We start from the raw sequence: 72089 nt of genomic DNA, 5'->3' as shown, positions 1-72089 counted from the left end.
AGAAGAGAGGTTAACTACCTTGAAAATCATTAAGGAAGGTGAAGAGTTCTTAGACAGAGCAGAATTATCTCTTCATGATTCAGAAAGAGAAGAAATTCAAACTGCACCTGATGAAACAGAGGAATGGAAGCATGTGACCCACAGAAGCAGGAGGATCGAGAGGCAGTCAGCACCCATACTGCTCAGGAACCAGTACCAGGCTCTCACGCAGGAGAACCATGAAGAAATACAGCAAAATAAGACTTTGCCAGCAATGAATAACCTTGTAAGCCCTCAGAATCCTCCTGGATGGTGAAAGAAGAATGTTGTGAAGAAAAAACGGAGAGTGGTGGTCATGGGGGATTCCCTGTTAAGAGGAACAGAGGCCGCTATCTGCAGACCAGACATAACCTCAAGAGAAATGTGCTGTCTTCCAGGAGCAAAACTTAAAGATGTGTCTGACAGGATATCAAGACTCTTCAGACCTACAGATCACTACCCATTCCTGCTAATACATGTGGGGACAAATGACACCGCAAGAAAGAACCTGGAAACCATCTGCAGTGACTTTGAAGACTTAGGCAAGAAAGTGAAAGAATTGGGAGCGCAGGTGGTCTTCTCATTCATCCTCCCAGTGGATGGCCATGGAACAATGAGGTGGAATAAGATTCTACAGGTGAACAACTGGCTACGTCGATGGTGCCGTCAACAAGGATTTGGATTTCTGGATCACGGAATGAATTACCTATACGATGGACTACTTGCTAGAGATGGGGTGCACCTTACAAAGACTGGAAAACATGTATTTGGAAGTCGCCTTGCTACACTCATCAGGAGAGCTTTAAACTAGAACAATGTGGGAAGGGAAGCAAAAGGCCAGAAAAAGCCATACAGCTGACAAATACTATTGAGATCTCTGCTACTGGAAGTGGAAAGGAAGAACAAAGACAAAACAATTTAAATAATAAAAATATGGGAGGAAGAGAAACCAATCACAAACTACAATGTTTTTATACAAATGCACAAAGCATGGGGAACAAACAAGGAGAATTGGAACTACTAATGCAGGAAAAGGAATATGATGTCATTGGAATCACTGAAACTTGGTGGGACGATACACGATTGGAATAAAAGGCTAAAAGGATACAACTTATTTGCAAGAAACAGACTTGATAAACGAGGAGGAGGTATCGCATTGTATGTTAGAAAAGCGTATATCTGCACAGAGATTGAAGTCATTATCGGTCTTTACTCCTCTTTGGTCAGACCTCATCTGGAATACTGTGTACAGTTTTGGGCACCACATTTTAAAAAAGACATAGACAAACTGGAGCAAGTTCAGAGAAGAGCGACCAGAATGGTGACTGGTCTGCAAACCATGTCCTATGAGGAACGGTTACAGGATTTGGGAATGTTTAGCTTGCAAAAAAGAAGACTGAGAGAAGACTTAATAGCTGTCTACAAATATGTCAAGGGCTGTCACATTGTAGAAGGATCATCTTTATTCTCATTTGCACAAGGAAAGACTAGAAGCAATGGGATGAAACTAAATGGGAGGAGACACAGATTAGATATTAGAAAAAACTTTTTGACAGTTAGGGTGATTAATGAGTGGAACAGGCTGCCACGAGAGGTGGTGAGTTCCCCTTCAATGGACGTCTTCAAACAGAGGCTGGACAGACATCTGTCTGAGATGATTTAGTGAATCCTGCTTTGAGCAGGGGGTTGGACCAGATGACCCAGGAGGTCCCTTCCAACTCTACCATTCTATGATTCTATGATTCTATGATATTAGCAGAGCACGCTGAAGATACTCGGATAACACCTGAGCATGCTGGGATAACACCTTATCCGACCACGTTCACTCAGTACTACTGGCAACCCATCAGCAACCTGCAACTGCGTCACAGGGGGCTGAAGGGAGCAGATGAGTGCATGCACCAGCCTTCGTGCTATCTAAATGCCGCTGTCAGTGATTGACAAAGGCACTGAAAACAGCAGTAATGAAGGCGATCTCTGATCACTGCTGTTACAGGCAGACGCCGGCTATGTAACACAGCCGACATCTGCCCGGTATGGAGCAGGCTCAGCTCCTGAACCAGCTCCATACAAGCACATCCCTATGGTGACAGTTATGACAAGGTAAGCAAATTTCACTTGTCTGTTCCTAAATGTGGAAAGACAAATGGAATTCCCTAACAGATGTGAAAGAGTCCTAATAGATTTAGTAAATGTGCCCCAAGCATATGAATGTTATTACACACCACAATGCACCATTACATACACGCATCTTACAAAAATACATATTAATCCAGATACACAGACTCGCACAAGCACAGACATGCACAAACACATCAGTACATGAATACATCATCTAAACCACCATCAATTGTAATGTCAGGTCAGCCCCATATATCTTTGTATCGCATGAACCTACAACTCCCAGTATGTAATTAACAATAGAGATACTGGAAGTTCTTGTTACTAGTCATCATCAGACTGTGGACCATACAGGAACCACAGTACTGATGAGACACAGGCAGGATCACAAATGAACATTTACATCCAGGTATCTTACCTGAGATGTCTTCTCTGATTAGAGTCGTTTTCTCTCTTTTCGTCTCCATCTTGTCCAGACCCTTTGAGGACTTTTCTCACACATAACTCGTCTCTGCAGACTTCCATCTTGTCCTGTCTTCTGCAGTACATCCCCACACGATGCCCTTAAAGATAGCAGTGTCATTATAATGCTCCTGTATAAAAATGTCTGCCCTACACTAAGCCCTTGAATAAACGTAACTATTTACAATGCTCCGTGCACAAAATATGACATACACTCTACCCCTCTTATGATACATGCTCTGCACACTGTCCTCTCCTTACCATACTGGGTCTCCTCTTCAGACTGTCATCTCACACGGTGTTCCCGCTATACTGCCCAGTCTCTATACTGTGCCCCTTCATCACACTCCCCCTTCTCAGCATACTGTTCCCTCCATCTGTGCCTTCACACCATTCCCCCCATACTGCCGCATCTCTCTACCTTCCCCCACACTACCTAGACTCTGTTCTGTGTCACCTCACACTTTTCTCCCTCCATACTGTCTCCTCACACTATTCCCCCACTCTTCATACTGTCTCCTCATACATCCCCCTTTCTCATTCTGTTCCCGCACCCATTCCCACCCCTCCCCTAGTTCACCATACTGTGTCTTCACACATCTCCCCATCCTGTCTCCTAAAATTTCTCCCCAAATATAATAAATCTTCGGAAGAGCACACAGACATGCAGAAGCGCGTTTACACACACGTAAACACGCGCGCACACACAGACCCACACTAAGGCCTCTTTCACACGTCAGTGTTTCCGGTACATGTGGTGATAGTTTCCACATGTACCAGAGACACTAATACACGTAGACCCATTCAAACAATTGGTCTGCACATGTCAGTGTGTTTTCACTTTCCACAGACCATGTGTCCGTGGGCAAAACATGCTGACATGTCCGTTTTTTACCTGCTGCACAGGCCGCAAAATGTCCCACTCTGATGACACACGGATGACAGTTAGCGCTGTTCCCAAGCGCTGGGTGCTGAACGCTGAGATGCGATCAGCACCAGCAGGGTCAATGATGAGAGTAGTAGTCTTCTCCCGCAGTGTCCAACTGTAAAAATAAGAATAAAATTAAAAAATCCTTATGCTCACCTGTCCTAAGTGTCCCCCGCTGTAATCCATGTGACCTCTCACGCCAAGAATGATGCGCTGCAGCGAGCGGGCCTCGGTGCTGCACTCAGTGAATGACAGGACACCGCTTGTTGAGCGCAGCTCCAGGGCCCGCTCGCTGCAGCGCATCATTCTCCTCGGCGTGAGCAGTCGCATGTATTACAACGGGAGACACTTAGGACAGGTGAGTATAAGGATTTTTTTCATTTTATTCTTATTTTTACAGTTGGAGACAGCGGGAGCAGACACTACTACTCTCATCATTGACCCTGCTGGTGCTGATCACAGCGCCGGCAGCAAGGCTATGGATTCGGAGTCGTTGTCCATTTTGGTGGAGTCGGTATAAAATGGACTGACTCCAACTCCTAAAATATATAACAGTAGTTCAATGCAGTTTGTGGGGAATATTTTTTTCATAAGAATTTGGGAAAGTTATGAAATGTCCTATAAATGTCTGTCCTATTCCTGATCTAAGGGTCTATACTTTTAGCTGAGATGAATCTGTGCTACAGTAAATTTATCACTTAAACATGAGCCATGTATGAGGGGGTCGTGGAGTCGGTGTCATGGAAATTGAGGAGTCGGAGGTTTGGCTTATCGACTCCACAGCCCTTCCCGGCAGGGAACCATGATGAGGGCAGCGTTCAGCACCCGGCGCTTGGGAACAGCGCTAACTGTACACTGATTCCCAGGCGCCTGTATGTGTGCTCCTGGTGTGGCACACGTGTGCCACTCAGGTGGACACGGATATCTCTGGTACTGGTTTCTCCAGTCCTGTAAATATCAGGACATGTTAAAGAGCCCTAATATACACACGCAGATACACATACTCACAGAAATGGGGACACGTACACACGCAGGCAAGCACACACAGAAATGCACATGCAGTCATGCACAGACACTGAGAAAATCACACAAAAATGCAGACACATGTGTGAAGACACATATACACACGTAGACACGCACACACACAGACATGCAGGCACTCAAATACATACACAGAAATGCACACGTAAACACAGACATGTGCATGCAGACACACACACGCAGGCATATACACACATGCAGGCATATACACAAGCACACAGGCATATACACACATGCAGGCATATACACACACACACATGCAGGCATATATACACACACAGGCATAAACACACACACAGGCATAAACACACACAGGCATATACACACACACAGGCATATACAGTACAGACCAAAAGTTTGGACACATCTCATTTAAAGATTTTTCTGTATTTTCATGACTTTGAAAATTGTACATTCACACTGAAGGCATCAAAACTATGAATTAACACATGTGGAATTATATACTTAACAAAAAAGTGTGAAACAACTGAAAATACACTGTGTTCCAAATTATTAGGCAAATAACATTTTCTCAGATTTTCCAAAATTACCTATATGAATTGCAGTCATTGTAATTTTCTAGTCAAATAACTATTAGAGTACAATTGAAAGGTTTTTGTACAAACTGCCTATGATAACAGTATATTTTTTTAAAAATAAAAAACTCAAACTGCACTCAAAATGCATGTTCCAAATTATTATGCACAGCAGAGTTTTCAACCTTTTCATTTTAATAAAGAACAAAAAAATGGTCATTTTTGAAATTATAAGCATTAGCAGGTTATTACAAACTGAAATCAAACAGTTTTCAACTCAAAACTTTATTCTAGGTGATGTTACATTTGCACATAGGACCGCTTGTTCGAAAGGAGCTTCTGAACTCTCTCGTCCATTGAATTTGTCAGGTTTTGGATGGTTTCTGCTTTAATTGTTTTGCATGAGGACAGAATACCCTCCCAGAGCTGTTGCTTAGATGTGAACTGCCTCCCGCCATCATAGACACTCCTTTTGATGATGCTCCAGAGGTTCTCAATGGAGTTGAGGTCAGGGGAGCATGGGTGCCACACCATAAGTTTGTCCCCTTTTATGCCCATAGCAGCCCGAGATGCAGATGTGTCATGTGCAGCATGAGACGGGGCATTATCATGCATGAAATGATCTCGATGGTCCAGATGGATGGAGTGGAGGATGGCTGGTTGATGGACACCCCATGCAAACACGGCTACGGCGCTAACAAGGAGGAGGTGGAGTAATGTTTTGGGCTGGAATCATGGGGAGAGAGATTTTCTGCCCTTTTAGGATCCCTGAAGGGGTAAAGATGAACTCCATAATGTATGTTGAGTTTCTCAAACAGCACATCCTGCCATGGTTCAAGAAGAAGAACCGTGCATTCCGCAGCAAGATCATTTTCATGTATGATAATGCCCCGTCTCATGCTGCATATATAGCACATCTGCAACTCTGGCTACTATGGGCATAAAAAGGGGACAAACTTATGGTGTGACCCCCATGCTCCCCTGACCTCAACTCCATTGAGAACCTCTGGAGCATCATCAAAAGGAGTGTCTATGATGGCGGGAGGCAGTCCACATCTAAGCAACAGCTCTGGGAGGGTATTCTGTCCTCATGCAAAGCAATTGAAGCAGAAACCATCCAAAACCTGACAAATTCAATGGACGAGAGAGTTCAGAAGCTCCTTTGTGCAAATGTAACATCACCTAGAATAAAGTTTTGAGTTGAATTCTGTTTGATTTCAGCTTGTAATAACCTGCTAATGCTTATAATTTCAAAAATGACAATTTTTTTGTTCTTTATTAAAATGAAAAGGTTGAAAACTCTGCTGTGCATAATAATTTGGAACATGCATTTTGAGTGCAGTTTGAGTTTTTTATTTTTAAAAAAATATACTGTTATCATAGGCAGTTTGTACAAAAACCTTTCAATTGTAATCTAATAGTTATTTGACTGGAAAATTACAATGACTGCAATTCATATAGGTAATTTGGGAAAATCTGAGAAAATATTATTTGCATAATAATTTAGAACACAGTGTATGTCTTATATTCTAGGTTCTTCAAAGTAGCCACCTTTTGCTTTGATGACTGCTTTGCACACTCTTGGCATTCTCTTGATGAGCTTCAAGAGGTAGTCACCGGAAATGGTTTTCACTTCACAGGTGTGCCCTGTCAGGTTTAATAAGTGGGATTTCTTGCCTTTTAAATGGGGTTGGGACCATCAGTTGTGTTGTGCAGAAGTCTGGTGGATACACAGCTGATAGTCCTACTGAATAGACTGTTAGCTGCTTTTTTCTTGCCATAATACAAATTCTAAGTAAAGAAAAACTAGTGGCCATCGTTACTTTAAGAAATGCAGGCCAGTCAGTCCGAAAAATTGGGCTAACTTTGAAAGTGTCTCCAAGTGCAGTTGCAAAAACCATCAAGCGCTACAAAGGAACTGGCTCACATGAGGACCGCCCCAGGAAAGGAAGACCAAGAGTCACCTCTGCTTCTGAGGATAAGTTTATCCGAGTCACCAGCCTCAGAAATCGCAGGTTAACAGCAGCTCAGATTAGAGACCAGGTCAATGCCACACAGAGTTCTAGCAGCAGACACATCTCTTCAACAACTGTTAAGAGGAGACTTTGTGCAGCAGGCCTTCATGGTAAAATAGCTGCTAGGAAACCACTGCTAAGGACAGGCAACAAGCAGAAGAGACTTGTTTGGGCTAAAGAACACAAGGAATGGACATTAGACCAGTGGAAATCTGTGCTTTGGTCTGATGAGTCCAAATTTGAGATCTTTGGTTCCAACCACCGTGTCTTTGTGTTACGCAGAAAAGGTGAACGGATGGACTCTACATGCCTGGTTCCCACCGTGAAGCATGGAGGAGGAGGTGTGATGGTGTGGGGGTGCTTTGCTGGTGACACTGTTGGGGATTTATTCAAATTTGAAGGCATACTGAACCAGCATGGCTACCACAGCATCTTGCAGCGGCATGCTATTCCATCCGGTTTGCGTTTAGTTGGACCATCATTTATTTTTCAACAGACAATGACCCCAAACACACCTCCAGGCTGTGTAAGGGCTATTTGACCAAGAAGTAGAGTGATGGGGTGCTACGCCAGATGACCTGGCCTCCACAGTCACCAGACCTGAACCCAATCGAGATGGTTTGGGGTGAGCTGGACCGCAGAGTGAAGGCAAAAGGGCCAACAAGTGCTAACCATCTCTGGGAACTCCTTCAAGATTGTTGGAAGACCATTTCCGGTGACTACCTCTTGAAGCTCATCAAGAGAATGCCAAGAGTGTGCAAAGCAGTCATCAAAGCAAAAGGTGGCTACTTTGAAGAACCTAGAATATAAGACTTATTTTCAGTTGTTTCACACTTTTTTGTTAAGTATATAATTCCACATGTGTTAATTCATAGTTTTGATGCCTTCAGTGTGAATGTACAATTTTCATAGTCATGAAAGTACAGAAAAATCTTTAAATGAGAAGGTGTGTCCAAACTTTTGGTCTGTACTGTATACACACACAGGCATATACTCACACAGGCATACACACACATGCAGGCATATATACACACACACACACACACACATGCAGGCATATATACACACACACATGCAGGCATATATACACACACATGCAGGCGTACATACTGTGACAGTGTGACTGGTTTTATATGTGAGGGGAGGTATGTGTCACTCAAGATGCTCTCCTGTGTGAACTAAGACCTACTTTATTTCTGCCAGCATGTTATATGCTGGTGGGTTTACTCTGTTAAAGTCTGTGCGGTTTTATGGGAATGGCAAAGAGGGTGGAACGCCATTCCCCATATCTCCCCTCAGGGTGTGGCTGAGTAATGTATAAAAGCTCAGTCCCTTTTTTTTTCTCTGGAGTGTGGTCTGGAGAGTGAAGTCTCCAGACAGCGTTGTGGAAGCTGCAGAGCTTTTTACCAGGACTTTGCCTGTGCAGTTTTTGGTACCGAGAGCGGGCGGAACCCGCTCACCTATGGACTGAGCTATATTTTGTTTTGTTTTTCCGTTTAACCTAGGGGGGTCTTGTTTATTTTTCCTGTGGAACCCTGCATGAGTTTATGCCATATAATAAACCAGCAGGAAGGTAACCTGAGAATGTGTGTCCTGAGTCTGCCTCCGGGAGAGCCAAGCGAGTCGTCTTGCCACAATACACACACACACACCTGCAGGCATATACACACACACACACATGCAGGCATATACACACACACATGCAGGCATATACACACACACATGCAGACATATATACACACACATGCAGGCATATACACACACACACGCAGGCATATACACACACACGCAGGCATATACACACACATGCAGGCATATACACACAAACATGCAGGCATATACACACACACATGCAGGCATATACACACACATGCAGGCATATACACACACATGCAGGCATATACACACACATGCAGGCATATACACACACGCAGGCATATACACACACGCAGACATACACACATGCAGGCATATACACACACACATGCAGGCATATACACACACACACATGCAGACATATATACACACACATGCAGGCATATACACACACACACACGCAGGCATATACACACACACACACGCAGGCATATACACACACATGCAGGCATATACACACACACATTCAGGCATATACACACACACATGCAGGCATATACACACACATGCAGGCATATACACACACATGCAGGCATTTACACACACGCAGGCATATACACACACACGCAGGCATATACACACACGCAGACATACACACATGCAGGCATATACACACACACATGCAGGCATATACACACACGCAGACATATACACACACACAAACATGCAGGCATATACACACACACACATGCAGGCATATACACACACACACATGCAGGCATATACACACACACGCAGACATATACACACACACAAACATGCAGGCATATACACACACACAAACATGCAGGCATATACACACACACAAACATGCAGGCATATACACACGCAGACGTATACACACACATGCAGGCATATACACACATGCAGGCATATACACACACACAAACATGCAGGCATATACACACACACTTGCAAGCGTATACACACACACACACGCAGGCATATACACACACACACACGCAGGCATATACACACACACGCAGGCATATACACACACATGCAGGCATATACACACACACATTCAGGCATATACACACACACATTCAGGCATATACACACACACATGCAGGCATATACACACACATGCAGGCATTTACACACACGCAGGCATATACACACACACGCAGGCATATACACACACGCAGACATACACACATGCAGGCATATACACATGCAGGCATATACACACACACATGCAGGCATATACACACACGCAGACATATACACACACACAAACATGCAGGCATATACACACACACACATGCAGGCATATACACACACACACATGCAGGCATATACACACACACGCAGGCATATACACACACACAAACATGCAGGCATATACACACACACAAACATGCAGGCATATACACACGCAGACGTATACACACACATGCAGGCATATACACACATGCAGGCATATACACACACACAAACATGCAGGCATATACACACACACAAATGCAGGCATATACACACACGTACATGCAGGCATATACACACACACTTGCAAGCGTATACACACACACACAAACATTGCTGGCATATACCAGGGCTGTGGAGTCGGAGTTGGTGTCCATTTTGGTGGAGTCGGAGTTGGAGTTGGAGTCGGTATAAAATGGACCAACTCCTAAAATATATCATAAATTGGGTACAGTAGTTCAATGCAGTTTGTGGGGAATATTTTTTCATAAGAATTTGGGAGAGTTATGAAATGTCCTATAAATGTCTGTCCTATTCCTGATCTAAGGGTCAGGACTTTTAGCTGAGATGAATCTGTGCTACAGTAAATTTATCACTTAAACATGAGCCATGTATGAGGGAGTCGTGGAGTCGGAGTCGGTGTCATGGAAATTGAGGAGTCGGAGTTGGAGTCGGAGGTTTGGCTTACCAACTCCAGAGCACTGGCATATACACACATGCAGGCATATACACACACACAAACATGCAGACATATACACACACACAAACATGCAGGCATATACACACACACACATGCAGGCATATACACACACACGCAGACATATACACACACACAAATGTGGCACCCCAGGGGTCTGGTTTCCACAGTAACAGCAATGTTATGTCTGAGAGCAGGTGGGAGGTCTCTTGGTCAGGGATCCTATGCATGCCACACCTCCTGCCCAGTCCTGGGAGGGGAAGAACTTCCCCTATATAAACCTAGGGCTGAGGCAGGGTGAGTGAGTAGAGAAGAAGTAGAGAAGAGAAGCAGTATATGAAGAAACAACAGGAGCTCTGTGGGGACAGTGCTACAAGAAGTCAGGGGCTGGCAGCTGCAGAGCTCGCCCTGACTGAGAAGATATCACCGGACCCGGAGTCCGAGGCTGTGGGGACTAACTCCTATTCAGCAGCAGAAACCGACCGGCAGGGGATTGCAGGTCCTCTGGCCCAGAAACCCGAAGGCACGGTCACACGCGTGGGACCAGCACTGCCATCGTGGAGCGGAAGCTACTAGAAGACCCCGAGTCACCGGCCATACGGGTGAGCACTACACGGTACACTCAGGGACGTGGGCTACTTATACCCGCCTCTAGCAAGGTAGCCAGAAGAGTATCGTTAGTTTGGGAGGCCTACAACTCCGCCTGGCCAGGGGAGATCCCATCTGCTCAAGGACTGACCAGGCCCCAATCGCTAGCCAGTACTCCGGGAGGGTCTATCTTTGTCACCAGTAAAGACCCTGAACTACACCGTACCGTCTCCGAGTGGTTCCTGCTACCCCCATCATCCACGTCGGCTGCCCTGAGGCCATACCCCTCCCGTTGGGGGTTATACTATCACGCTGCACAATCCTACCACCGGCCTCAGCGGTCTGCCCTGCAGCAGCAGCTCCTTAGCTGTACTCAACGGGTGGCGTAGTCGTCCACATCTACCGCTAATACAGCGCCACTTAGTCTGACTCCCTGGGCACGGACCGGATCACCGCCACGAGACTACAACCCTGAACAGATCCGGCTCCGGGTAAGCTCCCGCGTGCGCAACGCTGCGCGACACAGGCCCAGGGGCGCGTCACAAACATGCAGGCATATACACACACACGCAGACATACAGTGGTGGCCAAAAGTATTGGCACCCCTGCAATTCTGTCAGATAGTACTCAGTTTCTTCCTGAAAATGATTGCAATCACAAATTCTTTGGTATTATTATCTTCATTTAATTTGTCTTCAATGAAAAAACACAAAAAGAATTGTCCTAAAGCCAAATTGGATATAATTCCACACCAAACCTAAAAAAGGGGGTGGACAAAAGTATTGGCACTGTTTGAAAAATCATGTGATGCTTCTCTAATTCATGTAATTAACAGCACCTGCAACTTACCTGTGGCACCTAACAGGTGTTGGCAATAACTAAATCACACTTGCAGCCAGTTAACATGGATTAAAGTTGACTCAACCTCTGTCCTGTGTCCTTGTGTGTACCACACTGAGCATGGAGAAAAGAAAGAAGACCAAAGAACTGTCTGAGGACTTGAGAAACCAAATTGTGAGGAAGCATGAGCAATCTCAAGGCTACAAGTCCATCTCAAAAGACCTGAATGTTCCTGTGTCTTCCGTACGTAGTGTCATCAAGACGTTTAGAGCCCATGGCACTGTGGCTAACCTCCCTAGATGTGGACGGAAAAGAAAAATTGATGAGAGATTTCAACGCAAGATTATGCGGATGGTGGATAAAGAACCTTGAGTAACATCCAAATAAGTTCAAGCTGCCCTGCAGTCCGAGGGTACAACAGTGTCAACCCGTACTATCCGTCGGCGTCTGAATGAAAAGGGACTGTATGGTAGGATACCCAGGAAGACCCCACTTCTTACCCCGAGACATAAAAAAGCCAGGCTGGAGTTTGCCAAAACTTACCTGAGAAAGCCTAAAACGTTTTGGAAGAATGTTCTCTGGTCAGATGAGACAAAAGTAGAGCTTTTTGGGAAAAAGCATCAACATAGAGTGTACAGGAAAAAAAAGAGGCATTTAAAGAAAAGAACACGGTCCCTACAGTCAAACATGGCGGAGGTTCCCTGATGTTTTGGGGTTGCTTTGCTGCCTCTGTCACTGGACTGCTTGACCGTGTGCATGGCATTATGAAGTCTGAAGACTACCAAAAAATTTTGCAGCATAATGTAGGGCCCAGTGTGAGAAAGCTGGGTCTCCCTCAGAGGTCATGGGTCTTCCAGCAGGACAATGACCCAAAACACACTTCCAAAAGCACTATAAAATGGTTTTAGAGAAAGCACTGGAGACTTCTAAGGTGGCCAGCAATGAGTCCAGACCTGAATCCCATAGAACACCTGTGGAGAGATCTCAAAATGGCAGTTTGGAGAAGGCACCCTTCAAATATCAGGGACCTGGAGCAGTTTGCCAAAGAACAATGGTCTAAAATTCCAGCAGAGCATTGTAAGAAACTCATTGATGGTTACCGGAAGCGGTTGTTCGCAGTTATTTTGGCTAAAGGTTGTGCAACCAAGTATTAGGCTGAGGGTGCCAATACTTTTGTCTGGCCCATTTTTGGAGTTTTGTGTGAAATGATCAATGATTTGATTTTTGCTTCATTCTCTTTTGTGTTTTTTCCTTGCAAGCAAATTAAATGAAGATAATAATAACAAAGAATTTGTGATTGCAATCATTTTCAGGAAGAAATTGATTATTATCTGTCAGAATTGCAGGGGTGCCAATACTTTTGGCCACCACTGTTTACACACACACACACACACAAACATGCAGGCATATACACACACACAAACATGCAGGCATATACACACACGTAGACATATACAGACACACAAACATGCAGGCATATACACACACAAACATGCAGGCATATACACACACACGCAGACATATACACACACACAAACATGCAGGCATATACACACACACAAACATGCAGGCATATACACACACATGCAGGCATATACACACGCACATGCAGGCATATACACACACGCAGACGTATACACACACACACACATGCAGGCATATACACACACACATGCAGGGATATACACACACACATGCAGGCATATACACACACACACACATGCAGGCATATACACACACACACACATGCAGGCATATACACACACATGCAGGCAAATACATAAAAATTCATACAAACACACACAAATATTACACTACCGTGGCTTGTCTCCAGTCCGGCCCATATAGTTTACTGAAGCGCTCCTACGGTGGAAGACTGCAGTTCTGGGCGCACTGTGACGTCACTTTTAGCAAACGTGCGGCCGTGTCTGCTAACTGTGACACTGCCGTGCAGCCCCTGCTCCCTCTCCATGGCCCCGCCCGCTACTGTCCTGGGCATCACAGCGGTGAAAGTGTGTGAGCGTGCCCTTAAAGGGCCCTCGACCACTTTTTTTTCCACTTCTTTTTTTTTTTTTTAATTCTCCGCTGAGTCTGACTCAGTTTTCTCTGCAGTGGCCCACCAGGGATTTCCTCGGCACCCAACCAGGCCAGTCCGAGCCTGGGTATGTGGACGAGAATTTGTCTGACTAATAATTTAGTATGTGAGTGATCAAGTCCTGAAATTGATTGTCAGATGACCTAACTTTTCAAGAACATTTGTGGGATCCACATTCTGGAGTATACAGACGTGGGTATGTGGATGAAAATTTGTCTGAATAGTAGTTTGGTATGTGATTGATCAAGTCCTGGAATTAATTATGAAATGGGGTAAAATGTGATTTACTGATAAAAATATTCTTTTTATTACTTGTCCATTAAAATTCCTCTCTACTGGGGTCACCCAAACAGAAAATATAAATTATTTAAAAAAACAAAAAAAAACGCTACCACACAATTTGGTCTTATTCATGCAAAATCCTACTAATATTATAAATGCGAAAGTTTGTGAGTATGTATGTTTGTTACTCTTTCACGAAAAAACTACTGGACGGATTTGCATGAAACTTTACAGTAATATAGATTATACATCGGAATAACATTTAGGCTACAATTTGTAATGATTTTATGTAATTTTGGTCGTAATATAACGATACATGTCAATTAAGTCGGAAAAAATCTGGCCTCTGAGAGCTATCTTGGCATACGCTGCCTAAACCGTTGGAGTTACACAAAGATGATGTACCGTAGAATTGTTTGTCTTGAATAGTTCTAAATAAAAGTCCGCGACAGCATATATCTACCTTTTATGTGGAAGCCACTATGACCAAAATTGTGAACCATAAATTTAATTAAATTAGATACTATTTTACAATGCACATTTTAGTATATTTATCAAACTTTTTAGTATATTTATCAAACTCTTATATACACACATACACAGGTGATATTTAAATGGCTGATTTACAGCAGTCAGAAGAGATTGATAATACAATAATTTGCCCATAGTGGATCATTGTATAGTGAGGTCACAGTTGCCGCCTGTCCACAGTCAGAATACAGGGGTGATCATATACCGTGGCCAGGTACAAGTGTGGCACAGGGGGTTCACACACGACCCCCAGGGACTGACATTTCCTAGAAACTTTGGCAGCTGTCAGTCATGAGCTCACCCTGATACATTACACTCTGGAAACAGCTGAAGGAAGAAGGATAATTTATGACATTTTCTCAGACTTAAAAAAAAAAAAAAAATAGCCCAGAAAACAGCCCATATGTCAGGAACAGGTTACTAGGGAACTACACGTCCCAGCACGGCCTGCCCGTGCCCACAGCCCGGGGGGAGTGTGAGGCTTTCTCCTGCAGGTTGCCCGGGGGCACCGGGCCGTCATTGTCCTCACACAGGGGGTCCCCGCCGCCATTGTCCCTCCACATAACACCGTATAATAAAACATGCGCTCACCTGCGCCAGCTGCTGCAGCCGGGAAAGTTCCGAGCGCCTCACCTGGGCGGAGGGGAAGTGACTCACACACGGGGAGGGGCAGTAACCTGAGCGCGGCTCCATGGAGGATGCACACACTGCAGCCTAAAAGCACCGGCAGCAGCGCTACACAAATGGCGTCCTCCCCTCCTGTGTGCAGCACAGCCCTGTGTGTGTGCAGCGCAGCATGTCACCCACAGCACCAGCAGGCTGCTCTCAGCTCCCACAGAGCACTGGGAATGGTTGCTATGGGTAACCGCGCCACAGCTGCTCCTCATAGACCAGTCATATACAACTGATATCGTCTGTACAGCGATCGTAATATAACTAATTCGATTGTTTTAGTATTTTGTTTGAACATTACTAAGTACCTATTTTGTAATTAGTACTTATAAAAATGCCGCAAAAGCGTAAGTCTAACATTTCGCAAAGCTCTAATAAAGCCCGAGCTATGAAAATAATTAGACGTGATGAGACGTCTTAACAAGCCGAGCAACGAAGGCTTGAGCAGGCGGTGCGTTGTGCGGCACATAGAGCTGCAGAGACTCCAGAACAATCCCAAGCCCGACGTGAACGGAATGCGGAGTTTTTGGCATCTCAACGGGCTGCTGAAACTCAAGAACAGTCCCAAGCCCGACGTGAACAGCATGCGGAGTATCTGGCGTCTCAACGGGCTGCTGAAACTCCAGAACAGTCCCAAGCTCGACGTCAGCAGCAAGCGACTTACATGACGTCCCAAAGAGCCACTGAAACTTATGAAATGGCCGAATCTCGCAGACGCACTGTTGCTGAAAGGGCAGCACAGCGACGTCAAACATTTACAAGAAATACATGGATATTGTTTAATAAAGCTGCATTTGAGTATGACGAGACTCTTGATTATGAAACTCACAAGCTTATAAAAATAGAAGCAATGACCATAGATTGCAAATATTGCGGAGCTCTTAAGTGGAAAGAGGAAGCAGCAAGTATGTGTTGTTTGGGCGGGAAAGTAGCTCTTCCTTATATAGACGAGCCAGTTCAACCTTTAAAAGAGCTTTTCTCTAATGAAACTGATGAATCTCGCCTTTTTCTAAATAATATAAGAAAATACAACATGTGCTTTCATATGACGTCTTTTGGCGCAGATCAAATTGTCTCAATGCCAGGGTTTTGCCCGACCTTTACAATACAAGGACAAGTATACCACCGTATCGGTTCTTTAATTCCTATGTCCATTTCGCAACCACAATTTTTACAAGTTTATTTCATAGGTGACGAAGAAGAACAAATCAACAGGCGTACTGAGTGCGTGCAAAGCGTAGATAGAAACATAGTTAAAAAATTACAACGAGTACTTCACTACCACAACATTTTGGTGCATGAATTTAAAACGGCTAGAGACAGAATGATCAATGACGATCATTTCAAAGTAGTGATTCACCCAGACCGTGTACCACGTGGTCAACATGAGAGACGATTCAATGCCCCTACTACAAGTGAAATAGCTGCTGTAATAGTTAGTAGCGAACAAACTATGTCTCGGGACATCGTTGTGCAGCCGCGCGATGGCATGCTCACTAGGATTCCCGATACACATAGATTCTATGACGCTCTCGAGTACCCAATAATTTTTTGGAAAGGACAAGAGGGGTACAGCATTGATATTCCTCAGATAAATCCAATTACCAAACAAGCAATGCTAAGCAAAAAGGTGTCCTGCAAAGATTTTTATGCCTTTCACTTGATGGTCCGTCGCAGCGATTTTAATTTGATGCTTAAGTGTAGGCTCCTACTTCATCAGTTTCTTGTCGACATGTATGTAAAGATGGAAAGTGAGCGCTTAAGGTTCATTTCTTTAAATCAAAAAAAACTGCGCGCAGAAAATTATATTCACTTGCAAGATGCAATAAGAAATGATGCGGATTTGGATCCAAATAACTTAGGTCAGATGGTGATTCTCCCGTCATCATTTGTAAATAGCCCGAGATACCTACACGAATACACACAAGATGCGTTCACATACGTACGTAATTATGGGAGGCCTGATTTATTTATTACAATGACTTGCAACCCCGCTTGGCCAGAAATCACCAAAGAGCTTATGGCTGGTTAAAATTCAACGGACAGACATGACTTAACAGCTCGAGTATTTAGAATAAAAGTACAGAAGTTGGTAGCTCTACTTACAAAAGGTAACATATTTGGTGATATGCAATGCTTCATGTACTCGATCGAGTGGCAAAAGCGAGGTTTGCCTCATGTGCACTTACTGCTGTGGTTAAAGGAAAAATTGCATCCGAACCAAATTGACGAAATCATATGTGCTGAGATACCAAACCCAGAAACCGATCAAAAGCTCTATGATACAGTGACAAAGAATATGATTCACGGGCCATGTGGTACATTCAATTCTTCATCGCCATGCATGAAGGAAGGAAAATGTACCAAAAAATATCCGAGGAAGCTTTTAAAAGATACTCAAACCAATGACAAAGGTTATCCTTTGTACAGGCGCAGAGCACCAGAGAATGGTGGACGCACGACGATTATAAAAACCCGTAGAGGAACACAGGAAATATTGGTGGACAATAGCTGGGTGGTCCCATATTCTCCACTCTTATCAAAAAATTTTAATTCTCATTTAAATGTAGAGTTCTGTAATACGGTACAGGCGATAAAATATATTTGTAAATATATTAATAAGGGTAGCGACCAGGCTATTTTTAACATCCACCAGCAAGGGAATGTTAACATTGACCCAAGAGATGAGGTGCAGACCTTTAGAACCGGCCGATATGTTAGTAGTAACGAAGCAGCGTGGCGGATCTTAGGTCTGCCTCTGCACGAGAGACACCCAACCGTCACTCATCTCACGATTCATTTACCCAATTGGGAGAGGGTTTACTTTACGGAAAATAATTTTAGAGAGAGATTAGATGCATCACCTAAAACTACACTAACTGCATTTTTCCTGTTGTGTCAAAATGATACGTTTGCAAAAACATTTCTTTACATTGACATGCCTCGCTACTATACTTGGAATGTGTCACGGAAGCAATGGAAACGTCGTTTACAAGGAACACCTGTCGATGGCTGGCCAGGTGTGAAGGCAGGAGACGCTCTAGGTCACATTTACACGGTGCACGTTAGCAATTTTGAATGTTATTGCTTGCGTATGCTGCTGAATGTAATAAGGGGTCCAACCAACTTCTCGGATTTAAAAACATTTGAAGGTCAAGAACTTGCAACTTTTCGGCAGGTGTGTGAGAAGATGGGGTTGTTGGAAGATGATAACCACTGGGATACCACCTTAGAAGAGGCCGTGCTATGTTGCTCCCCGGCGCAAATAAGAGAGCTGTTTGCCATATTGATATGCACTTGCGGTTTATCCAATCCTCTACAACTCTGGCACAAGTATAAAACTGCGTTATCAGAGGATATCATGCACAGATTTGAAAGAATGGATCACGTTAACGATGATCTCTGTTTCAATGAGGCGTTGGGGCTTATCGAGGACAAAATATTAATAATTTCTGGAAAGAAATTGTCCGATTTTGGTCTACCCTCACCGCGGCGTAGAGGAGAGCTGTCCAACGAGTTGATAAAAGAGCTAAGCTATGATACCAACCAGTTAGACGCTCACGTTTGCGAAACTGAGCCACATTTGCTACCTGATCAAAGAGAGATTTATCACAAAATAGTAGGACGAGTTGAGAATGGTGAAGGCGGACTTTTTTTCCTTGATGTCCCGGGTGGTACAGGAAAAACGTTCTTGCTTAATTTACTTTTAGCAAAAATTTGTAGCGGTCATAACGTTGCATTAGCTGTGGCTTCCTCTGGAATTGCTGCAACATTGCTAAGCGGTGGACGGACGGCACATTCAGTCTTTAAATTACCTCTTAATCTGGTGAACGAAGAAACCCCATCGTGTAATATCAGCAAGAGCAGCGCCCGTGGCCTCCTGTTTCAAAAGTGCAAACTAATCGTGTGGGACGAGTGCACAATGTCACACAAATGCGCCATCGAAGCTCTTGATCGTTGTCTACAAGACTTACACAGTAAACAAACAATAATGGGTGGTGTGGTTGTTTTATTGGCTGGGGACTTTAGGCAAACTTTGCCTGTCATCGAGCGAGGCGCTGCAGCAGACGAAATTAACGCATGTCTGAAATCCTCATATTTATGGACCAAAGTTGAAAAGCTGCACCTCACCACCAACATGCGTGTCCAGTTATTCAGTGATCTAGAGTCGGGCGCGTACGCTGAGAAACTGCTCGAGATCGGTGAAGGTCGAATCGAAACTGACGAAGAAGGTATGGTTCTATTCACTAACCAATTTTGTCATGTGGATTCGGAAGACGCACTTATTGCTCAAGTTTTTCCAAATTTGCAACAAAACATCCACGATGAAAATTGGCTATGTGAAAGAACTATACTAGCACCAAGAAATGAAACAGTTGCGAAAATCAATAAAATTATCTTGGACCAAGTAACCAGCGATGCAACAACCTACAACTCCATCGACACAGTCATGTCATCTGAAGACTGTACGCGCTACCCCGTGGAGTTTCTTAACTCTTTGGAGCTATCCAGGGTCCCATCTCATAAGCTCGAATTAAAGGTCGGCATACCCGTTTTGTTAATGCGCAACTTGGACGCCCCGAGATTATGTAATGGCACTAGATTGCGAGTCACTGAACTAGGCAGGCACATTGTAAAGGCCACAATTTTAACTGGAGAAGCTAAGGGTGAAAATATTCTTATACCACGCATCCCAATAATACCCAATAACTTACCCTTTAATTTCAAACGTTTGCAGTTCCCACTTAAAGTTGCATTTTCAATGACCATCAATAAATCGCAAGGGCAAACTTTGAAGGTTGCGGGGATACATTTAGGCACGCCCTGTTTTTCCCACGGTCAGCTATACGTAGCTTGCTCACGTGTTTCTAAATCGCAAAATCTACATATTTTCGCTGAACGAAAGAAATCAAATAACATAGTTTACAGGAGTATATTGCAGTAAAAACACATAGATAAATTACCTGCAGATGTCCATTATTTCAATTACATACTAATTCTTTACTAACACGAACAATATTAAACGCAAGTAACTTCAGTCCGTCCTGTTTATTAATCAGTGTTTAGTAATCCGTTTGTGATGAAATTTGATATGGATAATTTCAAGCCTGGGGAAGGACATAGGGCTACTTTTTATAAACACACCGTACAGGCGAAGATTACCGTATATAAAATTGTAAACCTGATTGACTGACACACCTAGCGGTCAACGCACAGCCGAAACCACTGAACTTAGCATCTTGAAATTTGCAGATAGGTTCTATTATAGCTTAAATGAGCACTAAGAAAGGAATTTTGATAATTCCACCCTCAAGAGTTTCCCTCTTCATATTATAGGGGTACAAAGATTGTATGGAATCCGTCAGTTTTGAAGTTAGACATCTGAAATTTTGGATGTACGAGTAACTAAATAAGATTATTTTTTTTTACTATTAAGATTATTTTTTTTTACTATTAAAATGATCTGTCACGAAACTTAATGTGGCAGACCAAATTCCACGCGAGCGAAGCCGCGGGTAAAAGCTAGTTAATAATAATGGGAAGTTGCGTGGTAGATTTCAAAATGTGGTGACCCAAAGGCCTGGTTTGGATGGGCACACGGGGCAATAATATTGGGAATCACTCCTTCTGCCATGCTTCCTACAAACCCGGGATCTTTTTTGAGGACGGTTCTGGATGGGAGTGGTAGGGACGGGGCACATAAAATGTTGGTCCAATAGTCTCCGGACATCCTCTGACTCGAAGACTGCCTCCTGTGCCTGCATTGAGTCAAATAGGAGACACTCAGCTATTTTCTCCTGGTACTGGAGAAGTGTCATTGCTCCTTGTGACCCTTTATAGAGGACCAAGGTATTGTAAGTAGCAATCTGGATGAGATAAATTGCTACCTTTTTGCATCAGGCCCTGGTCTTCCGCTTCTCCAGATACGGTTGAAGCACCTGGTACGACAAGTCAATGCCTCCCATGTATTGTAATCTGTGATGCAGACTGGTTTTTCCTTGTCCCTGGTAGCGCCCGTCTCTGACCGTCACACTGGTGTCCGTATGCAGCGTGGTCAGCATGCAGAAGTTCTTCTTGTTATTCCTTTTCACTGCAAGAACTTGGTCACTTGCAAGTGAGAATGACGCCTGACATCTGGACACCAACTGTGACGAAAACCCCACTCTGTTTTTCCTGACTGTCCCACAGGCCCCTGTATTTGCAGCGTGGAGGGATTAGTACAGGGGAATACTGGTATAATAATTGTCTGAATAAATGTGGTAACCTTGTTGGAAAAAGGGCGTCATTAGCTCCCAAACAATTTTACCAGGGATGCCAATTGTCTGGGGGCAGTTTGGGGGGCTAATTTGGCGGTCCCTACCTTCGTAAATTATAAAGGTGAATGTGTAGCCTATTGTCCTCTTGCACATTTTGTATAGCTTGACCGTATTTGCTCACTTGGAGGGGAGAAATTGGATTTTGTTGCCCACTAGAATCAGAGTATGTTTTTTTGTTTTTTTTTACTAATCCTATGTTCAGGGTAATGCCTAAATTTTTTTTTTATTTTGAAGACATTTGTGGGGATCCAGGAACAGAAATGAAAGGATGTGGGTTTTTAGGAAATATACTGTATGGCATATAAATTGGTTTCCACACAGAAAAACAATCCAACAGGAGAATGGAAAAAATCTTCAAGCACCACTGTGTGATATTTATATTATTGAACAACAGCAGTGGTAACGGACAATAATGGTGGTGCGAAGGCTAAAGTGTGGCATCTATGCAACAAGTAGAAAAAAACAGTGTTTTGGACCCATAGAAGCGTTTGTAAGACGCTAAACGGCCGTCGTCCTCTCGTCTCCCCGCGTGTCTCCCCTGCACCTCAGATAGACCGCTGCATCTGATTGTCCAGAACACTATGAAATTAAGAACTTTTTAGCCAAGGGACTTGGTGAGTGCTGCTATTCATTTTTCTACTTGTTGCATATAAATTGGTTTGGTGGGCAGTATTCTGTAGGACTTCAGGGGTAATGAAATTGTGGAAAAAATCAAAGGGGGTAAAATTGCCTACATTAACTTTTATTCCAGGGGCTGCTAAAAAGAAGTGTAATTTGCAGGGAAAAGGAACTGTTGTGATACCACACTGGTGGGGGGACTACGGTACTTGGTACTGCCTCTGAAGTTTCAGCAGTGAAGTCGGCCTCCGCTGTGGGATCCTGTGGAGGAAGAGTCGTTGTCCCTTGCTGAAAATTGCTCTGCTTCAGAGGCAGATTCTGTTGCGCTGCCGAAGCAAAGTAGGGTGTATGCCTGTTCCACAGTGAATGTTCTGCATGCCATTGCTTTACACCTGCCTAACGAAAAAACTAAATCTAATCTAACACTACTAGCTGTAAATTTAATCTAACACTACTAGCCCTAAATCTAATCTAACACTACTAGCCCTAAATCTAATCTAACACTACTAGCCCTAAATCTAATCTAACACTACTAGCCCTAAATCTAATCTAACACTACTAGACCTAAATCTAATCTAACACTACTAGCCCTAAATCTAATCTAACACTACTTGACCTAAATCTAATCTAACAGTACTAGCCCTAAATCTAATCTAACAGTACTAGCCCTAAATCTAATCTAACACTACTTGACCTAAATTTAATCTAACACTACTAGCCCTAAATCTAATCTAACAGTACTAGCCCTAAATCTAATCTAACACTACTTGACCTAAATCTAATCTAACACTACTAGCCCTAAATCTAATCTAACACTACTAGCCCTAAACCTAATCTAACACTACTAGCCCTAAATCTAATCTAACACTACTAGCCCTAAACCTAATCTAACACTACTAGCCCTAAATCCAATCTAACACTACTAGCCCTAAATCTAATCTACCACTACTAGCCCTAAACCTAATCTAACACTAGTATCTTTTCTCTACTTTTGAAAAAAGTGTATATATATATATATATATATATGTATACAGTACAGACCAAAAGTTTGGACACACCTTCTCATTTAAAGATTTTTCTGTATTTTCATGACTATGAAAATTGTACATTCACACTGAAGGCTTCAAAACTATGAATTAACATATGTGGAATTATATACTTAACAAAAAAGTGTGAAACAACTGAAAATATGTCTTATAGTCTAGGTTCTTCAAAATAGCCACCTTTTGCTTTGATGACTGCTTTGCACACTCTTGGCATTCTCTTGATGAGCTTCAAGAGGTAGTCATTGGAAATGGTCTTCCAACCATCTTGAAGGAGTTCCTAGAGATGCTTAGCACTTATTGGCCCTTTTGCCTTCACTCTGCGGTCCAGTTCACCCCAAACCATCTCGATTAGGTTCAGGTCTGGTGACTGTGGAGGCCAGGTCATCTGGCTTAGCACCCCATCACTCTCCTTCTTGGTCAAATAGCCCTTACACAGCCTGGAGGTGTGTTTGGGGTCATTGTCCTGTTGAAAAATAAATGATGGTCCAACTAAACGCAAACCGGATGGAATAGCATGTCGCTGCAAGATGATGTGGTAGCCATGCTGGTTCAGTATGCCTTCAATTTTGAATAAATCCGCAACAGTGTCACCAGCAAAGCACCATCACACCTCCTCCTCCATGCTTCACGGTGGGAACCAGGCATGTAGACTCCATCCGGTCACCTTTTCTGCATCGCACAAAGACACGGTGGTTGGAGCCAAAGATCTCAAATTTGGACTCATCAGACCAAAGCACATATTTCCACTGGTCTAATGTCCATTCCTTGTGTTCTTTAGCCCAAACAAGTCTCTTCTGCTTGTTGCCTGTCCTTAGCAGCGGTTTCCTAGCAGCTATTTTACCATGAAGGCCTGCTGCACAAAGTCTCCTCTTAACAGTTGTTGTAGACATGTTTTTGCTGCTAGAACTCTGTGTGGCATTGACCTGGTCTCTAATCTGAGCTGCTGTTAACCTGCGATTTCTGAGGCTGGTGACTCGGATAAACTTATCCTCAGAAGCAGAGGTGACTCTTGGACTTCCTTTCCTGGGGCGGTCCTCATGTGAGCCAGTTTCTTTGTAGCACTTGATGGTTTTTGCAACTGCACTTGGGGATACTTTCAAAGTTTTCCCAATTTTTCGCACTGACCTTCATTTCTTAAAGTAACGATGGCCACTCGTTTTTCTTTACTTAGCTGCTTTTTTCTTGCCATAATACAAATTCTAACAGTCTATTCAGTAGGACTATCAGCTGTGTATTCACCAGACTTCTGCACAACACAACTGATGGTCCCAACTCCATTTATAAGGCAAGAAATCCCACTTATTAAACCTGACAGGGCACACCTGTGAAGTGAAAACCATTTCCGGTGACTACCTCTTGAAGCTCATCAAGAGAATGCAAGAGTGTGCAAAGCATTCATCAAAACAAAAGGTGGCTACTTTGAAGAACCTAGAATATAAGACATATTTTCAGTTGTTTCACACTTTTTTGTTAAGTATATAATTCCACATGTGTTAATTCATAGTTTTTATGCCTTCAGTGTGAATGTACAATTTTCATAGTCAGGAAAATACAGAAAAATCTTTAAATGAAAAGGTGTGTCCAAACTTTTGGTGTGTACTGTATTTGTATCTTGTGTTAGCTGACCAGATCTATCAGAGCATTGCCTCTTTGTCAGGTCTTGACAAAGTGAACAATACAATTATCCTGGAAGAAGCTTAGGCATTTACTCTCCTTTGCAGTTGAAGCAGACCAACAACCCCAGCCAATATCTGGGTAGGTAAAATCTCCCATAGCCACTACTATAGCAGTCTGTGATCTTCTGATTATGCAGGTGACCTTCCAACTCCTCAGTGATGTTGGTGGGCCTATAGATTACACCAAAAATTACTTTCTCAGTGTCGGCTATGTTCCCACGTTGCGTTTTTGCTGCATTTTTTTCCGCAGGCAAAACCTGCTCTCTTGGCAGTAAAGAAGCAGCGTCAAAAAAGTTGATTTTGCTGCTTATTTGCTGACTGCATTTTTCTACGTTTTTATTGCCTCTTATGCATGCTGATAAAGTTTCGTAACCCCCAAAAAATGATGCAACTTCCTTAGGTTTTTGCACCAAAAACGCAGGAAAACCTGATACTTGGTCTTTTTGCTGTGTTTTTGCACTTACCCATTGCTTTCTATGGGTGAAAAAAATGCTGAAAGTGACATTCTGCAGTTTGCAAAAAGGCAGTTTTCCAAATCAGTCAGGAATAAAAACAATGTGTGTGCATGAGATTTCTGAAATCTCATAGCTTTTGCTGGTACTGTAAAACGCAGCTTAAAATTTGCATAACAAAAGCAAGAAAAACGCAATATGTGAACATAGCCCTAAGCTCCCTGTGTAATTCCAACCACAAGGTTTCAAATTCTTCATAATCTTTCTCACCTATTGTCTCTGTCAAACTCGCTTTCATATCACTCCTAACATCTATCTATATAATTGTCTTATCCCGTCTGTCTGTCTTTCTGTCTATCTGTCCTGGAAATCCCGGGTCGCTGATTGGTGCGGCCGCGGCCAATCAGCGACGTGGCATTTCAGAAAAACATGGCGGCCATTAGCGGCTCATGTGTGGCACGGAGGTCAGCGGCGATGCAGCCGACTGCTCGCAGCATAAGTCCCCTGACCGCAGGCGCCGCTGACCTACATGCGGCTATCGTCGGGAGATCAGCGGCTATGGCCGCTGATCTCCCGAGGACAAGTGTGACGCCCCTCCCCTCTTCTCCTCTCCCCTCCTCTCCTCTCCCCTCCCCTCTCCTCCCGTCCCTCCCCCCGCTCGATCAGGACCCCGGCACCCGGTGTCATACTTACCCCTCCCCTCCTCTTCCCTCCTCTCTCCTCTCCTCCCATCCCTCCCCTTGCTCGATCAGGACCCCGGCACCCAGTGTCATACTTACCCCTCCCAGTGCCTGCACAGCAGCTCCTGTGTCTTCCGCTGCAGCTCTGTGACGTCTCAGGTCAGAGGGCGTGGTGACGTCTTTACACCGCGCTCTCTCCTGACCGGTCACAGCGCACAGCGGGAAGATGCCAGCTACGCTGGAGTCCAGAGAAGCAGTGAGGTGAGTATTGGATTTATTTTTTTTTGCATGGGGCCATAGGGGACCTGCATGGGGCGCTATGGGGGGATGGGACATCCTGCATGGGGTATTATATAGGGGGGATGTGACAGCCTGCATGGGGCATTATATGGGGGGATAGGTGACAGCCTGCATGGGGCATTATATGGGGGGAGAGGTGACATCCTGCATGGGGCCTTATATGGGGGGAGAGGTGACATCCTGCATGGGGTATTATATAGGGGGGATGTGACATCCTGCATGGGGCATTATATAGGGGGGATGTGACAGCCTGCATGGGGTATTATATAAGGGGGATGTGACAGCCTGCATGGGGCATTATATAGGGGGGATATGACAGCCTGCATGGGGTATTATATAGGGGGGATGTGACAGCCTGCATGGGGCATTATATGGGGGAAGGTGACATCCTGCATGGGGTATTATATAGGGGGGATGTAATGTGGCACCCCAGGGGTCTGGTTTCCACAGTAATGTAATGTTATGTCTGAGAGCAGGTGGGAGGTCCTTTGGTCAGGGATCCTGTGCATGCCACACCTCCTGCCCAGTCTTGGGAGGGGAAGAACTTCCCCTATATAAACCCGGGGCTGAAGCAGGGTTAGTCAGTCAAGGAGAGTAGAGACAAGAAACAGCAGAAGCAATACTACTACGAGTCAGGGGCTGGCAGCTGCAGAGCTCGCCCTGACTGAGAAGCTTTCTTACCGGACCCGGCGTCCGAGGCTGTGGGGACTAACTCTTACCCAGCAGCAGAAGCCGACCGGCAGGGGATTTCAGGTCCTCAGGCCCAGAAACCCGAAGGCACGGTCACACGCGTGGGACCAGCACCGCCATCGTGGAGCGGAAGCCATTAGAAGGCCCCGAGTCACCGGCCATACGGGTGAGCACCACACGGTACACTCAGGGACGTGGGCTACTTATATCCGCTTCTAGCAAGGTAGCCAGAAGAGTACAGTCAGTTTGGGAGGCCTACAACTCCGCCTGGCCAGGGGAGATCCCATCTGCTCAAGGACTGACCAGGCCCCGTTCACTAGCAAGTACTCCGGGAGGGTCTATCGTTGTTACCAGTAAAGACCCTGAATTACACCGCACCGTCTCTGAGTGGTTCCTGCTACCCCCATCATCCACATCTGCTGCCCTGAGGCCATACCCCTCCCGTTGGGGGTTATACCATCTACGCTGCACCATCCATCCACCGGCCTCAGCGGACTGTCCTGCAGCGGCAGCTCCATAGCTGCATTCAACGGGTGGCGTAGTCGTCCTACATCTACCGCTGTTACATCGCCGCTCAGTTTGACTCCCTGGGCACGGACCGGGTCACCGCCACGAGACTACAACCCTCAAGAGATCCGGCTCCGGGTAAGCTCCCGCGTGCGCAACGCAGCGCGACACAGGCCCAGGGGCGCGTCAGTAACATCCTGCATGGGGTATTATATAGGGGGGATGTGACAGCCTGCATGGGGCATTATATAGGGGGGATGTGACATCCTGCATGGGGTTTTATATACGGGGGATGTGACATCCTGCATGGGGTATTATATGCATGGGGTATTATATACGGGGGATGTCACTTCCTGCATGGGACATTATAAAGGAGGGTCGGGAGACATATGCTAGAATACCCAATGCTTTAGAATCGGGCCACCATCTAGTACAGAAATATTCTTCCTCCTTTCCTAGTTGTTCTATCTTATTGAAAGAGTGTAAAAGCAAAAATATTGACAGCCCAGTCATGGGAAAGGTCCAACCATGTCTCAGCAACAACAACTATATCAATGTGTTCCTCCTGTACCAAGGCCTCAAGCTCTCCCATTTTGCTTGCTAAATTCCTGGCATTTGTGAATATACACTTTAGATTTCCATGTATTTTCCCATATTTACTTTTAGAAATGATGATAATTCCTGAAATGTTGTGGGCACATTTATCTGCAATATTTATTTCTGGCTAATGGATCTCTTCTCCATTTCTCCATCCTCAATTATAGTCTGACCCTTCTCTAACCTATGTACCCCTTTACTTTTTGCCTTGTCATCTCCTCTCTTCACTAGCTTACATGCTCCGCTATTCCTGATAGAATTCTCTCACACAGTACAAAAGATCCTCTTCCATTCAGGTGCAGATTACCTGCAGAATGCAGATTGTACCACATTGAAAAGCCAGCCCACAGTTTTAGGAACCCAAATCCTTCTGCTCTGCACCAAGACTTAATCACTTCGCACCAGAGCCTGTTTTTGCCTTTGTGACCGGGCCAATTTTTTCAATTCTGACCACTGTCGCTTTATGAAGTAATTACTCTGGAACGCTTAAACGTATTCCCCTGATTCTGAGAGTGTTTTTTCATGACATATTGTACTTCATGATAGTGGTAAAATTTCTTCGATATCACTTGCGTTTATTTGTGAAAAAATCGGAAATTTGGCGAAAATTTTGAAAATTTTGCAATTTTCAAACTTTGAATTGTCATGCCCTTAAATCAGAGAGATATGTCACACAAAATAGTTAATAAATAACATTTCCCACATGTCTACTTTACATCAGCACAATTTTGGAACCAAATTTTTTTTTTGTTAGGGAGCTAAAGGGTTAAAAGTTGACCAGCGATTTCTCATTTTTCCAACAAAATTTACAAAAACATTTTTTTAGGGACCACATCATATTTGAAGTCACTTTGAGGGGTCTTTATGACAGGAAATACCCAAAAGTGACACCATTCTAAAAACTGCACCCCTCAAGGTGCTCAAAACCACATTCAAGAACTTTATTAACCCTTCAGGTGCTTCACAGGAATTTTTGGAATGTTGAAGAAAAAAATTAACATTTAATTTTTTTCACAAAAATGTTACTTTAGACCCAATTTTTTTTATTTTCACAGGGGTAACAGGAAAAAATGGACCCCAAAATTTTTTGTGCAATTTCTCTTGAGCGCGCTGATACCCCATATGTGAGGGAAAACCACTGTTTGGGCGCACTGCAGGGTTCGGAAGGGAAGGAGCGCCATTAGACTTTTTGAATGTAAAATTTGTCTGAATAATTAGCAGACGCCATGTTGCGTTTGGAGAGCCCCTGATGTTCCTAAACAGTGGAATCCCCCCACAAGTGACACCATTTTGGAAACTAGACCCCTTAGGGACCTTATCTAGATGTGTTGTGAGCACCTTGAACCCCAAAGTGCTTCACAGAAGGTTATAATATTGAGCTGTAAAAATAAAATTTTCACATTTTTCCCACAAAAACGTTTTTCATCCCTTAATTTTGCATTATCATAAGGGTAATAGGATAAATTGCACCATGAAATTTGTTGTGCAATTTCTCCTGAACACGCCGATACCCCATATGTGGAGGCAAACCACTGTTTGGGCGCACAGCAGAGTTTGAAAGGGAAGGAGCGCCATTTGACTTTTTGAATGTAAAATTTGTTTGAATAATTATCGGACGCCATGTTGCATTTGGAGAGCCCCTGATGTGCCTAAACAGTGGAAACCACCCACAAGTGACACCATTTTGGAAACTAGACCCCTTAGGGAACTTATCTAGATGTGTGGTGAGCACCTTGAACCCCAAGGTGCTTCACAGAAGTTTATAATATTGAGCTGTAAAAATAAAATTTTCACATTTTCCCACAAAAACGTTTTTCATCCCTTAATTTTGCATTATCATAAGGGTACTAGGATAAATTGCACCATGAAATTTGTTGTGCAATTTCTCCTGAACACGCCGATACCCCATATGTGGAGGCAAACCACTGTTTGGGCGCACGGCAGGGTTTGAAAGGGAAGGAGCGCCATTTGACTTTTTGAATGTAAAATTTGTTTGAATAATTAGCGGATGCCATGTTGCATTTGGGGAGCCCCTGATGTGCCTAAACAGTGGAAACCCCCCACAAGTGACACCATTTTGGAAACTAGACCCCTTAGGGAACTTATCTAGATGTGTGGTGAGCACCTTGAACCCCAAGGTGCTTCACAGAAGTTTATAATAATGAGCTGTAAAAATAAAATTTTCACATTTTTCCCACAAAAACGTTTTTCATCCCTTAATTTTGTATTATCATAAGGGTAATAGGATAAATTGCACCATGAAATTTGTTGTGCAATTTCTCCTGAGTACGCCGATACCCCATATGTGGGGGAAAACCACTGCTTTGGTGTACGGCAGGGTTCGGAAGAGAAAGGAGCGCTATGTTGGCTAGGATAGGTTGCAGACACCATGTCACATTTGAAGAGTCGCTGACATGCCGAAACAGCAGAAACCCCCACAAGTGACCCCATTTTGTAAACTACACCTCTCAAGGAATTCATCTAGGGAAGTAGTGAGTATTTTTTAATTTTTAAATTTATACCATGGGGCAGTGAAAAAAGCATAATTATATTTTTACCACAAAAAAAATGTTTTACCCTCAGATTTTACATTTTCACACAGGGCAATGGGTAAAAATGGTGCCGAAATATGTCACACAATTTCTTCTAAAAGTGTCAATACCCCATATGTGGCTGTATCGTACCGCTCAGCCATACGGCGAGATCTGGGGGGGACGGAGCGCTATTTGACAATTGGAGAACAAATTATTGTAGAATAGGCATTTGGATTTGGGAGCACAAAATTTTCTGAATTTAGTCGCCCCTCCAGTGAGAGTGGTTGAGGGCGATTGTTCATTAGCATTCTGCACCTGTGTTACCTCCTTCTAACAAAAGGGGGCCGGCCGTGTCCTGGTGTGCATTTTTTCTTGAAACCTTGGCTGGTGAGTACCATTGCCTTTTGCTATTTTCTAAAAATTCTGTCTATTGTTCTGGCTATGCTGCCCTTATATTTTTAACAGATTATGGACCTGAGTGGGGACTAGCTTTTTTTGAGGACTGAGTTGAAGCTTTTATTGGGAACATTTTACGTAACATTTATCCGGCGCTCTAGGCTGAGCACTTACATCGGGGTTTCCATCTAAATTTCCAAGTGATGTAATTCAGATGAAACCCCTGCGGGATCCATTCACTGTAATGAGGCAGCAGAGTTACTCTGGACTCCGTCTGGCCTCTGTTTAGCGGTGTCCTTTTTTTCAGAAGTGCACAAAACTGTGGCCAACCGCACTTTTATGCACGCCTAAAACAAATGACACCGTGGGATCACAGGCCAGACTGCATCCACAGTGGCCTATATCTGCCTCATTACAGGGAATCTTCCGACATGGGTTCTGGCTGAATCACATATTTCAGAGATTTACACGGAAACTCTGGTGTAAGCGCTTAGCGCAGGATAAATGTGAGCAGAGCCTTACTGCGATCTTTGGGAGACATAATAAACAAATCAGTAGCAGGTGAAGAATTGGTTTTATTTATTTTTTACGCCGTTCCTCGTGTGGTATAAGTGATTAGACGACTTTATTCTTCGGGTCGGTGCGATTACAGAGATACCAGATTTATATCGGGTTTTTATGACTGACAGCTGTCACACACTAAGAGACGCTTTTTTTTGCAAAATCTAGTTTTTGCATCGCCATATTTTGAGAGCTATAATTTTTCCATATTTCGGCCGACAGAGTCATGTGATGGCTTGTTTTTTGTGGGACGAGTTGACATTTTTATTGGTACCATTTTTGGGTACGTGACATTTTTTGATCGCTTTCTATTCCGTTTTTTGGGAGGTAAAATTAACAAAAACCAACAATTCAGGAATTGTTTTTTGAGGTTTTTTTTTATGCCGTTCTGCGTGTGGTAAAAGTGATCAGGCAGCGTTATTCTTCGGGTCAGTACGTTTACAGCGATACTACACTTACTGTATATTTTTTTTATGTTTTTGCGCTTTTACACAATAAAACAATTTTATAGAAAAAATATTTTTTGCATTGCTTTATTCTGAGCGCTATAACTTTTTTATTTTTCGGCTGATGGAGCTGTATGGCGGCATTTTTTTGGCGGAACAAGATGACGTTTTCAGCGGTACCATTTTTATTTCCATTTTGCTTTTTGATCGCATTTTTTCCACTTTTTGTTTGGCGATATGATGAAAAAGCATATTTTTTTGCTCCGTTTTTTATTTATTTTTATTACGGTGTGCACAGAAGGAGTTAATTAGTGTGACAGTTTTATAGATTGGGTTGTTTCCGACGCAGCGATACCAAATATGTGTACTTTTTTTGGTTTTGCATAAATATACGGATTTATTGGTTTAATATTTTATTTATTTATTTTTATTTATTTTGTGTTTTTTTTTTAACAGTTTAAAAACATTTTTTTTTACTTTTTTTTTACATTTTTACTTAGTCCCTGTATGGGACATTAATTTTTATTTTTCTGATCACTGATCTCATGTAATGTAATAAACATGTATTACATTACATGAGATCTTCGCTGACTGTTTCACAGTCAGAGTCTCCTGCCAGGCTTCAGCTGCAGGCTGACCCTGGCAGGACACCATATATGGCAGATCTGGAGGCGGTCATGTGACCTCCAGCTGCCATAGCAACTCCAGGTCCTGGAAGGTATCAGGGGTCGTCGGAGAGGTAAGTAAGACGACCCCCTCTCCTCTGTCTATCTTCTATATGCCGCGATCACTATAGATCGCGGCATATAGAATATAGCAAAGGGTTAACATCATTGGGACCTGATCCAATCAGGTCCCGATGATGTCCCCTGTCAGAGCGCTGCGAGACCACCCACCGTTTTTAAACGTCGGCGCTGCACAGAGCCCAGCAAGCGCCGACGTTTATCTAAAGTGGGCTGTCGGGAACCGGTTAAAGTGAATCTGTCAGTAGGATCAACCGTCCTGTCCATATGGGCATGCAGGTTGAATGAAGCTGAATAAAATGATACCTTGATATCTGCGATCCAATGTCTTAATCCTGATAAATCCATGTTTTTCTTAATATGTACAGTGGAATATAAAAGTTTGGGCACCCCTGGTCAAAATTATTGTTATTGTGAACAGTTAAGCAAGTTGAAGATGAAGTGATCTCTAAAAGACCTAAAGTTAAAGATTACACATTTCCTTTGTATTACAAGCAAAAAAAAATTATATATTCATCTTTTCCATTTTAAAAATTACAAGAAGGAAAATGCTCCGATGCAAAAGTTTGGGCACCCAACATAGTTCACACCTACAACAATTCTTAAATTCATACCATGAAATGTATGGAGGACATGCACAGGATAACAGACAAAACAACTCAATCCCTCAGGGAGAACCCCGTGGGATTAAAAAATGCACCAAAAATCCAGATCATATAAAAACAGTCACATATTCAAAATTATGAAAAATTTGAGCATAATAGAATCAAGAATTAAAAAGCAAGAAAACCTCAAGGAACCCTACGGCGTCAGGCTATGTATATTACAAAGGAACAAGAATCATCTATAACATGATAGGGAAAAAGCAATGGTTATAACAAACTGCAGATTTAAACATACTGTATTTTTCAGACCGTAAGGCGCTCCATAAGACGCACCCCAGGTTTAGACAGCAGAAAATAGAAAAAAAAAACATTTTTTCCTATTAAAACTTCCCTGATGGGGTAAAGTGGAGGAGTCATGATCACTAATTTTAATGTACTAGGGTAGAATATTGAGGTAATAAACCTATTGTTAGTGTCTCTCTGCAGTGTTATACACACACGACACAGCTCTGCTACATGCACATATTCACGCACAAACAGCTCTGCTACATGCACATATACACACACAGCTCTGCTACATGCACATATAGCTGCTACATGCACACAAAGACACCAATAGCTCTGCTGCATGAACATATATACACATAAATAGGTCTACTGCATGGACATAGACACATACATAGCTCTGCTGCATGCACATATACCAACTGTAACGGGTCTGGGAGGTGGAACCTCTGAGCTACTATACAAAGGGGCAGTCCTTGTAAGGAAGCGGATGGCTCCCAGGGAAGGCGAGCAGGTAGACACGGCAAGATGACAGGAACAGTCTCTGGGTAGAAGGGCAGGACTTCTCGGCAAGTGACGGGGACAGTCTCTTGACAGGCGGGTGGTCACGGCAAGTGACAACAGGGTAAGAGTCTCTAGACAGGCAGGTGGTCACGGCAAGTGACAGCAGGGTAAGAGTCTCTAGACAGGCAGGTGGTCACGGCAAGTGACGGCAGGACCTCCAGGTAGGCTAGCAGGCGGGCAGCAGGCGAGCGCTCCCAGGTGAGCGGGTAAGAGTCTCTCGGCTGGCTGGCAGGTGGTCACGGCAAGTGACGGCAGAGCCTCCAGGTAGGCTAGCTGGCGGGAAGCAGGTGAGCGCTCCTAGGTGAGCGGGTAAGAGTCTCTCGGCTGGCTGGCAGGTGGTCTCAGGCAGGTATCAGGCAGGTATCAAGCAGGTATCAGGCAGGTATCAGGCAGGTATCAGGTAGGTATCAGGCAGGTGCTTCCTGATCCGCAGGCGGACTGGTCCATAGACAGACTGGCGGATGCTGGTAGACAGACTGTCGGACCGCAGGGAATGCAAGCAGGTAGACAGAGCTGGAAAACAGACTGGCAACGGGACCTGAGGGCTGAAGCAGAGGTGAAAGGCTTTGCAACAACTTTGCTCGGGCACCTCCATTTTGGAGGAGGTGCCTTATATATGGCAGCTCCACCGGCAATTGGCCGGGGACTCCTTAGGACGGCGCGCGCGGCCCCTTTAAGAGAGAGGGAGCGCACGCGCGCGTGCCCTAAGCACAGTGCCCGGGTAGCAGCGAGCTCTGCCAGCAGCGCAGGAAGAGGACGCCGAGGACGGAGCAGGGAGGTGAGGGGAACGGTGTCTCTGCCTAGCAGGAGGCAGGGACGCCGACGCTACACCAACACACACACACACGCTATATATTGCCACATTCTGCAGTTCCTGATCAGGATCTGTACGGAGGCTGCAGGAGTTGAGTGTTTGCCGAACCTTCCACTTGATTAAGTCAAGCACCTTTTAAGTCATGTGATCAGTCACATGACCTGAAAGGTCCTGGAATTTCTTGTGCTGAATGTCCTTCAGCTGCTCAGATCCTGCAGCCTCCATTCAGGTCCCAGTAAGCTTTGTCTTCTGCTCTGTACCGATCACATAGATTAGTGCAGAGCAGGAGCAGACACAGCAGCTCTGTCTGTGATTGGGAAGGATGCGGTGTCTCCTCCATCAGAGGAAGCTGCCTCCGGACTATAAGAAGCACCCACTTTTTAACAAGAGCTTTTCTTGTCAAAAAATGTCTTATAGTCCGAAAAATACGGTAAGTATGTAATTGCTATTCAAAGATATTAAATACAGTATATTAAATAAAGTTGGCTAAATGCAAGAGAGATCAGGCTGGAGGTGAAAATTTATGAATAATAGTAATAAAATCACTTGTGTGTATTCTATACTCCAGCTCCTGACCCCACTGCATCAATGCATAAGATTATGTAGCAGTATATGGGGAAACACACACACCCTTAAACATCATAAACATGAAAGTAAACAATGGTGGTTACATACCTATGCACTAAAGATCGCCTGACTAGAGGGTTCCAAGCCCCAATGAGCGTTTCACCCTGCTTCCTCAGGGGGGCATTAGTACCTAGTAGCACCCCCTTTTGAAAGTATCACAGCTGGTAAATGCTTTTTGTAGCCGGCAAAGCTTCTTTCAATTCTGATTTGAGGGATTTTCATTCATTCTTTCTTGGAAAATTCTTCCAGTTCTGTAAGATTCCTGGGTTGTTTTGCATGCACTGCTATTTTGAGGTCTAGCCAAATATTTTCAATGATGTTCAGATCAGGGGACTGTGAGGGCTATTGTAAAACCTTTACCTTTAGCCCTTTGAGGTAGTTTATTGTGAATTGTGACATATGTTTACAATCATTATCCATATGTAGAAGCCAACTTCTTTTCAACTTCAGCTTTTAGCTTTTTTACACATGGTGTTATATTTGCATCAAAAAATTGTTGATATTTCATTGAATCCATTCTTCCATTTACCCGTGAAATGTTCTCCATGCCATTGGCTACAACACAACCCCAAAGCATGATTGATCCACCCCCATGCTTAATGGTTGGTGAGGTGTTCTTTTCCTGAAATTCGTTAACCTTTTCTTTCCACACTTAACTTTGATCACTGTGGCCAAAGAGTTCTATTTTAATGTCATCGGTCCACACAACTTGTTTCTAAAATGCATCAGGCTTGTTTAACTGTTCTTTTGCATACTTCTGATGCTGAATTTTATGGTGAGGATGCAGGAGAGGTTTTCTTGTGATAACTTTTCCATGAAGGCCATATTTGTGCAGGGGTCTCTGAAGAGTAGACCAACGTACCACAACTCAAGAGTCTGCTAAATATTTCTGAAGGTCTTTTGCAGTCAAGTGGGAGTTCTGATTAGCCACTCTAGCAATCCTACGAGCATCACTCACTGAAATTTTGCTTGGTTTTTCAGACCTTGTCTTGACCTCTGCTGTTCCTCTAAACTGCCATTTCTTAATTGCATTTCGAACTGAGGAAAGGGCAACTTGAAAATGCTTTGCTATCTTCTTATAGCCTTCTCCTGCCTTGTGGGCCTCCACCATTTTCATTTTCAGAGTGCTAGGCAGCTGCTTAGAAGAACCCATAGCTGGTGTTTTTTTGGCACAAGGTTAGAGAAGGCTGGGTTTTTATAAAGCTGGAAAATTGGCATCACCTGGCCTTTTCTAATGATAATAGTGAACAAGCCACAACAGGCGAATGAAGGTCAAAGTTATCTGAAAACACAAATCTCCAAGGGTGCCCAAACTTTTGCATTTGCCCATTTTCCTTTTTGTAATTTTTAACCCCTTTACCACCTTGGGTTTTGTGTTTTTATTTTTTGCTCCCTGTCTTCCCAGAGCCATAACCTTTTTTATTTTTCGGTCAATATGGCCATGTGAGAGCTTTTTTTTGGCGGGACGAGTTGTACTTTTGAACAACACCATTGGTTTTACCATATCATGTACTGGAAAATGGAGAATAAATTCAAAGTGTGGTGAAATTGTAAAAAAAAGTGCAATTCCACAATTGTTTTTTTGCCATGTTCACTAAATGCTAAATCTTACCTGCCTTTATGATTATCCAGGTCATTACAAGTTAGAAAACATGTATAGGTTCTTTTTTGTTTAATTGTGAAAAAAAATTCAAAGTTTGCAAAAGAAAAAAAAAAGTTGCCATTTTCCGAGACCTGTAGCGTCTACATTTTTCAGGATCTGGGGCCGGGTGAGGGCTTATTTTTTGAGCGCTGAGCTAAAGTTTTTATTGATACCATTTTGAGGTAGATAGGATGTTTTGATCGCCCGTTATTGCATTTTATTTCAATGTTGTGGCGTGTAGCTGTGCATCCCGGCAATGACAACCGCAGGGGTCTCCTACAGATCCAGGGTTCTCATGCCAACCCATCTGCGACCTGCAAGGAGGGATTAGTGATGCTCTTCCGGCACATCCATATTAAATGCCGCTGTCGGAGATTGACAGAGGCATTTAACATGTTAACAGCCGCAGGTTTATTGCGATTCCACCCGCGGCTGCTAGAGGCACATTACAGCTGTACTAATCAGCTGTCATGTGCCCGAAAACATGCAGGCTCAGCACCGGACCTCGCATGGATATGACCTTGGACGTACTCATACGTTCAAGGTCGTAAAGGGGTGAAACTGAAAAAAATGACTATATTTTTTTTTTTTGCCTAAAATAAAAAGGAAATGTGTCATCTTTAACCTTAGGCCTTTATGAGATCATTTCATCTTCAACTTGCTTAACTGTTCATAATTACAGTAATTTTGACCTGGGGTGCCCAAACTTTTACATGCCACTGTAAATCAGTTGTTAAGATCAATGGACCAGACAATGATCTGCATGAAAATCTGCCTGCAGAGCTTATTTTAAATTAAAGGGGGCATTACCAATGTCAGACATGTAGATCCGCAGAGCAGACTGTCATTCATGTACGTTTATATCTGTCATATGAAAGATCAATTTCTTGTAGGAGTTTTGGATTTAGTTTCCTACAGTGGAACAGAAAAAGGCTTTTCTAATGCCAATGTAAATCAGCTGAACTTCCATTGTTGGGTCTTTACTTATAGTTTCAAGTAAAGATCTATTTTTATCTAGAAAGGCAGATATGACGTTTATGTTCACATATTAAATTCTTTATAATGTGTTCCTTGTTCACTTCTTTACAGAGAGCAAGAAAACCTGTTCTGGACAATGTGAGACAGCTGGTTCCAGAACATCAATCATCTTATGCCCCTGGACCATTTTGCATACATGAATTTTACAAATGCACCAGGAACTTGCAGCTGTGTTAAAACATACTGAAGAATACTGAAAGGGATGTAATATAACTAATCCTACTTCTTGGTCAACACTCTAGTCTTAGGCTGGTTTGTTGTGCAGTCCTTTTCGGCCACCATGCAAGGATCAGCAATTCTGTGAAAGGCAAAATTGTACAGTGTAAGGAGTGGAAACACCAAACTGACAAATTGGAGAAAATAGTACACTCTGTACACTACATGCAGCGATTTGGGATTTCTAGCTGCTTCTACTTGCCCATATGTAGCTATTGAATGTAAGTATTGATGCACATTGAAAACTTGATATACTGTTACTGATGGAATGACACGCTCTCTCATTCTATAACTTTATCCTCATACGATATATTACTTTTTTTAACTATGAAAAAGTGTTAATATTTAAAGGGGGTTTCCAAGCCTAAAAAAATACAGAAAGTACCTATATCCTGCTTCTGAATGCTTAGTAGGTGGTGCAACCATAGTAGATAGTGGTAGTATTTTTTGCTTTATTCTTTAAAACTCTGCAACATTTTAGGTTTGAGACTGTCAGGCCTTGCTGTGGATGAGATTACAAGGGAAAAGGGACTAAAAATACCATAATTCCTCCTCCCAGACATTGCCTCTATTTTTGGCTGCCTCTATGCCCCTCTGTTATAAGTTCTATTCTTTTGCTCATTGACTGCATTATCTGCTGCCCAGCATATATCTCCGAGACTAGAGACATGGAGATAAGAGATTTAAAGGGGTTGTCCCGGCTGAAATGAAAAGTGTAAAATCACTCTATTTGATTGCAGCCCGCCGAATCATAACAGTGTGAGATATGCTCACTACACACTTTCAGCAGTTGCACCAGGTTACTAGACATTGCAAGTCTCCTAAGGTGTGTTTTTCCCTGGCTCATTTTACAGGTCACACTGTAGGTTCTGTTCATATCTTTTTTGTGGGGCGAAATAGCACTTCATGCAGTGCAATTTCCTTTGTTGAAACAACAGATTGCTAGGCAGAACCTGATGTACTCTTTATAAGATAATGGATTCCATTTTAAAGCCCCCGTCTCACATAGCGAGGTCGCTAGCGCGATCACTGCTTTGTCACGGTTTTGGTGACGCAACAGCGACCTCACCAGCGATGTCGCTATGTGTGACACTTTGCAACGATCAGGCCCCTGCTGTGAGGTCGCTGATCGCTGCAAAGTGTCCTGGACCATTTTTTGGTCGTTGCCCTCCCGCTGGTCAGCACACATCGCTGTGTGTTACCAGCGGGAGCAGCGATCAGGCTGGTAACCATGATAAACATTGGGTTACTAGGGGCACACGCGCACCTAGTAACCCGTTGTTTATCATGGTTATGAGCCTGCTAAAGTGAGCGATAACCTCCCGCTCACTATAGCAGAGTGGTAACCATGATAAACAACGGGTTACTAGGGGCACGTGTGCCCCTAGTAACCCGATGTTTACCATGGTTACCAGCCTGCTCCTGCTTCAGCAGGCTGGTAACCAGGAGCAGGACATCGTGGAAAGATTCTTTCCACGATGTCGCTGCTCCCCTGATCGTTGGTGAGCCTGCCTGTTTGACAGCTCACCAGCGACCACATAGCGACGCAGCAACGATCCCTGACAGGTCATATCGTTGTCGGGATCGTTGCAGCATCGCTAAGTGTGACGGGGCCTTAAGCCGATCTTGCAATATATTGAGTTTTCCATTGGTAGCTAAACAAAAAACAAAATGCTGATGTGGACAGAGGCTTATAGAACAGACTTATGCGTGAATGGTTTACGTATAAGGTTGTTTATTATTTGCATGTTTTGTCATTAGTGCTTTTTTAAGTTATGGTTAAAGTGGTTGTCCGGCCTTAGGCTGCAAGTCTGCAGTTACTCCGTGTGACTGCGGACTTCTGAATTCTCTGGCATCGGGAGCTGGCGGTAATGTGACCTCAAGTATGCGATTTGCATACTTCTTGCCACATTCCAACTAGACTGTGTCCAACCTCGCTCATAACACCTGCATTGAGCGAGGCTACGCTTATCTAGTTAATGTGTGACTGCATGTATGCAAATCACATACTTGTGGTCACGCTTCCAGCATCTGAGAATCTTCACAGCATGCAGTTTGCGCGACGTGAGGATTCACAAGTCTGTGGTCACATAGGCTGTCAGCAGTCACTCTAACACTGGACAACCCCTTTAAATGAGCTGGTGCTGACTAAAGATTAGACCAATGCAGTGGAACATTTGTAATGTGAGTATTTGTAAGTTTACTGGTTTTTTTTCATTCAATTTGTCTAATATTGTGCTTCATAAATCTGTTTAAGGGAACCTATCACCTCCAAAAATGCTTTTTATTTGCAGATATAGTGGTAATTTGTAGGTAAATAGCGTTTAAATCATATCTGGCATACTTTTTGGAGCAGCGGCTTCAGGGAAAAAATGAAGTTATATTCTCCCTGCAACCGCTCATGTCCAGTCAACGGGGAGGTGCAGGGAGTGCTTACAGCCACTGCTCAATGTACTGTGAGCGCAGCTGTAATCACTACCCAGCACACTGATTAACATTCTGCTCTTCTCATACAAGCTGCAAAACAGGCTATCAGTCATTGTGGAGAGGTGATTGCGGCAGTGTGTGTAGTGAGACGTGACTGTAAATGCTTCCCTCACCACCCCAAAGTGAGAAACTGCAGGATATAACTTAATTATCTACTTGTAACCACTTTTCCAGTAAGCCCGCCACACAAATTTAATCGCTATTTAAATAGCATTCGCAAGTTCCCTATTTTGCTGCTTTAAGCAAAAATATTTACAAAAAATATTCCAGAATGCAAAACTGCTATGTTTTAAACAGTATTTTAAATTGGCACTATTAAGCAATTTCACATAATTTAGGAGTACAAGTAGTTTTGTTTTTTATTGTCTGCTATAATGTTAGCTCTACACAATGCTTGTTCCATATTAAAATTGAACAGTAATATACTTTAGACTACAGACTCTGTTCAAAATAAGCAAGATCATCCTTGCAGCCACTCATATTAACCAGACTGTTGTTTGTATTACTGTTTCTAAAGCCACTTTCCTACACTGTAAAATCTAACATAAAGGTGTTTTATCCATACCGATTATTAAAACATTAATATAGTCTTCGAGAAATTCAGAACTTCATAATATACTTACTGTTACAATTCTGTTCTACTCTTGAACTTCCCACATCCTTACTTCTGTTCAAAGCACAGAATAGAGAGATTTCTTTTCTGTGATTTGGACAGAATGTAGCCTGTCAGTCAAGCACAGCCTGTCATGCAAGAGACAGAACTTAACCAGCAGCTTTCAGATCACTGTGCTCAGAATAGTGATGTCATGGCGGGCATGGCCAGCGATCCTTCCCAGTGATTGACTGGGATTGTGTAGTGGAAGTTAGAACAGTAACCACAGAAGTGGTACAGGATCCACAGTTCTATCAAGTATATGACTCAATCCTTCCCTACAGCCTGTGTGGAACCATTGTCAAGAACAATGAAGTTATGTCCTATTATTTTATTGTAAGATAAGATAGCTATTGTAGATTATAATGTTGTATAAAAAAAACGTTATTTTCTCATACTCTGCTGGGCCACTTATATGCAGTAAGAGGAATGTTGAGAGGGAGAAACTGTGTGAGCAGCGATTTATCCTTCTTGAGACTGTATGGAAGTCTCAAAATATGCTGTGGAATGGGTGTGCACTGAGTGTGTGAGCTGCTGGACAGGCAAAGCTCTTGCAGAGTAGCCAGAGTGCATTGTTCTCTGTAAATGTAGTCTAGAAACACAGAAAAAGAGCTGAAGGGAAGTTCAGAATGTAAATAGTAACAGACTACAAGAATGACAGCAGGTGGCTGAAGGCGAGCTATAAAAGAAAAATAAAGGTAACGGATGGTTAATGAGTCATTTCAGGGAGAAACATCTTTTTTTATATTGTGCCAGGAAAACCCCTTTTAATGTGAATGTCCTCAAAACCCAAGGGTGGTTGCATAACGTAATTTTCTTTTATGTTCTGCACTCCGAAAGGATTGAAGTAATAGTTTAAAGGATACAATGTTTTCAGTTGCCTTGGTCTCCTAATGACAGCCAAAATTGTTAAGCAGGTGCACTTTCAGTTTTTTATAACTTTAACTATTACAGGAGCCATGACAGATATGTGGGTTTCCTCTTGTTCAGGATCCCAACATATTCAGGAATCACAAACCTGACATAATGGACAGTAGACAAAACATGTTGGAAGACTGCTATTTCAGAAGGATAAAGCAAAGAACTAATGTCATATGTAAAGGGAGATCGGCTCACCAAGTGCAGAAAAAATGTTACCTCTATAAATGAAGTAGTGCAAGGACTCCGGACTGAATTCTGGGCAGGAACAGCAGGAGGAAAGAAATTCCAACATTCGCAGAAAATAAAGATATTAAAACATAACTTTTAATAGCAACATTAAAAATATCTAAGATAAAAAAAAAATCAAAAATAAAATAGAAAGGGTGGGGAGTGAAGGGGGACAATATGGGGGAAACACAGATTTACGCGTTTCAGTCTCACAAGGCCTTAGTCCTGGACTTAGGTCTAATGTGTTTGGGGGTATACTGATCTTCCCCTGAGAGAAGCTGTGAGAAAGAAAGAAAGATCAGCATGCCCAATTTTATGTGCCATTGGCGAATAAACAAGCACACTTGGCTGAAGAAATGTCTGTTGGTGGAATAGCAGTGCAGCTGTGTATAGCAGGAGTCAGCATTATGAACTGCTGAGCTTAGTACATGAAAGGAGTTGAAATCATTGGGAACAATTCATCAAACTTTTATGTCTGTTGTAAAACGCTTTGAAAAACCGCAAAATACTTATGCACCGTCGAATTGCACCACAGTTGTGCAACTTTTGTAATTTTCAAGCCAGTTTGAAGCAGCTTTGCAAAAATGGGCAGAACTGGAGATGAGCTAGAGTGGGGCATGGCTACACCTGCCTGTCAATTCAGCAAAAGTGACAGCATTTTGTATGCCAAAAATGCTACTCCAGTCCCAGACTGGATTAGCATTTCTGCTGAGGCACACAGCAGCCCAGGGCACTGACATATGCCAAATTCATTATGTAAAATGCGCCTTGTAATGAATTTGACACATCATACTCCAGCCCTTCATTAAGACTTGTGTGCGTAACGCTATTCCTAATGAATCTGTCCAACTATGTCCTAATGTGAGTTCTGTGATTTACATTTAAATTTAGGAGGGATCACCTTTACAGACGCTATAGCTACGGATTGGCTGCACAGTATGGGACACTAAAACTTCCAGTCTCTACTAGATGAAAGCAACTGAAAATGTATAAAAGTTAGCTAATTACACAGATGAAGGAAAATGAAATTATGTACATATGAATATATTCACAGCTAGGTTTTAATTTTTGAGTGGACATTTGCTTTATGACTTTTGTGTGACCTGGTAAAAGCAATAAACCTTATGTGTATTTACATTGTTAAATGGTTTAGTTCAATTCTACTGCCAAAGCATTATACTTCATATACAACATATAAGCTATTGTAAAGTATTTGCACTTATATTGAATGTTATGTGTTAGACCACAGTTCCAGTTTGTCTTAGGAGTGTGGCAATTTGGTAAACTGACATGTTCTTTGAAGAATAAATAAAGCATTGTATTACTTTTTCTTATGAGTTTTATTTCTCCTTTTCCATGTCCTGCTTTTTGAAATTTTTCAATGTCTTCCTATGTGTATAAATGTTCAATTGCTATTAACCCCTTGATGACCACAGATGCATGTTTTTATGGCAGTGATCACTGGGCTTAATTCTTCAGTTCTGTTTTTTTTTTTTTTACGGCACTGAGGAATAAGTAAATAGTGTCCTCTGACAGGCGAAAAAGCTGCTGCATTGGACCTGACCAGTTTTGGCCTCTAGATATGATGGCCCGTGAGGCCCTGTCTGAGAAAAACTGACAAGTCTCGTGCACTGCAGTAAAGAAGTATTGAAGTGTATGAGACCAGCAATCAAAGTGTAAAATTTTAAATTTCCATAGTGGAACTAAATAAAAATGTAAGAAAGTTCAATAAAATATGTAAAAATGTTAGCACAAATATACTGCAATCCAGCTTATCCAAACCCTGATATTCCTTTTCCTCTGCCACTCACCCCTGGTATGCTGCTACCACCTCCCCACGTTTCTTTATTACCCACTTGTTTACGCTGACTGCAATATCCTATATCTGACTCAGCTTGATTAACTGATCAAGAAGATGAGTCCAGACCTTCTCCCCCTGTTTCACACTTGTATGCATTTGTTTGCAAATATATTCTGAGTTAGATGTCTGCATAGACTTTAGTCTGCTGTGCATCTTCTAAGGCTGCGTTCACATATTGCATATTTCCCTGCGTTTTTTTACGCTGCGTATTTTCCTGCTTTTTTTACCTGCGTTTTTTTAAGCAGGTAAAAAAAGCACCTCCATTCACACACTACGTAAAAAAGAGCAGCAAAAAACGCAGTGTGAAAATTAAGGGTGACATGTGTAATGTCTGTGTCTGTGTGTCGTGTGTGTGTGTCTGTGTCGTGTGTGTGTGTCCCTAGCAGTGTATGTACAGACTATGGATACTCACCTACCCGATGGATGAGAGACGCGTCTCTCTGTCCGCGCTTGCAGCATCTGCCGTGAAGCGATCAACTGACTGTCAGCTGACCGGCTTGTAATCAGCTGACCGGAAGCCGGTTACAAGCCAGTTAGCTAACAGCTGATTGGCTCACCGGCAGATGCTGGAAGCGCGGGATTGGAGCGGACTGGACCGGTTTCCTCTCCCCTGACATCGGGTAGGTGAGTATCCATCCTGCGTCTCCGTAAAAAAGCGATGGAATTACGCAGTGTGTGAACACCGCTGCGTAATTCCATCGCTTATAATGGGCACAATAGAGAGAAAGCGCAGGACGCAGCTGCGTAAAGAATTGACATGCCAATTCTTTACGCAGCTGCGCTTTCCCGCTGCGTAAAATTACACAGTGTCTGAACGGCAAAGTGAATTTCCCATTCACTTTGCTGGCAGACACAAAGCACATTGCGTATTTTCAAAAAGCGCGCGCAAAAAAGCGCGCGAAAATACGCAATGTGTGGACGCAGCCTTAGTGTATTGCAATGGATTAGACCAGAATTGAATCAGAAGGGAACTGAGGTAAGTGGATAAAGTTACAGTAAACAATGTTTCTGTTTGTTTCCACTCTCACCCCCATAGTCCTTCACTTCCTTCTAACCCCCCTAATCCCTACACCTAGTAATGAACTTTTCTCTCCCTCCATCCTCACTATCCATCTCACTGCCTCCTCAGATTTGCTACTCAACATACAATCCTTTGTCTCCAAACACAGACAACCACCTCATGCCCTCTCCCACTCCCACCTATTAACACTTTCTCTGCTCCTCCTCACTGCCGGTAATATCTCTCCAAATGCTGGTCCTCCTCACCACATCCCCACAGTCACTTCTACTTCCCATCCACAATCTATCATAAATTTCCGCAACCTTTCTAACCTCATTCCAATTCGCCCAGCCCCCGCATCCCCAGTCACACTAACAGGAGCTCTATGGTATGGAACGCTCCCTCTGTCTGCAACAAACTTTCATACATCCATGATCTTTTCATCACTAAAAAACATTCCTTCCTCAGCATCACTGAAGCGTGGCTCACCCCCTCTGACACAGCTTCTCCAGCTGCACTTACAAGTAGATGGGTGATTCCATCTTTCTCACACCCCCTGCTCCAGCATCAAGCATGGTGGAGGAGTTGGTTTTCTACTGTCAGATAACTGCTCCTTTACCTCAATTCCACTACCACCCTCCGTTACTCTCCCTTCTTTTGAAGTGCGCTCTGTGTGTCCACTACATGTAGTCATGCGGATCTTATGCAATCCAGTGCAAGTCAATGGCGGCGATTTCGCAGCGAAATCACACTAGAATTGGTCTTGCTGCGGGTTTTACCGCAATGCGAATTCGCAGCGGAAATTTCCGCATTATGTGCACAGCACATGCGGATTTGCATTGCAGTAAATGGCAGACCTATTTCAAGCGATATTAATGCGTTTTCGCAGCGGAAATACTCTGCAAAAACTCATTAAAATCGCTTTGTGTGCACATAGCCTTAAACTAATACTTTGTTGAAGTACCCTTTGAATTCATGACAGCATTAAATCTTTTGGGTAGAAGACTATTAGCATGACACATGTAGAATTGGCAATCTTTGCCCACTTTTGCAATAGCACTCCAAAACTGTCAGATTGTAAGGACATCTCCTGTGTACAGCGCCCTCTTCAGGTCACCCAAAGATTTTCAATTGGATTCAGGTCTGGGCTCTGCCTGGGCCATTACAAAGCTTTGATCTTCTTCTGGCAAAGCCATTAGTGATGAGTGAGCACTAAAATGCTCGGTTGCTCGTTACTCGAACCTAGCGATTCCTAATGCTCGGATGCTTGTTTTGAATAACAAGTATAATAGGAGTCAATTGCAAATCTGAGCATTTTTCCGGTAGAACCCACAAGGGGGCAGTGAAAATGTTGAAATGGATAAAAAAGTGCTGAATGGAATGAGAACAGCGTGGGAAAGACCCCTGGAAGCATCTCTGACTCCAAGATTGTTGCTGAGAATAATGGTTTCACACATTTACTCCACTTTAAGGACTGACAATAAAACATTCAAAATCAAAGAGAAATTGGAGTTTACAGGAAACATTCTTTTCTGTATAATGACTTGAATATAAGGCAAAATTTAAAAAGAATTTAACAAAAATAATAATTTAAGTAAACAAAAATTGAAATTTTAATAAAAAAATTGGAAATTTCAGTGTCATTTATGAAGGACGCAAGAACTGACAAAAATTAGATGGAAGAAACACTCAGATACACCTTGTATTAGACATCAAAGAAGGCCTCATACACATTCTGTTCAAATTGTCATGTAGTGGTACTTCTACACTCATAAAGGGTATGCACTACGTGCAAAACCTGCCAAAAATTACAAGCATGGTCATCCATATACCCTTGAAGGCACCAACTGTAGTGCCTCATTTAAATATTGTGAACAAAGTGTAGTTGTGGTACTCTTATACTCATAAAATCTCTGCACACAGTGCAAAGCCAGACAAAAATTACAAACAGGGTCATCCACACATCCTTAAAGGCACCAACTGATGTGCCTCATTCAAATATTAATAAAGTGTAGTTGTGGTACTCCTACACTCATAAAGGCTCTGCACACAGTGCAAAGCCAGGAAAAAATTATAATGCGGGTCATCCATACACCCTTGAAGGCAACAACTGGAGGGCCTCATTCAAATATTAAGAAAGTGTAGTTGTGGTACTACTACACTCATAAAGGCCCTGCACAGAGTGAGCCTTTTAGCATTTTCTGTTGACAGGTGAAAGCACCTGTCTGTTATGACTTCCCTGGCGGCACTAAAAACCCTCTTAGACAAGACGCTAGTGGCAGGGCAGCACAACACCTCCAAGGCATAGAGGGACAGCTCATGCCAGGTGTCCAGCTCTGAGACCCAATAGTTGAAAGTCGCAGAGGAATAAGGGAGTAAGGGAGTAGTTTGGTCGACCAGGTATTGCTTAACCATCTTTAAAAAGTTTTCACTCTTTGTCAAAAATACCTGGTCATCAGTGCCTCTACGCTGGGAGGGTGTCATTAAATTGGCTCAGGCGTTAGACAGTGTACCCCTTCATCTGCTGTACAAGGTGTGTGTCTCCCTCGCCTCTCCTCCTTGGTTGGGCAAGGAAGCTTGCCCCCTGCCACTAGTGTTGTCTGATGGGAATTTTTTCAACATTTCCACAATTGCCTTCTGGAATAGCACCATTTTAGCAGACCTCTTTATCTCAGGAAGAAGAGATTCAAAGTTCTCCCTGTAGCGTGGGTGAATATAATGTGAGGGTCATTGGAAAGGCAGCGGTACATAAAATCTGCCATATGTGCCAAGCTCCCTACAGCCAACACTTTCCTGTCTCCACCATGATGATGACTCCATCTCCGACTCCCTCTCTTCCTCCTCATTCCCCTCCTCAGCCCATAGGTGAGAAGGGAGGAAGCTTGTGTGGATACTAGCCTCTGTTGCGCTATCAACCAGCTCCTGTTTCTTCCTACTCAGCCTCAACCTCCTCATTGTTACCAAATCCACGCTGAGCAGATGAGGCTGGGCTGGATAGTATCTCCCTGTCTCATGTCTTCCTCCATCTCCACCTGGTCCGCATGCAAAGCTTCATGTTTAACCCCTTTCTGACGTATGACCTAATAGTACGTAGGGTTAAGGTTGGGCTAGGGTTAGGGCTGGGGTTGGGATTTTTTTCAAAAGTAAGAAAAAAAGATGACGATATGGCGACTAGTGTTGAGCGCAAGTGCTCGCTACTTGAGTTTGCATCGGGTGCTCTGGTATGTATTGAGTATCGTGGCTATTTGAGTGACATGCTCGAGTCTCCGCCCCATATGCTTCGCGGCCAAAAAAACTTTGCTGGGATTGCCTGCCATGCACGAGCGATCCCCGCATGTTTTTTTTGGGGTGTCTAATAACCGTGAAACATGCGGGGCGCTCAAGACTAATGACAGCTTATTCAATATGATGACCTAATGTTATCAAATTCTGTGTCGTACCTCTGGATTCAAAATGTTCACTATACCCCTTGATAAAACCCTTGAGGGGTCTAGTTTCCAAAATGGGGTCACTTGTGGGGGGTTTCCACTGTTTAGGCACACAGGGGCTCTCCAAACATGACATGGTGTCACTTTTTTTATTCTGATCGCCTGCACAGCATAGGGATGGAGCACCATCCCTGTGCCATGCAGGCAGTCAGCGCTGCACAGTGAGAAGATTGTTTGGTCGTGCACTGCGCATGACCAAACAATGTTCCTGCTGCCTGGTGACCCGGATGTTGTCATGACGACATCGGGTCGTCAAGGCAACACCCGGGAAGCCGCGGCAGACAGCGCTGGAGGCCGGAAGAGGAGGTGAGTATACTGATCACCTCCCCTTGCCACCGCAATGCTGCGATCGACTTTGATCGCAGCATTGCAGGGATTAATTTGCCGGGAGTGGTGCGGGACCGCTCCCTGCACATAGTACCGGGTGTCAGCTGTGACAATCAGCTGACACCCGGCGGCGATCGCGCCCGCACAGCCTGTGTGCGCTCGCGATTGCAATGACGTACTAATACGGGTCAGGCTCTTAAAGCCCAGGGCACAGACGCGTATTAGTACGTCATGGGCTTTAAAGGGGTTAAACTTACGTTTGAACACTGGCGTCATTTTTTGGAAAGCACTAGATTTCCTAATCAGGTTTTCACAGATCATAAGAATTTGATCTATCTGGATGCTGCCAAGCGTTTGAATGCCCGTCAAGCTAGGTGGGCACTTTTTTTTTCTCTGTTTCATTTTTCTGTTACCTATATCCCTGGTACTAAGAATGTTAAAGCCGATGCTTTATCTCGCAGCTTCTCTCCTACGGTCGGTGCCGAGGAGGAGGAGAGCATTTTGCAGAAAGGAGTTGTGGTGGCGGCTTTGGACTCCGTTTTGGAGAATGGGATTCTGAATGCTCAAGATGATGCTCCATCTAACACTCCCCATGGGAGGTTGTTCGTGCCTAGAGCCTTTAGGAGAGATTTATTTGTGGAGTGTCATGAGTCTCGGTTGGCAGGTCATCCAGGAGTTTCGGAGACTAAGAGACTTATCATTCGCAGTTTTTGGTGGCCTGGATTGCAGAAGGAAGTCATCAAGTGGGTGCGTCAGTGTACTGTATGTACTAGGTCAAAGGCTTCACATACTCCTGTTGCGGGGTTGCTTTGCCCTCTGGAGGTTCCTAGTGCGCCTTGGACGCATCTCACTATGGATTTTATTACTGATCTTCCTGTGTCCGAGGGTTTTACTGTCATCTGGGTGGTCGTGGACCGTTTTAGTAAGATGTGTCATTTGGTTCCATTCATTAAGTTGCCCTGCGCCAAAACACTCGCTTTTGTTAAGGAGATTGTCAAGCTCCATGGCGTTCCCACGGATATTGTTTCTGATAGAGCAGGGTTCCCCAACTCCAGTCCTCAAGGCCCACCAACAGGTCATGTTTTCAGGATTTCCTTAGTATTGCACAGGTGATGGGATTGTTGCCTGTGCAGGTGATGGAATTATCACCTGTGTAATACTAAGGAAATCCTGAAAACATGACCTGTTGGTGGGCCTTGAGGACTGGAGTTGGGGAACCCTGTGATAGAGGACCTCAGTTTGTGGCTCTCTTTTGGCGTGCTTTTTGTGACAGGTTGGGAGTCCATTTGTCATTTTCGTCTGGTTATCATCCTGAGTCTAATGGACAGATTGAAAGAAAGAACCAGGATGTAGAACAGTTTTTGCGTTGTTTTGTGGCGGACAATCAAGAGGTGTGGTCTGAGTTTCTGCCTCTCGCAGAATTTGCTCTTAACAATCATACATCCTCCTCTGCTGGGTATTCTCCTTTTTTTTGTTGTACTGGGAGACATCCGTCTTTTGGTTCTTTCTCCAAATTGGGGTCGGCGGTGCCGGAGGAGGAGAATTTTTCCAGTGATTTGGAGAGAGTTTGGACTAATGTATGTTGTAACTTGCTAGAGGCTAACAAGAAGTCCAAGAAGTATTTTGACAGGAAACGTAAAGAGGTTTTGTTTACTGTTGGTGACATGGTTTGCTTGTCCTCGAACAACCTGCGGTTGAGGATTCCCTCTAAAAAACTGGGTCCTAAGTTTGTGGGTCCATTTAAAGTGCTTCAGGTTGTTAACCAGTCTGCTGTTAGGTTGGATGTCCTTACTTCCTGGAAGATTAATCCTGTGTTTCATGTTTCCTTGTTGAAAAAGGCTGACGTATCTGATAGGGACGCCACTGTCACAGTTCCTCCTGTGGAGGAAGACGGCGAATCTGAAATTTCTCGTATCTTGAATTCTAGATGGCATAGAGGGAGATTACAGTATCTTGTCTCCTGGAAGGATTTCGGTCCCGAAGACAACTCCTGGGTAAGGACGGAGGATGTCTCTGCTCCTAGGCTTATTAAAGCTTTCCACAGGAGGTTTCCTGATAGGCCTGGGCCTGGAGGATCCGGAGGATCCTCATAGAAGAGGGGGTACTGTTAGAACCCTCCTGTTAGTTTTTTCTATCTTGTGTTTTGCGGTCATGTGACCATCTGCCTATTTATTCCAGCTCCGCCCTTCTGGCTTTGCTGGACTTCAGATTTGCTTTGACTGTCTCTCTAGCCAGGTGCTTCGGTGCCTATCTCTGTCAGTTCTTGGTCCTCTGGGACCTTTAGTACTTTTTGTCAGTTTGTCCTTTTTGCTCTGCAACAACTTCTGTTTAGGAGGTGTCCCATTTTTGTCCCAGTCCTTAGTTCTTTTAGGGACCCCTCCCTTAATTCTATAGGTCTCCGTTCAGACTAGCCGAGGACGAAGGCGGGTCTGTTCACAAGGAACAGGCAGCCCACTACATCGTAGTGATTCAGCTTAGTCTTAAGGCCCTGTCACACATAACGAGATCGCTAGCGAGATCGTTACTACGTCATGGTTTTGAGATCGCTGGAGAGATCGTTGGGGAGCCGTCAAACATGCAGAACTTGCCAACGATTTCGGCCGCCCCAGCGATCTAACTAACGATCTAGTTGGTCGTTGGGGCGCTTTCACACAGCAGCTATTCCAACGATCCACACCTTGATAAGGACTGTACTGTGTCACAAAGGCGTGCATAAAATTACTTTTCCGCGCCCCCTCATCTCCGATTGGTGGACGCTACTGCGTTCTGATTGGCGGCAGGTTTAAAATAAGGCGACGTTGCAGCAATTCCGTTCCTTTGTTCCTATCTGCGCTCTGCTTTCGGATCGTAGCAGTGTTCTCCGGGCAAGATTCGTCCATCTGGGATTTGTTAAAGCCCTGTCAGCGTCCTGATTTTTGGATCCTAGTAGCGTTCTACAGCTGTGATTCCATTCATCTGGGCTTTGTTCCTGACAAGCGTTCTGGTTTGTGGATTTTCTTCAGCTGTGACTCAAAATCGATCTTTTGGTTCTTCAGGCAGCTATATTGCTTTGTTTACACGGTAAGTTATTTTAGTGGGTTTTTGCCACACCCAACAAGTATACATTTGCTTATGCATCGAAGGCCATTTTTAAGGGGGTCAGCAAATGGTGTGCAGTATTTTTTACTATGTTTTAAAATGTTTCATGTATGCTCACTGTATGCTATCCTTTTTCAGATGGCTTTCGAAAGTGAAGAGTTTGTGAGGGAAATGATTGACCTCTACCGCTCCCTGCCGTGCCTTTGGCAAATAAAATCAACAGACTACTGCAATAGAGAAAAAAAGAGGGAGGCATACCAGCAATTGATTGCCCTCTTTAAAAGGCATGGCCACAACGAGAAGGTGGATGAAGAGCTGGTGAAGAGAAAGATCCAGGGTCTACGCACCGTATATAAGAAAGAACTCAACCGGGTGGAGAAGTCAAAGAAGTCGGGTACCGGCACAGATGAGGTTTATGTGCCGACATTATGGTATTATGACTTGCTTGCCTTCACCCGTGACCAGGAGCTACCTCGGCGAATGGCGTGTACGATGCGGCCGACCCCGGAAGAAGACCCCGACATCCGGACTGACTCCCCTGTTGAAGATGTAAGTACCTTCTTTGCTTCCCTGTAAATAGCATTTATATGCTATTTTTTAGTGCTATTTGTTTTTTAGTGTACGTGTACCCATGCTGGTCATAACATACCTGCTGGATGTTGTAACCAAATCTTAACTTTAATTTTGTGTTCCCACAGCACCATCGGCAAGATGACGACATCCCGGCTACGGAACGTGGTATGGAGGAGGCGAGTGTGCTGTCAAGGAATGAGGAACCTATGGCATCGGCAAATAAAGACCCTATGGCCTCTACAAGTGAAGACCTTGTGCCTCGGCGACAAAGAAAATCAAAGAAAAGAAAGGCTAGCTTGCCGCCATCGCCAGATCTAATATCTCTGGCGAACAAGATTCTACTGCTGCAGACCCAGGCCAAGCGGGACAGCTTTGCAACATTTGCTGGCGAGAGACTACAGAGGCTGGATGACCGACAGAGGGCGCACGCAGAAAGGGTCATGTTTGAGACTTTAAATAAAGCGGCAGCCGGTGAACTTAATGAAACTTCTACTGTACATACTCTGATCGACCCTGGCCCTTTTCAACAACATTCTTGGACCCATACGCCGGGCCCACTTCGCAGCACACCAGTGCAGAGGATCCGGCATCCACAAAGCCTTGCCCCCCCCCCCCCACAGTATCCCATGTGTTCGGATTCTTTTGTTTCCCCCAGGCATGGATACACAAATACAGGCAATCGATATGAAGAACTGTAGTGATGTTTCATTTCAATTTTTGTTATAATTTTGTAAATATTGTTAATTTAATACTTATTTAAATTGTTCAAATTGTTCACATTTTTGTTTGTTTATAATAAAAAATGTTTATTGTCCTCTTTTTTAACTTTACCCCTGCCCTCTGATCTCCCCCTGATTGAAATAAAAATGTTTTTTTGTTGTCTTATTTTCTGCTTTACCTCTTCCCGAGGGTGGGACCCCTCACCCCTGCCCTCCGATCCCTTCCCAATCTCCGTTCCCTCCCCTCCATTCCCTACCCTCTATTCCCATCCCTGCTCTCCGCTGGTGATCACCTCCTCCCCTTTTCCTCTTCCCGCTCCAGGCTTCATCACCTGTCTTCTGTCTTCTCCCTGTGTCCTCTGGTCTTCTTCACAGCTGGTCTTCTTCCCCTCCTCTTCCTACTTCCCTTGTTTTAGTCTTTGGGGTCATAGTCATGGTGCACTGTATGGCAATGATCTGCCATACCATGCACCATGAGTCTGACTCTGATTATAGATTGTATATACTAGATTCTTGATAGGGCGTTGATCCAGGGAACTAGTCTGATTGACGTATGTGGAGTCAGGAAGGAATTTTTTTCCCCGAAACGGAGCATGGTTTTTTTTTGCCTTCCTCTGGATCAACATGTTAGGTCTTCCTTCAACTTTTCATACTATGTTCCTATTCTTTCCTCTTCTCTCTTCTTCTTGAATTAGCTGGCATCTGTGAAAGCCGACTTCAGACGGCTTTCCTGCCCCCACACAACATCAGCTGATAACCTCAATTAGCAGGCGGCTATGAAAGCTCACTTCAGATGGCTTTCCTGCCCCCCACACAACTTCAGCTGATAACATCAATTAGCAGGCGCCTATGAAAGCCGACTTCAGACGGCTTTCCTGCCCCCACACAACTTCAGCTGATAACATCAATTAGCAGGAGGGTGTGAAAGCCGACTTTGGAGTCGGCTTTCCTGCCCCCGCACTGCTCGTCAGGCAGTATCACACAGGATAGGATTAGATACACAACTCGTCAGGCAGTATCACACAGGATAGGATTAGATACACAACTCTTCAGGCAGTATCACACAGGATAGGATTAGATACACAACTCTTCAGGCAGTATCACACAGGATAGGATTAGATACACAACTCAGCAGACAGTATCACAAAGAATAGGATTAGATACACAGCTCAGCAGACAGTATTACACAGGATAAGATTAGATACACAACTCGTCAGGCAGTATCACACAGGATAGGATTAGATACACAACTCGTCAGGCAGTATCACACAGGATAGGATTAGATACACAACTCTTCAGGCAGTATCACACAGGATAGGATTAGATACACAACTCGGCAGACAGTATTCGGAGTTGGCTTTCCTGCCCCCCCACAACATCAGCTGATAACCTCAATTAGCCCGCGGGCACAGACCCCGTAAGTATCGCGGCTCTTTCCAGCAGCCGCGGACATCAGCGCTGTAGTGCAGTGTATTGCCCCACAGAGACCGGCTCTCTGCACAGCAACACCAGTACCAGCCGCCGGCCTATCAGAGGCCAGCAGCTGACATCTGCGCATGGCAGTGACGTCATACGCCGCTGCGCTGGGACGCAGATGTCAGCTGCTGGCCTCTGATAGGCCGGCGGCTGGCACTGGTGTTGCTGTGCAGAGAGCCGGTCTCTGCGCGGCAATACACTGCACTACAGCGCTGATGTCGGCGGCTGCTGGAAAGAGCCGCGATACTTACGGGGTCTGTGCCTGCGGGCCGCATGAAGCAGCCGGAGGGTCCGCATGCGGCCCGCGGGACGCGTGTTTGAGACCTCTGATCTATACAGATGCATACATATAATGGGTGTGAGTGATGAAACATCTTGTTTGTTTGTAACAAAGTGTAGACAACAGTGGATATAAACTTTAACTTTTTTTTATAAAAATAGAAAAAATATAACAACAAACCAAAAAATATCAACAACATAAAAAAAAATGTTTATTGGCTGCCGTGACGCTCATGGGCTGCCACAAATCTTGCCAGCATCACTCCGAGCTGGTGGATCTCTTCGCTAAGCCTCCGCTGTGATGCCAGGAGATCGTGTAATGTTGGGATTTCTACGGAGGTAATTGTTAAACTTAAGTCCAATAATTCTGTACATTCATCAATTTAAGGCTATGTGCCCACGATGCACCACACCCGGGTACCATCCGCACATTAGAAGGCGCTAATTACGCAAGTACAGATGCAGTATTGCGGAATTGGCGCATTATAATGCAAGTCAATGGCGGCGCAAAAAAAAAACCTTCTGCAAAATAATTGGTAGTGCTTCGTTTTTTTCCGCAATGATAATCTGCAGCGGAAATTTCCGCAGCATGTGCACAGCACATACGGATTATCATTGGGGAACATTGCTGCCCTTCTACCATGCGCTTTTAATGCGTTTCCACAGCTGCAAAAACGCTGCAGAAACGCCTTAAAAAACGCATCGTGGGCACACAGCCTATCAGGTACATGTTTGTTATTTAACACTTACGGTTTTCGGTTTGCTCAGATGATGACGTGCTGAGTGACCACCCGGATCTCCTGGCATCACCGGCTAGGGAAAGACACAACACTTCATAGTACATGACAGCCCTATACTTTCCAAGTTGTATGGACCGTATTTTATGTGAAAGCATTACCGTAAGACGAAGCTGCACCTATATCACGGAGTGATGCTGGCGAACTTGTGGATGAGTGCTGCTGGGGCTCCGGGGCTGCAGGTGACTCCCGCGGGGGCTCTGGGGCTGCAGGTGCTGGAAAACAAATAACATTAGATACCTAAGGTAATTGCAGTTGTAACTAATGTGCTGTCATATATTGTGCTAACGTATTTTTAAAACCACTCACCACGATGGGGCAAAGTCTGTGACCGGATGCTGGCGATACGGTCGGCAGACCTATACTTCAGGTCCGCCAGCTTCTTTCTGATTTGGGTAGCAGAGCGCTGCACCCCAAATCTCCGGACCAGGCCCCGACCGTTCCTCTGCAGCACCGCCCGTTTATGGAGCACTGGACGTTCAGAGTGCACATGGCACTCATAATCCAGTGCATCCAGCTGCTCCACAAGGTAGCGCACCTCGGCATCACCCCAAGGAGATGCTCTCACCCTGGATGTCATATTGCTACTATTGAGCTAGGCCGCAACTACGTCGTTAGACACGCCCACGATGCATCAACGTCGGTAACCACGCCCACGACGCATTAACGTCGCCCATAAGCACGCGCGCTTATTAGAGGACGCTACTGCGACCTGAATTATTAGCATCTCTGTCAGACTGGAGACGCTGTATTGATAATGCGTCATCTGTAGAACGCAGCAATGTCTCCAGTCTGACTGTCACACAGGAACACTGGTGTCTAGGTGGTTTTAAGTAGAAATATGTATCTATATTTTTAGATAGGTATGCATACTTTTGTGTCTGTGAGTATATGTGTGTATATCTAGTTATCTGTATATAAGTGTGGATATGGGTGTAGATTTTTATGTATCTGAATATGTATGTGTATATGGATGTATCTGTATACATATGAGTACAACAGTGGCGTACCGCTATTGGCGGCAGGCCACATAACTGCTATGGGGCCCGTGGCCGTAGGGGGCCCGTGAGCCAGCGGACTCCATAGCAGTCTCCCCCATTCTGTACCCCACGCTCCGCTGTTTGATTGCCACCGTCGCCCACTGCCACTGTGTTCAGACATGGCCGCGCCTTTAATTGTGCTTGTGTCGGCCCTGCTGCGTCATTACTACAAGACACAGCCGCACAGCACACTACACGCAGCCATTACTGAGTACAGTGCCGGTGGCGGTTAATCAAACAGCGGCAACGCTGCTACGATGCACCACGCTGTGTCAGACAGTGGAGCTGCCAGCTGCTGTCGTGATGAGAGAGACAGGCTGCAGAGACTGAAGCAGCGGGGAATGAGGAGTGGTAAGTATGTATTTATATATTTTTGTAAATCAGTCAGTACTGATAATACTGGAGGACTGGGGCTGCCTTTTACCCTATGGGGGGCTGCATTATACTGTGTGGAGGACCACAGCGAGTGCATTATGTATATGTATGCATATGTATATGCTCTCCCATCCTGGTATACAGGGCTGTAGAGTCAGCAAGCCAAGCCGACTCCTCAATTTCCATGACTCCGACTCCACGACTCCAACTCCCTCATACATGGCTCATGTGATACATTAGGGTCATTACACTGTGCATGTGGAGGCTAAAAAGGAGGAATTCACCATCGGGGTATCATATTGTGTTAAGGGGGACACTTTTGTTGGCATCACATTTTATGGGGCTATGAAAGAGGAATCTAGGAGTTCAGAAAGGAAGAAAGTTGCTATGCAAAGGCTGGAAGGTTGTGAGATCTGCTCTTCTGTGTCCCCAACAATTATTTACTTTTTTTTTTTTTTTGTGGGGGGTCCCCAATTATAACTTCTGCTATGGGGTCCCATAATTCCTATGTACGCCCCTGGAGTAGTACACGTATGTATATACGGGCCCTTACTACAATGAGAAACAAAGCTTTTGCAAAGTTAAACACAGTTTATTACACAAATCAATACAAAACTGAAAGTAGTGTATAATTGTCAGTAGTTGCCCACTATAAGTTCTGATGCTGCCAAGTAACAGCACCAGGACCGTTAAAATACTGGCAGTAGTTGTCGCGGCAGGTCTTCGCATCCTGGGTGTTTCTGCCATATCCCACTGGTTGAAGGCCTACAATTGCAGGATCGTTTGAACGCCATTCTCCGAGCTCCACTTCCCCATTGGCTAGGTCCACAGAGTCCACGAAGCCAGGCGGACAGTACGTAATTGCATCACATCGACGAAGAAAGTTGTGAAGCGTGCAACAGGCCAAAACAACAGAGTCTATTGATGTAAGCTTCATGTTAATTGGCGTGTGAAAAACTCTGAAGCGGTTGGCCATGATACCGAAGGTATTTTCTACAACACGACGTGCCCTTGACAAAAAATAATAGAAAAATCTTCTTTCCTGGGTAAGACTTTTTTGGGGGAACGATTTAATAAGATTGGGATGAAGTGGGAAGGCTTCATCGCCGACAAAAACAAAATTAAGGTTACCTGTAGTCTCTGAGTTGTGAGGCAAGTGTAGGTCACAGTTGTCCAATCGCTCTCCAAAAAGTGTGTGCTCTAAAACACCACCATCAGAAACCCTGCCGTTCATGCCAACATCTACATTTATAAATTCGTAATTGACGTTAACAAGGGCCATCATGATGATGCTGAAATAGCCCTTATAATTATAAAAATAGGATCCGCTATTTGGTGGCTGAGTGATTCGGACATGTTTCCCGTCCAAAGCCCCACCACAGTTAGGGAACTGCCACAGCTGCTCAAAATCAGAGGCAATCTTTTTCCATTCCTCCTCCGTGTTGGGAAACTGTATGTAACTACGTAGACTGTGATAAATTGCATTACATGTCTCCGGGATTAGAACACTAAGCATGGGCCTTGAAATGGCTGCAGAAAAATGCAAGTCTTGGAGTGAGCGTCCGGTGGCCAGGAATCTCAGTGTGACTGCCAATCTTTCATCTGCCGGAATGGCAGCACGCATCGCTGTATCCTTCCGTTGAATACATGGCGTAACTCGTTCCAGTAACTCTTTAAAAGATTCCTCTGACATCCTCAGATAGTTGCGGAAATCATGAGGATTCTTCTCCTGAAGCTCTCTTACAAGTTGCATGTGGGACAATTCAGACCTCTTCTGCAGCCACTCTCTGGTCCACATGCGACGTTTTCGTTTGGAACGCCTCGGTAGCTCTCGTGCCTCATCTTGACGCCGAGCTTCCTCAACCAGCAATGCAGCAACCACAATAGCACACTGCCCGTCGTCCATGATGTGCAAACTGCAAACATAACATGAAAAGATGAGAACACTTTCAACAAAACAATTAACACAAGTATTGAAACTGTACATAAAAAATATCATGGAAAACCATGTTCCATTCTGTTAGTGAGCATGACAGAAAACGTGCTGTGTGGGTGCGTGTGCATGAGACCCCTAAAATATCTGTCCATGCAAAAGCATATATATACAGATAGAAGCCAAGCCCTCCCTCCCTGAAGAGCAAAGATAGCAGATAATTGGTAAATGTGCGATAAACGGATTAAAAATGGCAACGCATTTGAGACCTCAAACAATACCTACCTCACTAAAGATGCCTGATTTGTTCAAAGCGGAGTCACAGCTGGAGAACGCTACAATGATCCGCAAAAATCAGCACTAGTCCAATGAACGGATATTAACAGCCTGGAGAACTCTGCTAGGATCTGCAATCAAGCACGAGGTCAGAAACAAAGGACGGAATCGCTATTCTGTTGCTTTCTTTATGCGCGGCCGGAAATGAGAACGCTGTAGCGACCACCAATCGGGGACGAGGGGCGCGGAAAAGTCCAATTTATGCACGCCTACGTGTCTCTGCTCTGAATCGCTGACGAGGTCGTTGGCTAGGTGTCAAATACAGCGATGCACACTGCCCAGCGGGAGTGCAACGACCCAGGAATGGTCCAGGAAGCTTTGTAACGATCAACAATCTCACAGCAGGGGCCTGATTGTTGCTACCTGTCAAATGTAACGAGATCGCTAGCGATGTCGCTGTTGCGTCACAAAACCCGTGACGTATCAACGATCTCGCTAGCAATCTCGTTATGTGTGACAGGGCCTTTACTGTAGGGACAGTTTTCCCTTATCTTTCCTTAGTTTATGTTGCAGATCATAACAGGGAATAGCAGCAGATTGCAGACAGCAAGCAGATATATTGTACCATTAGTTTGAGATGAAAGTCTATAGTCACTCTAGGTGACTGCAGGCTTCTGAATTCTCCGGTCTTCTGCAGCACATCCCGACACGATGGCCTTAAAGATAGCAGTGTCATTATAATGCTCCTGAATAAAAATATATGTCCTACACTAAGCCCTTGAATAAATAATTGCCCCTCACTATATTCCCTGCACAAAATATGAGCCCCACACTGTCCTTCTTATGGTACATGCCCTTCACTCTGCCCTCTCCTTTTCATACTGGGCCCCCTCCTCCACTGTCCCCTCACACTGTGTCCCCCCTATAGGGCCCAGTCTCTGTACTGTGACCCGTCATTACACTCCCCCTCCTTGGCTTACTATCCTGGCTGTGCCCTTACACTCTCCCCCCCATGCTAACCCCCCCCCCCCATACACACACTACTCAGTCTTTATTCTGTGCCCATTCACACTTTTCTCCCCCCATACTGTCTCCTCACACTATTCTCCTCAATAGTCTCCTCATACATTTTCCCCTCCTACTTTCCATACTGCCTCCTCACACATTCCCCCATCTCACCCCTTGCTTCTCATATTGTGTCTTCAAATTTCTGCTGCTCTCCATATTATGTCTGTACCAATCCCTCCCTTGCTCACTTGTGTCCTCAAATCATACCCATCCCCTTATACTAAATCTCCCACACACAGTAAATACCCCCTTTCCACACACAGTAAATACCCCACTCCCACACAGTAAATACCCCACTTCCACACATGGTAAATACCCCCCTTCCACACACGGTAAATACCCCTCTTCCACACACAGTAAATATCCCCCTTCCACACATGGTAAATACTCCCCCCTTCCACACACGGTAAATACTCCCCCCTTCCACACACGGTAAATACTCTCCTCTTCCACACACGGTAAATCCCCCCCTTTCACACACAGTAAATACCCCCTCTCCCACACACAGTAAATACCTCCCTTCCACACACAGTAAATACTTCCTCTCCCACACACAGTAAATACCCCCCTCCCACACACAGTAAATACCCCTCTCCCACACACAGTAAATACACCCCTCCCACACACAGTAAATACACCCCTCCCACACACAGTAAATACCCCCCTCCCACACACAGTAAATACCCCCCTCCCACACACAGTAAATACACCCCTTTCACACACAGTAAGTACTTCCTCTCCCACACACAGTAAATACCCGCCTCCCACACACAGTAAATACCTCCCTCCCACATACAGTAAATACCCCCCTTCCACATACAGTAAATACCCCTCCTCCCACACACAGTAAATACCCCCCACACACACAGTAAATACACCCTCTCCCACACACAGTAAATACCCCCTCTCCCACACACAGTAAATACCCCCCTTCCACACACAGTAAATACCCCCTCCCACACACAGTAAATACCCCCCTTAGAGTAAATACCCCCCTCCCAGACACTTTAAATATCCCCTTACAGTAAATACCCCCCTCCCAGACACAGTAAATACCCCCCTCCCACACACAGTAAATACCCACCTTCCACAAACAGTAAATACCCCCCTTCCACACACAGTAAATACCCCCTCCCACACACAGTAAATACCCCCCTTAGAGTAAATACCCCCCTCCCAGACACTTTAAATATCCCCTTACAGTAAATACCCCCCTCCCAGACACAGTAAATACCCCCCTCCCACACACAGTAAATACCCCCTTACAGTACATACCCCCCTCGGAAGCGCTCCGCTCCGGAGGGTTAGAGAGACAGAGAAGCAGGAGGCAGCGTGCTACGTCAGCACGCCCCAGCCAGGACCCTGATCGTCATCACACACCAGCCAGGACCCTGATAGTCAGCACGCCCCAGCCAGGACCTGTGTGTCACGTGCGGCATGCTGTCAGCGCGCCCGAGTTAAATGTACTGCACACTGCCCAGTTCCGGCCGCTGGGTGCAGTGTTGTTGTGTCACTCGCGGCCGCAGACGTACCTAGCGTGAGTCACGACCGCCGGTCATTTAAGTTTGCAGAGTGCAGTTGTTAGTACAATGTGTCACCTGTAGCCACAGACAAACCTAGTGCGGGCCGCGACCCCGGGTGATTTAAGTGTGCAGGGCGGCCCTGAACTGTTACTAAGTGACCGGCCCGGGGGGCATATTCCCTCCCGCCCCTGTCAGTATGTATAAGCCAAAACCCAGAGTGGAACAGTCAGAGGAAAAATATAATAGAAACACATCACCACTTCTGTATTGATTATGGCTTAGAAATACTGATGCAAAATACCGACCAAACACTGAATATGTGAACGTGGCCTAACACATATGTTATTTTGGTAGGTCTTGTATATAGTTTTGTACTGTAATGTACTTTTTAAATGTTTTCAATGGATTTTTTGCCACATGGATTATCTGCACTGATTCATCTAATAAACTATATAAATTACTATTCAGTGTGTTTGATCTGTTTTATGAAGCTACTTTTCTTTTTTGAGTCTTGCTATACTTGCTTTGTTTCTTATATGGGTTTGTAGAACCTAGTCTTTTACTATACTATAAGGGTGGTGCCTGCTCATTCTGTTTTTCCATATCTATCTTTACTAGTCCCTTAGATTTGATATGGATCCGCAGTGCACATGCTCAACCAAAGTTCCATTCGAGCAGAAAACTCTCCTCCCCTGTTTACACGATTGGTTTCTGTTTTAGCAGATATCAAAGATCACAGCTGGGGGGGTCGTATGTCAACCCTCTCTGCTGCCCACTATCATCCGGACAATTATGCGATTAACGGAGGAGGCCGCAGGCTGTTTCTACTAATATAGAATAGTTACGCTGAGCCATCTCTGTGGTCGGCGCAGCAAGCTTCCTTTGTTCTATTCTTCTACCTCATGCAACTGTATATGCTGTACTGTTCCGTCCCCCCTGCAAAATCCCCCGTACATTTTTTACAAACACAGCCCGTCGTTCTGGATCAAAACCAGAATGCAATAGTTCTGTTCCCCCCGCTCTGCAAACTGCGCATATGCAGAGTGGTGAGTTAATTTCAACTATATATTATGATGCTATGGGCTACAACTTAGTATAGAGTGCAGTATAGTGCAATTAGGATATATTGATATTATATTGCTGTGATTCTCTGTGCTATTCCCTATGATGAACATACAGCATGATATGTCACTATGTTACCATGGAATGTGTGTCCCAATTGCTGGTCATTTAATAAAGTATTTATTGTTTGATAACTAACTGTGGACGTTTGATCGTGTTTTTTTTCTCTAGGTACCGCATCCCTGAAGCCTTGTGAGGCCATACTTTACCAGTCACACGTGTCCAATTGGCCTGTATAAATGATTGGTGGTGGCAGATAGTTTTTCTTGGGTTATTGTGGAGCTTAAAGGTGACCGTACCAAAGTGTACATACACAGTATCTCATAAAAGTGAATACACCTCTCACGTTTTTGTAAATATTTTATTATATTTTGTCATGGGACAATACTGAAGATATGACACTTTGATACAATGTAAAGAAGTCAGCGTACAGCTTGTATAACAGTGTGCCCTCTAAATAACTCAACACACAGCCATTAATGTCTAAGCTGCTGGCAACAAAAGTGAGTACACCCCTAAGTGAAAATGGCCAAATTGTGCCCAATTAGCCATTTTTCCTCCTCCGTCTCATGTGACTCATAAGTGTTACAAGTTCTCAGGTGTAAATGGGGAGCAGGTGTGTTAAATTTGGTGTTATCGCTCTCATACTTTCTCATACTGCAAGTTCAACATGGCACCTCATGGCAGAGAACTCTGAGGATCTGAATAAAAGAATTGTTGCTCCACTTAAAGAAGGCCTAGGCTATTTTGCCAACACCCTGAAAACTGACCTTCAGCACGGAGGGCAAGACCATACAGGGGTTTAACAAGACAGGTTCCACTCAGAACTGGCTTCACCATGGTCGGCCATTGAAGTTGAGTGCACGTGCTCAGCGTCTCAGTTGTCTTTTTCAAAATAGACGTATGAGTGCTGCTAGCATTGCTACAGAGGTTACAGGGGTAGGTCAGCCTGCATGGCTGTCTTCCCAGAAGAAAGCCTCTTCTAAAAATGATGCACAAGAAAGCCCGCAAACTCTTAGCTGAATACAAGCAGACTAAGGACATAGATTACTGGAGCCATGTCCTGTGGTCTGATGAGACCAAAATAAACTTATTTTGTTCAGATGTTTTCAAGCGTGTGTGGCGGCATCCAGCTGAGGAATGCAAAGAAAAGTGTGTCTTGCCTACAGTTAAGCATGGTTTGGGACTGCATGAGCTCTGCCGGCTGTGGTGGATGTTAGAGACCTTGCGCTCCTCCACCTTCCATTTCAGGATGCCCCACAGTTGCTCAACATGGTTTAGGTATGCCAGGAATGCCAACATGTACTTTGACATACTGAAGTAGAGCATGATCCCCTCCCTTCGGAAACTGGGCCACAGGGCAGTATTCCAACATGATAATGACCCCAAACACACCTTCAAGACGGCCACTGCCTTTCTAAAGAAACTGAGGGTAAAGGTGCTGGACTGGCCAAGCATGTCTCCAGACCTAAACCATATTGAGCAACTGTGGGGCATCCTGAAATGGAAGGTGGAGGAGCGCAAGGTCTCTAACATCCACCAGCTCCATGATGTCGTCATGGAGAAGTGGAAGAGGATTCCAGTGGCCACCTGTGAAGCGCTAGTGAACTCCATGCCCCAGAGCGTTAAGGCAGTGCAAGGAAAGAATCTTGGCCACACAAAATATTGACACTTTGGGCACAAATTGGCCATTTTGACTTAGGGATGTACTCAGTTTTGTTTCCAGCGGTTTAGTTATTAATGGCTCTGTGTTGAGTTAGTTAGACAACACCAAATTTACCCTGATATACAAGCTGTAAACTGACTACTTTACATTGTATCAAAGTGTCATATTTTCAGTGTTGTCCAATGAAAAGATATAATAAAATATTTACAAAAATGTGAGTGGTGTATTCACTTTTGTGAGATACTGTATATGTTCCATGCATTGCAGTCGGATGTGTATATACTATATGTTCACTGGGAAGCGCACAATAACCTGCCTAGTAGCGAAATTAGTGGAAGCCTTGTCCGTCAATCGTCAGTGAATTGCGTAATTGTCCTGACGTTTGGATACAGCGGAGTGCTGATTTGTGACAAATTGGCAGCAGTGGGATATCTGCGGGCTCCCCCGGCTGTTTCCTGACAAACTGGTGCCAAGAAATGGGATACAGCACATGAGTGATTTGGTTTAAGCAATCATTCGTGTCACTAAAAACTTGCACGGTCCCTGTAAGGATTCTGTGCAGAGTTTTGAGGATTGGACTCAGTGTTTAATAATAGCTGGGATATTACAGTGTGTGTAGCAGTTACACCCCTCCTCCACTCTTCTTTTTCTGTTCTATCTTTTACTTGGCATGTGACTGCTAAGATGGCAGCTGCTTAAAAAGCTGTGCTGATCCATCTGTGTGATGAACAAGGCCTTGATGGTACGGATAAAACCAAAAACCAAAGAAATGTTGATCTATGCCTTGGTTGAGGACAATCCCAGGCACCAACACAATGTGACACCAGAGCCCACGAGCAGTGGAGCAGAAAGATGCCCAGTTGTGTATCCAGTTCCAGAACTGTCCAATCCAGAGGGTGCCAGCAGCAACCGTAGCTCACAAAGTGGAATGGACTTTTGTTTGCCATTCATTCTGCAGCACATGGGAGGATGTGACCCTCAAATGCAGATGCTGCTTATGCTACAAGAATGCAAAGCAGAGTATGAGTTTGCCGAGCAACAGGCCGAGTGAGAGGCTGCAACACCACAATCGAGTGAGAGGCTACAGCGTGAGAGTGACAAGCTGAGAGAGAGCACCAGCTGACGTTAGATCAAATCTAGATGCAGCGATCTACCCCCCTGAGTAGTGAGTTCAGTACTGTCAATAACTTTAAACCTTGTCCTGAGCGTTTTCCTGTCCTGGAAAAGGACAGGGACTTGGACACATTTTGGGGGAATTTGAAAAGGCCTGCAGATAATATCAGTTGCCCAATGACCAGTGAGCTCGATACTTAACCCCAGAGCTACGGGGCAAAGCTCTGGAGGTGTTCGCCGCTCTCTCTCAAGACCAAGATGTAGACTATGAGGTCATCATATAGGCCCTGATAAGGAAATATCAGCTGACTCCTGAAGTGTACCACAAAAGGTTCCAGACCCTCCAATGTGGACCTAACGACAGCTACGGTGAAGTGGTGGTTTGGCTTAGAACAACCTTCAAGTAGTGGGTTCGTGGACTATCAATTGCCACCTTCGAGGAATTGAAGGACCTGATGGTGAAGAACCAAATTTTGCATCTTTGCCCTGTGGAAGTGCAACAGTTCATGATTAACTGGGAGCCAAAGGAGGCAGCCATGAATCATCCATCAATCGTCAGTCAATTGCGTAAGTTTCCTGACTATTGAATATAGCGTAGTGCTGCTTCATGACAAATTGGTAGCAGCAGTGGGATATTTGCATGATCCCCCAGCTGTCCCCTGACAACTTGGTGCCAACATTGGGATATCTTCGGGATCCCCTGAATGTTTCCTGACAAGTACAATTCCATATCCTTTTTCCCACCTCCCAATTCATTATAATTTTACATCTTTTCCACACCCTTTCAATTTAATACAGTTACATGTCCTCCTCCCACAATTCAATACAATTATATACAGTACAGACCAAAAGTTTGGACACACCTTCTCATTTAAAGATTTTTCTGTATTTTCATGACTATGAAAATTGTACATTCACACTGAAGGCATCAAAAATATGAATTAACACATGTGGAATTATATACTTAACAAAAAAGTGTGAAACAACTGAAAATATGTCTTATATTCTAGGTTCTTCAAAGTAGCCACCTTTTGCTTTGATGACTGCTTTGCACACTCTTGGCATTCTCTTGATGAGCTTCAAGAGGTAGGCACCTGAAATGGTCTTACAACAATCTTGAAGGAGTTCCCAGAGATGCTTAGCACTTTTTGGCCCTTTTGCCTTCACTCTGCGGTCCAGCTCACCCCAAACCATCTCGATTGGGTTCAGGTCTGGTGACTGTGGAGGCCAGGTCATCTGGCGTAGCACCTTGCTCATATAGCCCTTACACAGCCTGGAGGTGTGTTTGGGGTCATTGTCCTGTTGAAAAATAAATGATGGTCCAACTAAACGCAAACCGGATGGAATAGCATGCCGCTGAAAGATGCTGTGGTAGCCATGCCGGCTCAGTATGCCTTCAAATTTGAATAAATCCTCAACAGTGTCACCAGCAAAGCACCATCACACCTCCTCCTCCATGCTTCACGGTGGGAATCAGGCATGTAGAGTCCATCCGTTCACCTTTTCTGCGTCGCACAAAGACACGGTGGTTAGAACCGAAGATCTCAAATTTGGACTCATCAGACCAAAGCACAAATTTCTACTGGTCTAATGTCCATTCCTTGTGTTCTTTAGCCCAAACAAGTCTCTTCTGCTTGTTGCCTGTCCTTAGCAGTGGTTTCCTAGCAGCTATTTTACTAAGAAGGCCTGCTGCACAAAGTCTCCTCTTAACAGTTGTTGAAGAGATGTGTCTGCTGCTAGAACTCTGTGTGGCATTGACCTGGTCTCTAATCTGAGCTGCTGTTAACTTGCGATTTCTGAGGCTGGTGACTCGGATAAACTTATCCTCAGAAGCAGAGGTGCCTCTTTGTCTTCCTTTCCTGGGGCGGTCCTCATGTGAGCCAGTTTCTTTGTAGCGCTTGATGGTTTTTGCAACTGCACTTGGGGACACTTTCAAAGTTTTCCCAATTTTTTTCGCACTGACTGACCTTCATTTCTTAAAGTAATGATGGCCACTCATTTTTCTTTACTGAGCTGCTTTTTTCTTGGCATAATATAAATTCTAACAGTCTATTCAGTAGGACTATCAGCTGTGTATCCACCAGACTTCTGCACAACACAACTGATGGTCCCAACCCCATGTATAAGGCAAGATATCCCACTTATTAAACCTGACAGGGCACACCTGTGAAGTGAAAACCATTTCCGGTGACTACCTCTTGAAGCTCATCAAGAGAATGCAAGAGTGTGCAAAGCAGTCATCAAAACAAAAGGTGGCTACTTTGAAGAACCTAGAATATAAGACATATTTTCAGTTGTTTCCAAAACCAAGAGAAACAGGAAGGTACATATGTAGAAATGCGCACACCTCAATACATATTAAGTAAAAAAATATACAAGCTTTATTATACACTTTTAAAAACACTAAAACACAACACACATGATTAACAACACCCAAATACCACAATGCATGATTGGCAGTATACAGAATATAGATATAATAAATAATTAAAATTCATATAATAATCACATATCACAGTACTCCAATATTACTCAATATACACTGTAAGCCCTCATTATATATCAGCCCAAACCGTGGACAAACCTTGCATATAGCAATTGCATGAATCTGTGTCCCTTAAACATAGTCCAAATAAACAGTACCACAGTCAAATCAAATGCATATAAGTAATTATATCACTGCCCAATAACCAGTTGAAGGTTGATTGGTAAAACCAATCATTGCATATACATAGCCATATCACCACTTATGGATCATGTGTGGATCGATTGATAAGCCCCACGCGTATCGCTGTGTAACACAGCTTCATCAGGGAGGTTATATGTGAGCCACTAAATGCAGCAGTATATATAAGCCCATATAATTAGAACAATTCGTTACCTGTGATTCGTTACCTGTCTGTGCAATCACAGGTAACGAATTGCACAGACAGGTAACGAATCACAGGTAACGAATTGTTCTAATTATTTGGGCTTATATATACTGCTGCATTTAGTGGCTCACATATAACCTCCCTGATGAAGCTGTGTTACACAGCGATACGCGTGGGGCTTATCAATCGATCCACACATGATCCATAAGTGGTGATATGGCTATGTATATGCAATGATTGGTTTTACCAATCAACCTTCAACTGGTTATTGGGCAGTGATATAATTACTTATATGCATTTGATTTGACTGTGGTACTGTTTATTTGGACTATGTTTAAGGGACACAGATTCATGCAATTGCTATATGCAAGGTTTGTCCACGGTTTGGGCTGATATATAATGAGGGCTTACAGTGTATATTGAGTAATATTGGAGTACTGTGATATGTGATTATTATATGAATTTTAATTATTTATTATATCTATATTCTGTATACTGCCAATCATGCATTGTGGTATTTGGGTGTTGTTAATCATGTGTGTTGTGTTTTAGTGTTTTTAAAAGTGTATAATAAAGCTTGTATATTTTTTTACTTAATATGTATTGAGGTGTGCGCATTTCTACATATGTACCTTCCTGTTTCTCTTGGTTTTGGTTTAAATGTTTGGGTACATCATGACGCACCCTAAATTTGTGATAGGGGCTGTGCATCCTTTTCTTTAGTTTTTGATATTTTCAGTTGTTTCACACTTTTTTGTTAAGTATATAATTCCACATGTGTTAATTCATAGTTTTGATGCCTTCAGTGTGAATGTACAATTTCCATAGTCATGAAAATACAGAAAAATCTTTAAATGAGAAGGTGTGTCCAAACATTTGGTCTGTACTGTATATTTTCTCCCACTCTTCAAATTCATTACAATAAGTTCTTACTTATACGAGCGTATACCTCTGACGAGTGCAATCCAATAAAAAAAAGGTATTGCACTCTGATCAATGTTATTCAATAAGGCAGCTGTATTTGGCCTGAGAAAAAAATCACAGCATGCTGTGATTAAATTCGGAAATCGGATGGGTCCGAGAAAAAATCTAATGCATACGGACGATCAGTATGGCATCTGATTTTTATGGATACATTGCACTTTGTAAGATAGGAAACTATTGTATAAATTGTCCTGTATAAGATTAATAGCTGCTGAGTAAAAAAACTGATTGCACAAAGACAGCACACTGATCATAAGTGAGAAATAAGTTGTCCCACTTTTCTGGATGAGAATGGGACCAATTTTTATTCTATCGTGTGATCGTAGTCTTACTTATACTCTCTCCTGCCCCAATTCGTTACAATTGCATGTACTCACAACCTACCTCCCCAATTCATTACAATTCCATGTCTTTTCTCACACACACCCAATTCATTATAACTACATCTCCTGTCTCCCACCAACCCCAAATTCATTAGAATTCCATGTCTTATCTTTCATCCCCCCCCCCCAGTTCATTGCAGTTCAATTTCTTCCACACTATCCCCTGCACCCAATATATTGGAATTCCATGTTCTCTCTCCCATTGCTCAAATTCATTACAATTCCTTGTCCTCTCCTCTCAATTTATTACTATTCCATGCCCTCTTCACCCAAATCATTTCAATTACATGTCATTTCTCCCCCTCACAAACCATTATATGTCCCCTCTTCTACTTCCCCCAATTCCTTACAATTGTATGCCCCCCAATTCATTGCAATGCCATGTCCTCTCTCCCCCTCACAAATCTTTACAACTTCATGTTGTCTCTCCCATTCCCCAAATGCATTACATTTATATGTACCCTCTTTTACCCCCCCAATTCATTACAATTAAATGTAATCACTCACCCACCACCTGCATTGTGCTTTCCCCCACTATGTTAAAAAAAATAAAAGGAATCACTTACCTCTCCTAACGATCCCCCATGGAACCATTTCCATCCTCTTCTGGCCACAGAATGTAATCATGCCAGCTAAATCATGCAGAAAGCCGAGAGTACCTTCTTTCAACTGCTGTGTGATTTGCTATTTAAGTCAGCAGAGCTTCAGGAATGCCCCCACCAGGTGATGGATGCTGCTAATGGTGGTGAAAAAGAATATGATGAGAGCAATCTGGCGATGTTCCCCCAACACTCCACAGACTCAG

The 72089-nt window shown here is 44.0% G+C and overlaps 1 protein-coding gene across 1 annotated transcript; it reads left to right on the top strand.

The window, feature by feature from the left end:
- Positions 1 to 46101: 46101 nt before the first annotated feature.
- On the top strand, positions 46102 to 64461 carry LOC141157726 (uncharacterized). Its single transcript, XM_073645272.1, has 4 exons — positions 46102 to 46167; positions 53223 to 53633; positions 53783 to 54276; positions 64437 to 64461. Exons 1-4 carry the CDS (start codon positions 46102 to 46104, stop codon positions 64459 to 64461), a joined length of 996 nt encoding a protein of 331 aa, XP_073501373.1.
- Positions 64462 to 72089: the final 7628 nt, after the last annotated feature.

This window comes from Phyllobates terribilis, unplaced genomic scaffold (assembly GCF_046119375.1).
Source record: "Phyllobates terribilis strain yellow unplaced genomic scaffold, ASM4611937v1 Scaffold_8__6_contigs__length_399053987, whole genome shotgun sequence".
NCBI classification, from domain to species: Eukaryota; Metazoa; Chordata; class Amphibia; order Anura; family Dendrobatidae; genus Phyllobates; species Phyllobates terribilis.
The sequence above is the reverse complement of the archived record's forward strand: the minus strand, read 5'-3'. Positions and strand labels throughout refer to the sequence as shown.

Coding starts and splice junctions, on each gene's coding strand:
- LOC141157726 (XM_073645272.1), top strand. CDS start 46,102: ATGTGTGGACGCAGCCTTAGTGTATTGCAATGGATTAGACCAGAATTG. Junction 53,634..53,782: donor CTGACTCCCCTGTTGAAGAT/GTAAGTACCTTC, acceptor GTGTTCCCACAG/CACCATCGGCAAGATGACGA. Junction 54,277..64,436: donor CTTGCCCCCCCCCCCCCACA/GTATCCCATGTG, acceptor TTTTTTCTCTAG/GTACCGCATCCCTGAAGCCT.